Source organism: Parambassis ranga, unplaced genomic scaffold, assembly GCF_900634625.1.
Source record: "Parambassis ranga unplaced genomic scaffold, fParRan2.1 scaffold_24_arrow_ctg1, whole genome shotgun sequence".
Taxonomy (NCBI): domain Eukaryota; kingdom Metazoa; phylum Chordata; class Actinopteri; family Ambassidae; genus Parambassis; species Parambassis ranga.
Genome location: NW_021144797.1, coordinates 2309334 through 2381422, shown reverse-complemented (window position 1 = coordinate 2381422; position 72089 = coordinate 2309334). Strand labels below are relative to the sequence as shown.

At 44.7% G+C, this 72089-nt stretch overlaps 1 protein-coding gene, 4 non-coding genes and 1 pseudogene across 5 annotated transcripts; 4 read left to right on the top strand and 2 right to left on the bottom strand.

Moving 5' to 3' along the window:
* Window positions 1–19496: 19496 nt before the first annotated feature.
* LOC114430570 (coiled-coil domain-containing protein 39-like) lies at window positions 19497–23799 on the bottom strand. The gene is made up of 5 exons (XM_028398645.1): window positions 23748–23799; window positions 23520–23648; window positions 19848–20039; window positions 19666–19769; window positions 19497–19572 (listed from the first exon to the last, which is right to left on the bottom strand). Exons 2-5 carry the CDS (start codon window positions 23556–23558, stop codon window positions 19497–19499), a joined length of 411 nt encoding a protein of 136 aa, XP_028254446.1. The 5' UTR covers window positions 23559–23648; window positions 23748–23799.
* A 5803-nt stretch (window positions 23800–29602) lies between these two features.
* trnaq-uug (transfer RNA glutamine (anticodon UUG)) lies at window positions 29603–29674 on the top strand. The gene has a single exon. It is a non-coding gene; the product is annotated as a tRNA-Gln (tRNA).
* A 6081-nt stretch (window positions 29675–35755) lies between these two features.
* On the bottom strand, window positions 35756–35827 carry trnaq-uug (transfer RNA glutamine (anticodon UUG)). Its single transcript has one exon. It is a non-coding gene; the product is annotated as a tRNA-Gln (tRNA).
* A 7195-nt stretch (window positions 35828–43022) lies between these two features.
* Window positions 43023–46103, top strand: LOC114430569 (coiled-coil domain-containing protein 39-like; annotated as a pseudogene).
* Window positions 46104–66965: 20862 nt separating this feature from the next.
* Window positions 66966–67047, top strand: trnas-gcu (transfer RNA serine (anticodon GCU)). Its single transcript has one exon. It is a non-coding gene; the product is annotated as a tRNA-Ser (tRNA).
* Window positions 67048–70418: 3371 nt separating this feature from the next.
* On the top strand, window positions 70419–70490 carry trnap-ugg (transfer RNA proline (anticodon UGG)). Its single transcript has one exon. It is a non-coding gene; the product is annotated as a tRNA-Pro (tRNA).
* The last annotated feature ends 1599 nt before the right edge of the window (window positions 70491–72089 follow it).

Sequence of the window (72089 nt, the reverse complement as noted above, 5' to 3'; positions counted from 1 at the left end):
AAACATAGTACTACTTTTGCAGTGTAACTCCAGCTAAATCAATTTTCTTTTGCTTATATTTTTCACAGTTACCCGGCTGTGGTGCGGAGGATGGCCATGTCGCCAGTGACCGTGGCACTCTACATCGGCCAGGCCACTGGCTTTGTGGAGTGCTTGCGAGACACCCCTCCGCAGCACAGCCGGCTCAAGGCACAGGATGTGGTCGTCCTGTTCAGGTACCTCAAAAAAATGTACAGGGACCTGAACAGGACGATCCTGGGGCACCAGATTGTGAAGGCTCGGAAACAACAGCAGCTGGTGAGCCAGGAGGCGCTCGGGACCTGCATCCGCCTGGCCAGAGACAGGATTCCCTCACTGCTGGGTAATGCTAGACTCCGCACACACAATCCCAGCTTCACATACTACACATACTTCATCAGTCTAATCGTATGAACTGAAAGTTAGCCTTACTAATGCATCTCTCTCTCTTCTTTTCACAGACGACGTGGAGAAGGCCGCACCCAACGATCCGGTGACAAGATACCGGTTCTTTGGGTACATGGCCGCCTTCCTGACCTGCATATATGGACACAGGACCGGGGTCCTCACCCATATGCGGGTCAGGGAGGTGGAAAGGGCAGTGTGAGATTATAGTACGGGCTACCTCGTCAGTGTAAATTCAAGATGCCCGCAAAAGAGTTTACCATGAGTTTAAAGCCTCAGAAAGAACTAATGGTCTGTCTTTGTGTGTCTGCTCTTCTTGCAGGTCCTGGACCACAAAACATGCTGTAAATTCGGCCAGGCCTAGGTTTTTGCCAAATTTCAGTGGTTCAGGCGCTGGCTGAGGCTCCATGGCCGGGCGGTTGCCACAAACTCGTTGTTTTTTAACTCAATAAACAAAATATTGGCCCACCCTTCTGGATATCCGCAGTGCTGTGGCTACCTACGTAAGTTTCAGATACTCTCCTGGTTTCCCTGAATGCCCTATGATCCATACTGATGTCGCCTTTTGCTTGTCTTTTTTCCACAGAACTTTGAGGACAACAATCTGACCATGAAGGAGGCAGTGTCCTCCTTCATGGGTCATAACATTGATACACAGGAGCGTTTTTACGCCTTACACAAAAACCTCAGCCGGGCAAAGTCCCTCAGGGAGGTATTTGTGCGGCTGTCCGTAAGGCAGGCCTCCGTGGAAGAACTAAAAGACGGAGATGACTCCCCATCCACCTCTGGACTGAAGAGGGCCAGGGAGTCATCTCCTGAGGCAGAGGAGCGCCCAGCCAAGGTAACTCACTTGTGTGCAGTTGATGGAACATGCTGCAAGCCAATAAATGTTAGCATGTCAGTTAGCATGCCAATTTGACGGACCACCATTGTAGAAGTGACCCTAATCTGATGATGAACTGGCTTACCCTCAGGACAGCTAGGGACAGTAAGGGAATGTCCCCGGACCCGCCATCTGATCAGGGACACTTGCCTGTAATGTGCTGTGAAATGTGAAAATGAGTAAAATATAAAAACATGAGACAGTGGGAAATGTCGTGACCTTCCCTGGACACCCCGGATTGTCAGATTCCGTCTCCTGTATTCAGAACATTGAGTGAAAGAAGAATACCCTGGGTTTTGTAGTTTCGCCTTTTGCAAAAGGGAGAACACAGTGAACACAGGCCTTTCAGTCTGCTTCACTCCCGTCCATACGTGTTCTGCCCCTCCCCTGGACACAGGCTTGTTTTATTGGAAGTTGAGGTACATTTGCATAATAGATAAACAGTTCTTCAAGACCCTCGTTGGTATTCCCATATTGGGACATGTTGCCCCTTTATCTCCACCTACTAATTATCATAATTGGTCTAACATATTTATGACTATGAAACCCTTTGTCCCTTCTATGTTGGATGATTTATCTTAGTCCATGCCTCCTAGTGCTTCGGTCTTCACCGCATCAAAGAGTTCCTCCCTAACTCTCTGTAAGAGTTATAGATGTGTTTTTCTCTAAGTGTAAGCTTATATAATCAAATACATACGTGGTCTGTATCATGTCATTGCGTAAATAACCTTGTATACTTCACAGGACCTTGAGTGGCTCTTTCAGCCACAGACATTGGGTTGCAAAAGTCCGAACAAGAGCCTGTTGACAGAAATCAAAACTCTAAAGGAGAAGGTTGCCATGTTAGAAAACAAACGAGACTTTCTGCAGAAAACCATGACCATGACATCCACTGGTAGGTCATCTGTTCTTTGAACTCAAACGTTTGAACTAGTGCCGTCACATGATTTAAAATATTAATCACATTAATCACTGCGTTGCTGTATAATTATTGTGATTAAATATCATTCATTTTTTTAACCTATACTCATTGGATGAACTCAATTAAATTGAGTTTTTCCATCCAATAAATACTGGTAGCCCCAACTCAAAACAAGTACGTTAATGCAATATAATGCAATATAAACCCTTACATCAAGAAATGCATGGTTATATATTGTTATATGGGACCTAAGTGGAAAATACCATTTTAAACTGCTGCTACACAAAAACCAATAATCCATCGAACTCAATATTTTGGCTAATCTTTGACATATCCATGACAGATATAAATATAATGCCTCAGCCACCTAACTTTTGTTTTGTGGAAAATAACTCATTTTTTGTGTATCTTCATAAAAAATTACTGTGACATCAAATAATCAAACTGGCATTTAAAGGGTTAAATTCCTCACAATGATTTAATGTTTGGTAGTTTTGAGCAGGGCTGAAGTTGTTTAACATATTTATGCAGAAAAAAAAGTAAGAAAAAATATTAATCTGTTAATTTTTTATAGCAGTTTTTTGGAAGTGGACGTTTTTGTCCCCTAATGACACAAAAGGGTAGTGAATTAAAGTGACGCCTGAGGGTTAAAGACCATGAATGCATCTGTATTAAACATGCTTACATGTGCATTATGTGCCCCCATTGTTTCTGTCTTCCAGAGGACCTGTCTGAGCTGTGCAGGGCATGTGGGGAGAGCAGCTCTGGAGCTGAAGGTGATGGATGGGTGTTCATCTGCAAGACTGGAAAATGGAGGGACATCCTGGACATCACTGGGTGGACTGTCACATCAGGTCAATCCATCCAGGAACATGGTTTAATTCACAACATGTGTTTCTGTGGACCCCTGAGGACACTGGGACACCTGAAGGAACTCTACTGATTTCAAATACCCACAGCTAAGACTTCAATCTGTTTATTTGCTGTTGCAGTTTTGTTGAGGCCAATATGATTATCACATTTGTATCTCCTGAAACATTTACAACAAACGAAAAGAGTAACTGAACTAAAAAATACAAATTAAAGAAATTAAACAGAAACAAACTGTGAAAACAGAATGAATGAAGACACGCAGAGTAAGACAGGAACAAAGAGGACACACAGAATGGAACAGACTCAGCAGGTCAGAGGACAAGGAGAGGAACAAAAGCTGAACTAGGAGACAAAGAAGCAAAAGCAGAGACTCATTATTTTCTACTAAAGGAACAAGAAAACACAGCAGGTTTTCTAAAGGAGCAACAACAAGCAGCAGCCCTACTAACAAAAGGACAAATGTCCCTCTACAAATGTCCTTTGTACTTTGTCTCCTGATCAGCAAGTGGAAACAGGTGAGCTCAGTCAGAGAGGAGGACTGGGAGTGTCTGGAGGAGCACAGGAGAAGAAGCAGCAAGTACCAAGAGCCCTGAGCATAGTGTTCAAGAGTTAACAAGACACAGGTGACAACAATCATGGCGGAGCAGCTGACCAACAAGGAGGGAAACACAAGAGGAAGGAAAGAGTCCTTTCACAATAAAACAGGATATCCAACAAAACAACAAAGTACATGAAGCAGGAAGATGGAGGACTTAAAGGGAAACAAAGCTGACACAGCTGGCATCATGACATTAGTAACAGTTCAAATGCAGTAAACATGCTGCAGACATGTGTTCATAGATGAAGTCAAACATCAAATGTGCCGTCCCATTCACCTAAATGTTACTAAGAAGAGGACGTCCTGCTGCTCCTTAAACATGATGGTCTGCTGTGGGTCATGTCTTTGTTCTGCACATGTACAGCTAACATCTCCAGTGTTACACAAACACATCATGTGCTGCTTGACTGGTTCCATTCATGGTAGGAAAGCATGTGGAAGTCACACATGTCAAATCTGTGCTAGCCTCCCTTCATTCAGGCCATATGAAGACAAAGAGTCTGCAGGTCCAGGAAGTTATAATTAACTATCATTAAATAACAAGAACTTATGATGCAGCCAGCACATGAAGACCCCTTTAAAATAATAAACCTCAAAAACTGGTGTTTTCATCAAAAAGTGACTGTGGCCCCACAGTAAGTCCAGGGGCTTATTTCTGCCTCAAAAGGACTTGATTTCACTCTGGTCTGTGATATTTAACAGATTATTGTTGAATCCTGGAACACTTCAAACAGACCGGTGCTGTAGGTGGACTGACTTGCAGCCACCCTTTGAAATATCTTAGAAATAAAGGTGAGGTTGGAGATCACAGCAGTTCAGAAGCCTGTGGTACTTACTCTGTTGCCAGAGACAGGTTGATCTGGCCACACTTGTGTGAAACCAGCCTGTCCAGTTAGGATCAACACTGATTGTGGATCAGTTTCAGCTGCTGTTGTGCAAATGGAACAGACAACAGGTGGGAATGAGAGGCAGTTATCAAGACAGCCCCTATAAAGGAGAGGTTCTGCTTCTCAGGAGGGTCACACCCTAATACAAGACCACTTCCTGTTATGCAACAAATACACTTTATGATTCAATGTTGAGCTAATGCCACAGCCACAAAAAGACATTTCTCCCAGCTGCTAGACAGCAAGCCTTATCTAGACATGGAGGACAGTCTCCTCTCCTCATGGAGGACAGTCTCCTCTCCTCATGGGGGACAGTCTCCTCTCCTCATGGAGGACAACAGTCTCCTCATGGAGGACAGTCTCCTCTCCTCATGGAGGACAGTGATATGCAAAGTGTTCAATCTTTGTTGACACAGTTAGAAGAAATCTTTGTTCATATCTTTACCAATGTCAAACTAAGAAGAACATGTGCTTTGTGTTGTTCTCCCACCGACTGAGACATGAAAAATAAGAGGTCACACATGGCTCGTTGGTCTAGGGGTATGATTCTCGCTTAGGGTGCGAGAGGTCCCGGGTTCAAATCCCGGACAAGCCCTGATGTTTAACTTTATTCCATTGGAGACCAACTCCTTTTTGTTGAACTCTTTTCAGTTCCTTTCCAACTACTACATAGCTTTACAAAGCTAACAAAGTTCTATTCAGACTCATCCCAATCCAGAGCAGTTGTTACACACCCTTGTTCGGGCTGGGTGAATGGGTGGCCGTCTTACACACACCTCCGCCACATCTTTTACATTCCATTTCGTGTTTATTCAAAGCTGAACAAAGGTCTTAAAAAAAATACAAAATAATTTAACTCAAATGAAAATCACTCAAAATTAATAATGCTTGGCCAAAGGTGGTCAAGAAACTGTTTGCCACCTTCTTCCACCCTCCTCTTCCTGTAAAAACCCTAACTAAACACTAAATGTAGACTTGTTACGGGTTGCAAAATAATAATAATGGCACAACTTTCAAATATACTAAATAACCAAAAACAATATTGTACAGTGCCAAATTAATCCAAAATGGCTACAACAATATAAGTGTCACAGCAAAGGCTCTGAATACTTGGGACCATGTCATATTTCACTTTTTCTTTTTAATACATTGAGTTTGGCCACTCCCCCGAGTAGCATCCTCAGTTCTGCCGAGTGGCTCATCACATTACGATAACATCTTCCCAACCCATCTACTCTTGGAGAGACACAGTCATGCTGTCTACACTTTAACAATGCTACGTGACTATGCTGTAAATGTGTCTTCACATCATCTGAGCTGCTCTGCACTGTGTGCCCTGGTGCGGCCTCTGCAGTGCGCAGTGCTGCCTTTGCAGTGCAGCCTTTGCATTGTGCAGTGCGGACTTTGCAGTGTGCAGTGCGGCCTCTGCAGTTCAGCCTTTGCAGTGTGCAGTGCGGCCTTTGCAGTGTGCAGTGCGGCCTCTGCAGTGCAGCCTTTGCAGTGTGCAGTGCGGCCTTTGCATGTGCAGTGCGGCCTCTGCAGTGCAGCCTTTGCAGTGTGCAGTGCGGCCTCTGCAGTGCGGCCTTTGCAGTGTGCAGTGCGGACTTTGCAGTGCAGACTTTGCAGTGCCATTGTACAGAACAGAGCATGCCTCACTGCACTGGACTGCATATATCCAGGGGTGGCAGTAAAAAAACAGCAGCTTCCCTGAGGGGAAACTCAGTGATGCTGTAACCTCTGTTATGCTGACTTTTAAAAAAAAAAAAAAAAAAATACTTTAAAGCCACTGCTTTGTGGCTTTGGTGCACAATGGATAGCGCATTGGACTTCTAGTTAAACACAGGAGAAGTGATTCAAAGGTTGTCGGTTTTGAGTCCCACCAGAAGTGCTTTTTAACTTCCTGTGGCGCTGTCCTTCAGGGTGGATACCTGTTGCAGCAGCTCTCGTCCTGAGAGCTAGAAAAAAAATGAAATGTTCCTTTCAGTTGGATGAATCGACAGAGCAGAGCATCTCCAGTGCTGCTCAGTTGATAGTTTTGGTGTGCTATCCCTGGAAAGGCGATATTTTGGAAGACTTTCTGTTCTGCAAGTTATTGCGCAGATAAAGTCTGTCAATCCAGAGATTAAAGCTGCTCACTGTATGCTGCTGAACATGAGGCACTGCTGGATCACTCTGAGGTGCGATAGGTGTTGCAATGGCTGCAGCACAGCGCTCAATCAGAGGGGAAGTAGAAGGAGCAACATCACTGGAGAGCAGACTGGAGAAGAAGGCAGCGTGGTCAGAGCAGTCAGAAACAGGTGCTGCAGGGTTTCAGCCTTTCTCTGACACACAGGACACGACCTGGTTCAGACCATGTGCTTCATCTGGTGCAGAATGATACAGCTGTAAATCCCTCTGTGCCTCATCTTGAAATCTGTGTCAACACGTGCTGTCTCAACAAGTCTTTAGACCGAGGTGACATTCATGATCAGTATTGAGTATTGTGGTGTATGAGATGAGGGTAATATGTTAAGCTAGTTGTGTAACGTCTGTTTAGAAGCTGTGTTCAGCAGTGTCCTCAATCAACTGTGGATCAGCCATGGTCATCAACTAAATTAGCTGTCAGTGTTCCAGCAGCTCTTTGATGCTAAGTGAGTGCTCTACCATTTGAGCTAATCCCCCTTGCTGGTACGTGCCAATGCCAAACATTGCGCCTTGTCCTGCTGCAATATGGAGCCAAATCTGGGTCATACATTGTCAGCCATGCTGCTACAGTCCTTGTGTGGTGCACCCAAATATGTGCAACCACATTTGGTATTTTGAGAATCAAAAAGCAGGTAAAAATTTTATTTTGTTGATACTTTAACAGTGCTGTAATACTTTAATAAGTAATAAGATCATTATTTTGCATGTATAAAAGGTATGCCTGTGCGAATATGAGTGAATTAAGTGTTATAATGGTAAGTGGAACCTTTGGCATTGTGATTGTCACTCCTCAGTTGTGTACTGCGGACCAACTTCCTGTTTCCTGTTAGAAGCAACCCGGAGAACGAAGCGAGTGCTACTGTGTTTCTTTTGCTAACATTCTATTATTCTCAGGTCAGTATTTGGTTAAAAATGGTCACGAATGAAAGCCTTAAGCTTCGTATTGTTTCTGTATTCGCTGACAGTGATTTCATAATGATTTGGGTAACTTTGAGTAACTTTAAAAGTAGTTTGTAGAAGCTAACGATGCAGCTAATTGGAAGGTAGTAGCGGTATAGCCGAGCTGTGGGTAATCTCGCGCTACTTCGAGTAATTATCGCGCTGAAATGCTCCGCTGTAATTTGTATCAAGTATATGTATATAGCACACTTACGTCGCTCCAATTGAATGTATGTCTCCTGATGTGTTGATGTGTGATTATAAGATAAAGCTGCATTATTTGTTCAGTGTTAAATGTAATGTTTGATGAAAGAATGCAAATATTATTGGGTTTATTTTGGTGCAATGTCCAAGTCTGTGTAAACTTGTATTATTTACTTTATTTGTATTATTATTATTTAGTTTATTTAGTGAGAAATACTGTTATACTGTTTGGTGGGGAAACATGGTTTATATGTGGTTACAGACCTGCTGGAAAAACGGAGGTGGTGGCCTCAGACATCATCTTTCTACCACATACAATGCAGTGGTTCCATCCATTCCAGGAAGTTTGCACATACTCACAACAAGAACTGTGTCAACCAGAAGAAGGACTGTCAACCAGTCCCCCTCCAGCAGTCTCACAGTGGTTAGCCAGTCGTTAGACACACCTGGCCCAGGCAGCCAGAACATCACAGGTAACTATGGAAACATTTAGTGCTATTGTTTTTTTTAAGTTTTACCCAGACCCACCCACTGAGGTCCTCCACCACATATAAACCATGTTTCCCACCAAACAGTTAGAACTGATGAAGCTGCTTGGATGAGCAGCGAAACGTCTTCACAAAAACTCTACAAGTCCAGACGCCTTGCTTCAATCTTCTCTACGTATGATGACCTGGATGACTGAGAATCTTCATCAACAGGAAACATGACCCACAGCCTGAACAAAATGTGCTTAAAAATACACATTATGAGGCTGGAAAAAGAGAAAGACTTCATGAGGATGTTTTAATGGAGATGTATCTCACCCAGTCTCTCATGAAGGAATGTGATTTTAAGTTTCACAAGGTGCCTGGATATATACAGCATTACCAGGTTGATCCATTTGGAGTACATATGTACACAGAGACTGGAGTAAGCATCCTCATGCGGGAAAAAATGTGGCTGTATATCTAGATGCTACAGGGAATGTGGTATCCAAGGTCCCTAATCAAAGTAAACGACTGCTATACTATGCCCTAACCCTTCCAGGTTGTGGTCAAAATGCACCCCCCTCCCAGTCTGTGAAATGATGACCAATGAACACTCCATCCTACTTTCTGGCTACAGTAGGATGGAGTGAAAAGTATCACAATACACTCAGAAAAGTATCACAATACACAACCCTGAAAGTAAAACAGGTTGAAACAGAGAGGGAGAGCATTGACAGCTATTTAGACAGAGCTTTTGCAATGTGTTCTAAATGGAAGACAGAGAAGGACATACAAACATTCACAGTCTTGTGCATATGCTCTGCACATGTGATTAAAGCTGTCAGTAAGGCAATTGGGAAAAAAAACTACAGATAAGAACTTGAAAAGTTTTGCCACATTTGCATTTGCTAGGTTGCAAAACAGTACTTCAATGGCTGCAGTACTCACCATCTTCCGTTCTCTCTGCCGTGTGTTAAAAGCCAAACACAAGAGCAGTTGTGTCCAGAAACATCTTGAGACATTGCATGACTTGATTAAAACAAACATCATTCCAGACATGGAACAAACAGGAAATGCTGACACACCCCTAGCTCTGGAAGATGACAAACAAAGAAGAAATGTCAACACCATTGTTGGAGGATCTCCTTTTACACATGTGTTTAAGAGCATCTTGGAGGAAGTACAGACAGAAATGGAAGAGGATTCAGAGACCTCACTTCCTGAAGACATTCCCTACTTCTGTCCTGCCGTGCTTGATGTTCTCTTTGACAACTGCCTTGGCATATTTCCCCTTTGGAGTGGTCTCATGTTGAGACGTGTGAAAAGGGATGCATGTGACCAAACAACAAATCACAACCAAAACCAGAGAGACAAACTGCCACGTGGAGAGATGGTTTGGAATAGTTAAACATTGTATTTTGAAAAAGCAGAGGTGCCTGAGGCCAGCAGCATTTGTTAGAATAATGTATGGGTCCTTACAGGGAAGATACAGAGAGCATATCATGTATCATAACTCTGAAAACCTGCTCATTGAAACTATGCTCAATTATGCTATGCTTATATATCATAGCATAAAACACAGGACAGGAGAAGAGCAAGCAGAGCAGAGAGCAGCAACAGAGAATTTGGGTGTAGCTGTTTTTCCTCTGTCCCCTTGGAGCTGTGACTTGTGCAATATGTCACACTAAATAAAGACATTTTTGTGACTGTATTTATGTATTTGTTTCTATTTGTTGTATAAATGTTGTACATTATATACATAAGCTGCATATACACAATACACCCAGTAGGCATATTATGTCAGATTTGGACAAACTTACGTTTGTATTTAAACATCTTTTTTTCTAACCAGTCCAGTGTACATGAGCACCTCACCTATGGATACAGGGATAGGCTCCAGCCCCCAGTGACCCTGACGAAGCAGGTTCAGATGATGGATAGATGGATGTTGTCCACCACGAATTAATCGTGGAAGGATGATGGTGAAATTATTAATAGTCTGACACACTCACACCAATAATTCAGACTATTAGATATAAAATGAGTCCAGTGTTACCATGTATTGCTTTGCAGCAATCAAACTAATAAGATAATGATGTCACGTTGATACAAAGTCAGGCACAAGATTCAAAGGTAAGTAAAGGATCCTATGGAGAGGCTCCCTCCATGCCAACTGTCAGCAGCCAAGCTAGTCGGCCTATAGGCTGCTTGTTTCTGAGTCTCTTCTGCCACCTGCTGGTCATATAGAATAACAGCATCATTTCTTTAGTTTAATCGTCACAATTTAGTGCATGTACTGTAGATGTGCTACATCAATGAGCCTACTTAACCAAAGTCTCAAGTACTTACTTTCAATTTCCAAGAGTTTAAATCGAGACAATTGGACTCAAGGATTGTTTTTTACATATACATGAAAAATTACCTAAGTACAGTAACAAAGTACAAATACTTAGTTACTTTCCACCACTGTGGACAGTCTTTAGAGAGTACATATTTCTATGATGAATTTTGATTGTGTTGTACAGGTTTTTTATATTTCCTTAAGATAATATTTTCATATGTGTGTTCCACATTATTTAAATAAAAGGTTGCTTATATAATCATCACTGTACATGTCTTTGTGTTTGGGGCGGCATTTCTATAGAATCTAGTAGCCCGTAGGGCCCCAGTGTTACCTTCTCGCCTAGGGCCCCTATAGTGTCAAGCAATGGCTCTGTTCAAGAGTTAACAAGACACAGGTGACAACAATCAAACCCTTTGCAGTGCGCAGTGCAGACTTTGCAGTGCGGACTTTGCAGTGCACAGTGCGGACTTTGCAGTGTACCCTTTGCAGTGCGCAGTGCGGACTTTGCAGTGCACCCTTTGCAGTGCGGACTTTGCAGTGCGCAGTGCGGACTTTGCAGCGCAGCCTTTGCAGTGCGCAGTGCGGACTTTACAGTGCGGACTTTGCAGTGCGCAGTGCGGACTTTGCAGTGCGCAGTGCGGACCAGTGCAGCCTTTGCAGTGTGCAGTGCAGCCTTTGCAGTGCGCAGTGCGGACTTTGCAGTGCGCAGTGCGGACCAGTGCAGCCTTTGCAGTGCGCAGTGCAGCCTTTGCAGTGCGGACTTTGCAGTGCGCAGTGCGGACTTTGCAGTGCGCAGTGCGGACCAGTGCAGCCTTTGCAGTGTGCAGTGCGGCCTTTGCAGTGCGGACTCTGCAGTGTGCAGTGCGGCCTTTGCAGTGCGCAGTGCGGACTTTGCAGTGTACCCTTTGCAGTGCGCAGTGCGGACTTTGCAGTGCACCCTTTGCAGTGCAGACTGCAAAGGGTGCACTGCACATGCAAAGTCCGCACTGTCATGAGCCAGGGTCTTGGCTCATTGTCTTTTATTATATTGTTTATTTTGTTATTTAGTTTTCAGTGTTTGTCCTCTTTCTCTGCTCCTCCTCAGTCCTTCCCTCTCTCCTTCTCTTCCTCCCTCCTCTTTCTCTGCTCCTCCTCAGTCCTTCCCTCTCTCCTTCTGTTCCTCCTCCCTCCTGTTCTCTGCTCCTCAGTCCTTCCCTCTCTCCTCCTCTAGCCTCCTCCCTGATTATCAGCTCCTCCCTAATTGTGTTCACCTGTGTCGTCTCTCCTCTTTTTAAGCCCCGTGCCTTCCCTTGGTCTTTGTCAGTTCTTCCCTTGTGATTCCCCGTGTGCACCCCTGTGTGTACTCCCTTGTGATCCACCTCGTGATCCACCTCTTCGTCCTTCTTCTTCCTCCGTGTTTCCTCATGTTTCCCCGATCATCCTCAGGTTTGGTTTGGTTTATTCTTTTGTGTTTATTTTGTACTTTTTACCTTTTGTCTGGCACTGTTTCCAGTAGCCCTCCTTTCGTTTACCTGCTCCTCTGGACTGCTTTTGTTATTTAGCTTTGAATAAAGCTCCTTTTGTTGAACATTATTTTTGTCTGCGCCTGGGTCCTACCCCACACGTCACATAACAGAAGAACTGACCAAAATGGACCCAGCAGACGTTTTATTTGATTTCATTGCTGCCCTGAAGGGGGCAGAGGAGCGTAGACAGTTTTTTTGGATTATTGGGAGTTCATATGGGACTATGCCCTTCTTTCTAAATTCGAGCCATTGTTCGAAGGGACTCGGCTGGCCTTCAAGTTTCCTTCCGAAGGTGGGGTTCAGTTGATGTCATCACCTCAGGTTCCGCCCGGAGGCGGGCTCCCGACGACGTCACCACTTCCGGTTCCGCCCGGAGACGGGCTCCCGTCGACGCCACCACTTCCGGTTCCGCCCGGAGGTGGGCTTCTGAGGACGTCGCTCCTCCCCGCTCCGTCAGAGGGCGGACTCCAGACGTCGTCGCTCCTTCCCACTCCGTCAGAGGGCGGACTTCAGACGTCGTCGCTCCTCCCGTCTCGGCCAGAGGGCGGACTCCAGACGACGTCGCTCCTCCCCGCTCCGTCAGAGGGCGGACTCCAGACGTCGTCGCTCCTTCCCACTCCGTCAGAGGGCGGATTCCAGACGTCGTCGCTCCTCCCGTCTCGGCCAGAGGGCGGACTCCAGACGGCGTCGCTCCTCCCCGCTCCGTCAGAGGGCGGACTCCAGATGGCGTCGCTCCTCCCCGCTCCGTCAGGGCGGATTCCAGACGGCGTCGCTCCTCCCCGCTCCGTCAGAGGGCGGATTCCAGACGGCGCCGCTCCTCCCCGCTCCGTCAGAGGGCGGACTCCAGACGGCGTCGCTTCCCCCGTCTCGGCCAGAGGGCGGGCTCCAGACGACGCCACCTGCCACAGAGACCTCCAGTGCCCCCCGCAGAGGACTTCCTGCCAAGACAGGGGTGGCAGAGACACTGGAGGTCACCTGTCAGGATGCTGGGGATGCATCCAGCCTTGACCCTGGAGGGTCATCAGATCTGGATCCACGCCCTGACCCAGAAAGACTCTCAGCCCCAGCGACTGGTCCAGTCACTGGGGAACCCCCAACTCTGGCTTCCAGCCCTGACCCGGGAGGGTCCCCTGCTCTGGTTTCCTGTCAGGACCCTGGAGGGTCTCCTGCTCTGGCTTCCTGTCCGGACCCCGGAGGGTCCGCAGCCTCGTCTTCGTCTCTGGCTTCCTGTCCGGACCCCGGAGGGTCCCCGGCTCTGGTTTCTTGTCCGGACCCCGGAGGGTCCTCGGCTCTGGTTTCCTGTCCGGACCCCGGAGGGTCCCCGGCTCTGGTTTCCTGTCCGGACCCCGGAGGGTCCCCGGCTCTGGTTTCCTGTCCGGACCCCGGAGGGTCCCCGGCTCTGGTTTCCAGTCTGGACCCTGGAGGGTCTTTTGCCTCGTCTTCGGCTCTGGCTTCCAGTCTGGACCCTGGAGGGTCTTCTGCTCCAGCGCCGGTCTCCAGTCTGGACCCTGGAGGGTCTTCTGCGCTAGCGCCGGTTTCCAGTCTGGACCCTGGCGGGTCTTCTGTCTCGTCCTCGCCGGCGTTCTGCCTGGACCCTGGAGGGTCTTCTGTCTCGTCCTCGCTGGCGTTCTGCCCGGACCCTGGAGGGTCCGCAGCCTCGTCTCCGCCGACCTTCCGCCCTGACCCTGGTGGGTCAGCCTCATCGTCTCCGCCGACCTTCTGCCCTGACCCTGGTGGGTCAGCCTCATCGTCTCCGCTGGTCTTCAGCCCGGACCCAGGAGGGTTTGTCGTCTCGTCCTCGCTGGTCTTCTGCCCGGACCCAGGAGGGTCCGTCTCGCCTTCCTCGCTGGTCTTCAGCCCGGACCCAGGAGGGTTTGTCGTCTCGTCCTCGCTGGTCTTCAGCCCGGACCCAGGAGGGTTTGTCATCTCATCCTCGCTGGTCTTCAGCCCGGACCCAGGAGGGTTTGTCGTCTCGTCCTCGCTGGTCTTCTGCCCGGACCCAGGAGGGTCCGTCTCGCCTTCCTCGCTGGTCTTCAGCCCGGACCCAGGAGGGTCCGTCATGTCATCCTCGCTGGTCTTCATCCCGGACCCAGGAGGGTTTGTCGTCTCGTCCTCGCTGGTCTTCAGCCTGGACCCAGGTGGGTCCGTCTCGCCTTCATCGCTGGTGGTCTTCCGCCCGGACCCTGGAGGGTCCGCGTCTCCATCGCTGGTGGTCTTCCGCCCGGACCCTGGAGGGTCCGCGACTCTGCCCCACTGGCCCTTTTGCCCTTTTCCTTGCCTCTGTTGGGCAGCTGCCAGGACCCAGAAGGTCCCAAACCCCTGACTGTTTTTTCCCCCTGGCCATTTTTGACTCTGTTTTGGCCCCCTGGCCATTTATGAACTTTGTCTTCTTCCCGAACTTTTGCCCATTGGGTCACCTTGTGTTGAACTCTGGCCTTGTAATTTTGTTTTGGTCCCTCCTCCGGACCTCCCCCCACCCTCCCGGCTCAGTTTTGGACTCTTGTTGTATTTTTCCTTCAGGGACGTCTGGGAGCCGTCCCTTGAGGGGGGGGGGGGTACTGTCATGAGCCAGGGTCTTGGCTCATTGTCTTTTATTATATTGTTTATTTTGTTATTTAGTTTTCAGTGTTTGTCCTCTTTCTCTGCTCCTCCTCAGTCCTTCCCTCTCTCCTTCTCTTCCTCCCTCCTCTTTCTCTGCTCCTCCTCAGTCCTTCCCTCTCTCCTTCTGTTCCTCCTCCCTCCTGTTCTCTGCTCCTCAGTCCTTCCCTCTCTCCTCCTCTAGCCTCCTCCCTGATTATCAGCTCCTCCCTAATTGTGTTCACCTGTGTCGTCTCTCCTCTTTTTAAGCCCTGTGCCTTCCCTTGGTCTTTGTCAGTTCTTCCCTTTTGACTCCCCGTGTGCACCCCTGTGTGTACTCCCTTGTGATCCACCTCGTGATCCACCTCTTCGTCCTTCTTCTTCCTCCGTGTTTCCTCATGTTTCCCCGATCATCCTCAGGTTTGGTTTGGTTTATTCTTTTGTGTTTATTTTGTACTTTTTACCTTTTGTCTGGCACTGTTTCCAGTAGCCCTCCTTTCGTTTACCTGCTCCTCTGGACTGCTTTTGTTATTTAGCTTTGAATAAAGCTCCTTTTGTTGAACATTATTTTTGTCTGCGCCTGGGTCCTACCCCACACGTCACATAACACGCACTGCGCACTGCAAAGGCCGCACTGCACATGCAAAGGCCGCACTGCACACTGCAAAGGCTGCACTGGTCCGCACTGCACGAGCCGATATTTTGTGGCCCCCCACTTGACATCAAAGTTTAGAGTTAGTGCGGCCCGCACATTTTTCTCACACGCACTTATTTACTGAGTCCGCACTGCGCACTGCAAAGTCCGCACTGCACACTGCAAAGGCTGCACTGGTCCGCACTGTGCACTGCAAAGTCCGCACTGCAAAGGCTGCACTGGTCCTATTTTTACTACTTTTACTATTAAACTCGGACAAGACTGAGGTCATTGTTTTTGGACCGAAACATCTCAGAACTAGTTTATCAGATAATACTTTCTCTCTGGATGGAATTACTCTGGCCTCCAGTACGACTGTGAGGAACCTTGGAGTTATCTTTGATCAAGACATGTCGTTTGTCTCTCATATTAAGCAGGTCTCCAAGACCGCTTTCTTTCACCTGTGTAATATCACTAAGATCAGGAGCATCCTCTCTCAGCGTGATGCTGAAAAGCTCATCCATGCTTTTGTCACTTCAAGACTGGACTACTGCAACTCTTTATTGTCAGGATGTCCACATTACTCCATCAACAGTCTGCAGCTGATCCAGAACGCAGCAGCTAGAGTTCTGACAGGAAGCAGCCAAAGGGATCACATCTCTCCTGTTCTAGCGTCTCTTCACTGGCTCCCTGTGGACTCAAGAATACACTTCAAGATCCTTCTTCTAACCTACAAGGCTCTTCATGGACTTGCTCCATTGTATCTGCAGGACCTGATTGTACCATATGTTCCTAATAGGACACTCAGATCTCTGAGTGCAGGTTTACTAGTAGTTCCTAGGATTCATAGAAGCAGAATGGGAGGACGAGCTTTCAGCTATTAGGCACCGCTATTATGGAACCAGTTACCAATCTGGGTCCGAGAGGCAGACACTGCCTCCACCTTTAAGACTAGACTTAAAACTTTTCTGTTTAGTAAGGCGTACAGTTAGCCTTAGACCTAGTGTGTAGCACAGCTATGCTGCTCTAGGCCTACGTTGTCAGGGGGCACAAACATGATCCACTGAGCAGTTTCCCTCTCACCCTCTAACCTCTCCTTTTCTCTCCTTAGTCTGGCTCACACTGGTCTCAAGACCTGGATGATGACCTGCAGTCCGGCCCGTGAAGTCTCTCTTGCTCTACGTTGTCGGGTGGCACAAACACGATCCTCTGAGCACCCTCTGACCTCTCCTCCACTCTCCTTAGTCTGGATCATACTGGGTAATATCGTCTCATAATCTGTGTTTACTGTCTTCCTTGTAGTTCTGTGCCTCGCTCTCGCTCTCTCTCTTTGCAGGTCTCAAGACCTGCATGATGACCTGCAGTCTGGTCCCTGATCTCTCCTGTGCTCATCGACTTCACTAGCCCCTGCTGCTCATCCTTGCTATCAAATTACTATTCCTACTTATGGACTGACGATATATATAGATATCTATTACAATATAATCACTGTTTCATCTTGCTATCATGTTTGCTCTGTACTGTATCATGTTTGTATCATGTTTGCTCCTCTCTCTCTCTCTCTCTCTCCTTCATCCTCTCTCTCCTCTCTCTCTCTCTCCTTCATCCTCCCTCTCTCTCTCTCTCTCTCTCTCTCCCTCATCCTCTCTGACTAGCAGCAGGACTGGTTCCCCCTTAAGTTGACGGGTCCTGCTCAAGGTTTCTTCCTCTTAAAGGGAGTTTTCCCTTGCCACAGTGCTCTTAGGGGGGTTCCTGTGAAGCGCTTTGAGACAATGTCTGATTGTAATATGCGCTATATAAATAAAACTGAATTGAATTGAATTGGTCCGCACTGCAAAGTCCGCACTGCGCACTGCAAAGGCCGCACTGCACACTGCAAAGGCTGCACTGGTCCGCACTGCGCACTGCAAAGTCTGATTCGTTATACTCTGTTTATAGTCGTATTCATCTTGTGCATTTTTATCACCAACACCTTGCAGCTGTGGAGCTGACTGACTGTTAAAGGTGAACTGTTATCAGTGTAGTATTCTAGTGTGACCCATTTCAGGGTAAGTCTGACCTGGAAGTGGTCGAGCTGCGGGCAGAGTTTGTCCTGAAGCTCCGCTGGGTGGAAGGAGTTGAAGGAGGAGGTGGAAGAGACACATTGGCCTGTGAGGGGTAATAGAGAGGAGCATTAAAGGGTACGCTGCTGTGGCTGCATTAGTCCTGCTGTTTGAGCTGTTTGAGCTGTTCTGCACCTGCAGGAAGTATTTCTCCAGCGCCGGTCTGACGTCTGGGTTTTTCTCCATGGCCTCATTCAGCATCTTGTCAATAACCTTGTTAAATTCCTTCATCTCTGTCACTTTAATGTCCTTCTCTTCAAAAGGAGAAGAGCACTTGGAGCACTGGAAAACAGCAGGACATTACAGAATTAAACAGGTGGTGTTCTGTATACACACACAACACCCCCTGTGTTTACTGCCGCGTCATGAAATGAGCGGTTGATTTTAAACCTGTTTTGTGGCTCTGTCGAGTTTCTCCTTCTGAAATGTGATGTCTTTGTTCAGTTTCTCCAGGAGTGTCTGATTTATTCTCATCTTTTCTCCCTCCTCTAGTCTTGTTCCTTTCCTGGAAACAGACACACACCCATGAATACACTAAAGCTGAACATGCACATACACAGAGATTCATACGAGATCAATGTCAGGCAGATAGTTTAAACAAGTTTATTTTTGGTCTAAAGCTTTCACAGGGGCGCTACATAATACACCCTCTGTATTCCCTGTAGTATTGTGCAGTGATGGCTGCACAAAAGAGATGCAGCTTTAGGCCACATGGTCTGTGGGCGACTTCTACAAAGGAGGGATCTGTGTGCTCCATGGGTGCTGGACTAAGTGTGTAAATGATTGATTCTCTAACTTGGCCCAAAGCATATCCATCACTGTGTTGCAGTGATAATACACTGACTTCCAACAAAAAAACAGTAATTTAACTATTACTGCCTGCTGAATGTTGACCATTATGCTAATAATATATGAGCTAACAAAGTATTTGCATGGTTAAGATCCAGTTAATCCAGAATCAGTCTGAATGTAACCTGAGCCGTCGAAGACTAATTGCTTCGTTCTCAGTGATCTGCTCTACACTGGCTATAAACAACAATAACCTGCATGTCCTGTTGGAGCTCCTGGATCATTTGTTATCCTTCAGCTTCACTTCAGCAGCTCTCAGCTGCTCCTCCAGCTTCAACTTCTCCTGATAGTCCGGACCTAAAACGAAAACAAATTACATTGTGGCCAATTAAAGCTGCCACCATCATTTAACAATCAATCAATCAACAAGTATACAGTTGAAGAGGGCTGTGGCTGGTTTACATACTGGATTCTTCAGCTTTGTTGAAAGATTTGCGGTATACAGAGTTAGAGTTGCTGAACAGCTGGTTGGTCCAGAGCTCTCTTTTCCTGCTCCAGCTTGTGGATTTTAGCATCCAGCTCATCACCCTTCTGCTTAAGTTTCTTTCTTTCTCTTGTGCAACCTGGTGAAAAGCACACACAGATGATGCAAAAGTCTGGAACCATGGTGTGTGCTTCAGTAGACTATGTGTGAAGAGCTCCGACCTTAGTGATGTAGTAAGCCTGTGACTGCTCCCCCTCCGCCTCAGGACCTGCCTTGGTCAGGGTCACAACCTCAAAATGTTTCTTAATGGTTTCAGTCTTGGACAGTTTCTCATTGAGTTCAGCACTGAGACACAATGATTGACATTGAGTGATGTGACAAACCTTTGAGAACTGAGTGATTTGTTTTTTTTTTACCTGAGTCTCTGCCTCTCCTGTTCACCGAGCTTCAGCTGCTGGCTCTTTGTACACCTTGATCTCATCCTCCCTCTCTGTCATAGCTTTCTGCAGGTTCAGCTTCCTCTTCTCCAAAGACAGCACGCCGTCTGCCTTGTTGTACAGCAGATCCCTCATACGCTCCACCTCTAGCTTCATAAACTTGTGCTCCACCATGCTGTCCTGATAGGGAACCCATGAGTTTAAAATCACAGTGCATACAGCCTTTCTGTCAGGTCCATTCTTAGCTTTGAGGAAAATCTACTTCAACCTTCAGTTTCTCCTCCAGCGCAGCATTGTGGATCTTGGCTTCCTTCAGTCTAAAATACACAGAAACATAAAACAGACATTGTGTAGTACATTACCACAGCTCCAGTCAATACACACACAGAGCCCTGCTGTGATACACTGACTTGTCATTGTAGTCCTGGATGTCCTTCTTCATCGTGGATATGTGGGACGTCAGCATCTTCACATCAGAGGTTGTTCTCTCTAGGTTGCCTTTGCAGCTTTTCAGCTGCGGGACACACAAGAGTCAGTTCACTTATAATAATATCAATATGAAGGCAGTTTATTATTAGTCCACATTCAGCACCTCATCCTGCAGCCTGCCACAGTCACTCTCCTGCTCCTTCAGCTCCTGCTGCAGTTTTACTGCCTGTTTGTTGGCCACCGCTGACTTCCTCTCGGTTTCTTTCCTGTTGTTCCTCTGGATCTCCATCAGGTGCTTCTTCTCTGCAATGGCGGCCCTGTTTTCCCTCAGCTTCTGGTTGGCTTTTGCAAGTTGCTGCAATAATAATTTAAGATTAAGATTAAGATTAAGAAACCTTTATTAGTCCCACAATGGGGAAATTGCATTTTTGCAACGGCATACAGACAGCAAGGGATAAGTTAGGAAAAAGATATATACAATATAAAATAGGCTACCAATAAAAGATATATACATTATAAACAGTTTACATATTTAACAGTTATTGCACAGGTGAGTGGAGGTAGAAATGGTTTATAAACTGTACATAGTGCAACTAAATAAATAACAGTAAAATAAAAGCACACTGTGGTGTGTAAGTATTGCTCCTATCAGAAGTGTTTATTATAGAGTCTGACAGCAGCAGGAAGGAAAGACCTTCTGTATCTCTCCTTCACACACCTAGGGTGGAGCAGTCTGCCACTGAAGCTGCTCTGCAGGGCTGACAGGGTGTCCTGCAGGGGGTGGGACTCATTGTCCAGCATGGATGTTAGTTTTGCCAGGACCCTCCTGTCACCCACCTCCTGCACTGAGTCCAGAGAGCAGCCCAGGACAGAGCTGGACTTCCTGATGACTCTGTCCAGCTTCTTCCTCTCCCTCTCAGTGATGCTGCTGTTCCAGCAGACCACACCGTACATGATGACCGATGCCACCACAGAGTCATAAAAAGTCTTCAGGAGTGCCCCTTTCACTCCAAAAGACCGCAGTCTCCTCAGCAGGTAGAGCCTGCTCTGGCCCTTCCTGTACAGTGCGTCTGTGTTGTGAGTCCAGTCTAGTTTGTTGTTGAGGTGAACACCCAGGTATTTGTAAGAGTCCACCTGCTCAATGTCCATTCCCTGGATGTTCACCGGTAAGGGGGGGGCTGAGTGTCGTCTGCGAAAGTCCACCACCATCTCCTTGGTTTTCCCTGCATTGATCAGGAGGTGGTTTCGCTGACACCAGTCCACAAAGTTCTGCGTCAGTCCTCTGTACTCCGCGTCATCGTCATCTCTGATGAGACCAACAATCGCAGTGTCATCAGAGAACTTCTGCAGCACACAGCCGTCAGTGTTGTGTCTGAAGTCCGACGTGTAGAGGGTGAAGAGAAAGGGGGCCAGGACGGTCCCCTGAGGGGCACCCGTGTTACAGGTGAGCAGGTCAGACACACAGTTCTGGGTTCTCACAAACTGTGGTCGGTTTGTGAGGTAGTCCCTGATCCACTCAGACAGCAGGTGGTCCACCCCTGTTTGCTCCAGTTTGTCCTTCAGGATCGCCGGCTGGATGGTGTTGAAAGCACTGGAAAAATCAAAGAAGGTGATTCTCACAGTGCTGCCGGGCTTCTCCAGGTGAGAAAGAGCTCGGTGTAGCAAGAAGGTGACAGCGTCCTCCACTCCAACATTAGGCCTGTAGGCGAACTGCAGCGGATCCATGGAGGAGCCCACTGTGGAGCGGAGGTGTCTCAGGACCAGTCTCTCCAGTGTCTTCATGAGGTGGGATGTCAGAGCCACTGGTCTGTAGCTGCTGAGGTCTTTGGGGTGCAGTGTTTTAGGCACTGGTACCACACAGGAGGTCTTCCAGAGCTGTGGTACCACCCCCAGCTTGAGGCTCAGATTGAAGACATGCTCCATAACTCCACACAGCTGGTCTGCGCAGGACTTAAGGAGCCTGGAGCTAATGGCATCAGGTCCAGCTGCCTTCCTTGTCTTGGTTTTCCTGAGTTCTGTTCTCACCTGGGCTGCTGTGAAGGACAGGGGTGGGGGTGGGGGATGAGTGTCACTGTGTGGGTGTGAAGTGGTTTGATGTTGTGATAAGCTAAGAGTGTGGGGGGCTGTGGGAGAGGAACAAAGGCCAGGAGTCAGAGAGTGGAGGTGCGACTGCAAGGGGGGAGGAGTGGGTGCTACATCAAACCTATTGAAGTGTAGGTTTAGGTCATTGACCCACTTCTGATCCCCCTCAGCCTGTGAGTGGGGTGTGTTGTAGCCAGAGATGGTTTTCAGGCTTCTCCACACCCCGCTGACGTTCTGTTGCTGCAGCTGCTCCTCCATCTTCTTCCTGTAGCTGGCTTTTCCCTCTCTGATCTTCCTCCTCAGCTCCCTCTGTGCAGCCCTCAGCTCATCCTTGCTCCCTGACCTGAAAGCTCTCTTCTTCTCCTTCAGGAGAGCTTTGATTTCAGGGTTAATCCACGGCTTGTTGTTGGAGAAACACCGTACCGTCTTGGAAGGAACAGTGTTCTCAACACAGAAGTTAATATAGTCCGTTATGCAGTCCGTTATTGTGTTAATGTCCTCCCCATGTGGGTCATAAAGCTCTGTCCACACAGTGGTGTTGAAGCAGTCCATGAGAGCAGCCTCACTCTCCTCGGTCCATCTCTTCACTCTGCGTGAGACCGCCGGTTGCCTGTGCACAACAGGAGTGTACACAGTCTGCAGATGGACTATGTTATGGTCAGCTCTTCCCAGGGGAGGGAGGGGGGATGCAGAATATGCCTCGTTGGTGTTGGCATAAAACAAGTCCAGTGTTCTATTGTCTCTAGTGGGGCAGGTGACATACTGGGTGAATGTGGGCAGAACAGATGAGGGAGACGCGTGGTTAAAGTCTCCAGAGATGAGGAAGAGGGCCTGTGGGTGCTGTGTCTGCAGCCTGCTGGTGACTGAGAGCAGGGTGTCACAAGCTGTGTCCGCGTTAGCAGAGGGAGGGACGTACACCACCGTTACAATCACATGTGAGAACTCCCGTGGCAGATAGAAAGGCCTCATGCTAACTGCTAACAGTTCGATGTCCCTGTTGCACAGTTGTTCTTTAATAGTGCAGTGTCCCGGTTTGCACCACCTCACGTTCACATACACAGCCAGCCCCCCTCCTTTCCCCTTACCGCTGTCCGCCGTTCTGTCCGCCCGCAGCAGGTGAAAGTTTTCCAGCAGAAGAGCAGAATCCGGGATGTTCTGTGTGAGCCAGGTCTCGGAGAACAGAAGGACGCTGCTCTCCATGTACTCACGCTGATGGCGAGTTAGTGCCGCTAGCTCATCCATCTTATTGGGAAGAGATCTCACATTTCCCATAGTGATGGTGGGGAGAGCCGGTCTGAAGCATCTCTTCTTATCCCGACGTTTCTTCCCGGCACTGCAACCCCGGCGGGTCTTCCGAACCAGTTCCGGGGGTATTTGGTGTCTGTCCCTGGGGAACACCACAGCGCTGCGCAGCGCAAACAGCTGTTCCCGACTGTAAACAACGCGAGCCACTTCATGCATTGTCGCGCTGGATGTGGTTGTAAAAGCAGAAAAACAGCGAGAATCCTGATAAAAAACTGCAGGGACACAGTACTATACCCTACAAGTGTGTAGAGAAGAAGTTTTGTACAAAAATAAAAAGTGAAGAATAGCAAAAAGTAGGAAAAAAAGAGACAGTAAGCAGGAGCCGTTGCAAACAGCAGCCGGTCTCCACCAGCGCCGGAAGTAGAAGAAAAGAAAAGAAAGAAAAGACTCCTGTGTGAATTCACTCTAGAATGAATGACCAGTAGATGTTTAATGTCCCATGCTTTACCAGTGCACACTGCTGCATCTCAGCATCTTGTTGCTTCATGTACTTGATAGTGTTTTCCCACAGGTGGGTAAGCTGCTGTGTCTCCAGGTGAGCCTGCTGCAGATTCTCTGTCACCTTATCCAATGCAAGCTGGTACGACAGCAGAGGGATTTTAATGGGAACTGCCACAACTGCCTACACATACTGTTAGTAATAACACCATGGATGTGCTGTGTTTTTACACATTACCTGGGCTAATTTTGTCTCAGTCTTCTCTTTATCGAGTGCTTTGAGCTTTTCATTGGCCTCCACAGACTTCTTCTCTATCGCCAGAATGAGCGACTGCACCAGGGGAGGTTAGACAGCTGTTAGCTGATGATAACTCAAAGCTGTAAGTGCTGCAGAAGAGAGATGTTTTCATCTCTTTACCTTGATCCTCTGCTCATCTTGCTGAGCGTATTTGTTGATGGCCATCGTGTCCTCATATTTGCCTGCTGACTCCTCCAAAATGCAATCCATTGTCTGCTGGTCCCAGTTCATCTGCTGCCTGAACTCCTCCAGCTTCTGTTTGGCCTTGAAAATGTTGTTCTGGGGATACAGATACATGTTATTGTGGCATCACAATCTATAGCTACTTCTCTTTTCTATTTTTTATTTATGAAAGGCTCGGACCTCCAGCGTGTTTTTCCTCTCTCCTAAGGAGCTTCTTAGCCGTGTCCTGAGTCAGACGGCTAGTTTCTCTCTCCGCGAGGGCTGTCAGGTGTTTCTCTAACTCTATCTCTCTCTCCTTTGCCTCACACAGAGCCTAGACAACACAAATAACACACACTGCATAACCCACCACAAAACAAACATATCACAACTCATAGATACTGACCTCAGTGTTTTCCAGCTCTTCTTTAATATTCTTTAGGTAATTGGCCATGTTCTTCTTTTGTTCCTTGTTTTTCTCCAGTTTGTCTTCCAGTTGTGTCCGCTCTATCTCTTTTCTACAAATCTGTTGACATCATCATGACACAGCACACAGTGAATCAAAATTCAGATACCGAAAACCGATGTGCAATAACATTAAGAAAACACAATCTAAAGTGTAAAGTGAGGACCTTTTGTCCATACATACATATCTGACACTTAACAAGAAAAAAAGATTCAAATGTTACATTTTATTTGGAAATTTCAGCTGCTCTTAAATATTTAAAATAATGAATTGAACAGTAACCGTGGTGTCACTGCAGGAGGACCGTGTGCACAACCTGCACTCAGTCAAAACAAACCTCATCAACGGTTTGTGTTACAACATTATTCTTCAGTGAGTAATTTTAAATGACCCACATGATGACACCCAAAAACAAACAGAGAAAAGGAAGCTAAACACGTCTGTGCCATTAAACATGTTAATAATAAGTTTCCTCACCTCCTCCAGTAAGGCTTTGTTTTCAGCGTTGAGCTCGGGGACAGCATAACGGCTACCCCACCCCACTTCAGCCAAAACTGGGTCGAGAACATCAGACATAGATTCCATTTTAACACCGCGCCTAACAAATGCTATGGAAAGCAACAACGCAGTAATTCTCAGCAATATCTCTTGACTCCGGCTTTATACAGCGTCTCTCTGCCGGTTGCTAGGGCTCAGGTCTGTTGTCAGTCGCCCCTAGCAAACCCCCCGTTCGGCATGTCGCCACAAGGAGGCAGCGCGAGACCAGAATTAATGCTTCCGGTCAGCTTGTAAAATACATTTAAGAAGTAATTTCATAGTGTGTCATATAACTTTTTTTTCTGCAGTTCAGGCTGTGGCAGATGAGATCAGTTGTTTTTCTGCTCTCTGGAGCTCCGGTTGGTACGAGATGGTCATAAATTCAGACTAAGGACAGCAAAACCTCTGACCTGATAAAAGCCAGATTCTAAAGGAATGTGTTTTTCTCCTGAGTACCCCATGTTATGGTCATCCCTAGATCAGACTCACAACCTATGAGATTTGAGGAATTGGAGCTTTACCTTATTAGGGAATAAACACTAATAGTCTATTCGCTGTATGACCCAGGGTCTGCAGGGAGATAGTAGATGCCCCTGTGGGCCGGCAGGCAGGAACGCCCATGGGGTATATCAATGTGTGAATTCCATGTCCAGTTGTTGTTGCGTTGCTCGTTGTTGCTGTGTGGTTGTTTGTTTTTGTTGGTTGTCCTGTTCTTGTGTTGTTCTTCTTTGGTTCTTTGTGGTCAACAACCCAGAGCTCTGTGACTCAGAATCTGCCTCATTGTTCAATAAATTGTAATCTTGAGACCAGAATTTATCCGCTCCTTTCTCATAAACCAACTCGGGAGGGGATCAGAAGAAACAAGGGGAATTGACCGTTTTTGACCTCCCCATTTTTTCCAGTTTCTCACTAATATTGCTTTATTCTTTATAGACCAGACTGGAGCTCTGCCAAGCAATTACTGGGAGATTTCAATTTCCTTAGGCGTCTGACAGACTATGACAAGGATAATAGCAAACCTCAGATCCTGCTGAAGCTGCAAAAATACATCAACAACTCTGAGTTCCTACCTGAGAAGGTCTGTTTGAATTTCATGTCCAACATTTGGACATGATCTATCGGATCTATCAACAGAACTTCTCTTATCTTTTCTTTTACTTAAAGTAAAAAAAGATTAGAGTTCAGACACTTGGGCAGTTTTGTAGTAAATGTCATAATGTCAGTATTGGAATGGCAATGTAATTTATATCCTTTATCCACTGTACTGTAGGCTATGTAGATTTAATGATATATATTCTGAAAAAATAGATGGAATTTGACACAGTTTGTTTCAGTGTGCTGGGTGTAATACTTTATCATGTGCTGCTTTTAGGTGGAGAAGGTGTCCAAAGCTTGCGGGTCGTTGTGCATGTGGGTCATAGCTATGGATCTTTACTCCAAAGAAAGAGAAAACGTGGTTAAAGCACAGGTCAGTCATAAAGAGTGCAGTTTATTATTACTGATACACATGCACATTTGCAATATTTCTTCACAGTCTTTCTGCTGTCTGTTCCTTTGTCACTTTGGCTATTCATCTGCCATGCACCGCTCTGTGTGACTGGTCTGCATACTCTTCTCCCGCTACCCTTACCTACGCAGGCAGAGCTGGATACAACCAAGAAAACACTAAGGGAAAAGCAACAACAACTTAAGGAGGTGGAGGGTCAGATGAAGGACCTACAAAATGGCTCTGACACAGGCTCGACTGGACAGAGCAGGGAAACTGACTTCTGCTCTGGGGGACAGCAGATACGCTGGGAAAAAAATGTTGCAAATCTTGAGCAGGACATCAACAGTGTTGTGGGAAATGTATGCATTGCAGCTGCCTGCATTGCCTACTATGGAGCCTTCACTTCCCACCATAGACAGCTGGTAGGTACAGTGTGATGGGATGGTTTAAAACCTTTAGGGCCTCTGTGATAAAGTGTGCAGCTGGTATGGCCAATGTGAGCCTGGTCTAGAGTTTTTTTTTTTAGAAACATATTGTGAAAAAGCAGTAACAGCTAATACCATATACCCTGTTTACTCTTGTTCCCCAGTGGATTAAGCAGTGTCAGAAGCTAAACATACCCATTAGTTCCCCCTTGAGCCTGATCGACTTTCTGAGTGATCCATATGACATCCTCCAGTGGAACACTGAAGGGTTGCCCTGTGACACTGTATCTACAGAGAATGGAATCCTGGTAACCAAAGACCATCGCTGGCCTCTTATGATCGACCCACAGGATCAGGTGGCGTAAATTAATTCAGAGGACATATGTATTCTATGAAAATAGAACCTCCTTTCAGACACAGTCAGAGACAAAGTCACAGACTGGCCTCCGCCCCAGCATACCTAACGCAACAATACCAAGCTTCCCTTCATACAGTAGAAAGGACACCAACCAGCTCGTTCAGCATTGCAAATTTGCACTAAATTAAGATATTTTCACTGCTTCCTTATTGTGTTTCCATGTCTGATCATGTTTCCTTGAATGCTGTAGGTAATACACTTGGCATCAGCAAGTGTGCACCAGAGACAGTTAGGTCACTATGGAGTCTTGGAATTCACATTCAACAAACCTTTGCTCACAAAATCCCAAACGGCTATCAACTATAATAGGTATTTATGTGCTTTCCAAGAAGCACACGTTTGGAATAAAAACAGTATCGCACACAAGAACCTTTGTGAATCCTTCTGCCATTGAAGCTACATATTGGGCAGTATAATGAACGCCTGGCATCAAACCGTGTTTCTGCAGACATTAAATCACCTGCCAGCTACACCTGTGTGCAATGCCCTTTTGTTCAACACCAGCCAGGAAAGCAGAAGGACCCTGTGAATGCAAGGGTTTACTCCAGTGTTTATTCAAATCAGGGGTTGCATGGTGACTGTAACGGCCGAATAAGTCTGAGGAGCGTTTTTGTTAGACAGAAAAAACAAAGGTTACTGATGATGCAGAGTGACATGACAGTTAAATCTTCATAAATTAATGAGTGTTTCATTAGAATTGTAGTGTGTGTGATCCTGGCTTCGATTGATGTAAAATGTGTCTTTTGGCATGTACATTTGTTTCTGTTTTCCAGAAATGTATTAAAGTTACAATCATCAATTTCACTGTGACTGAGTCTGGCCTGGAGGACCAACTGCTCAGGTAGACACAAGACAGATATTGAATTCTGACCAAACTTTAAGACTCACATTCACAACCTTACCCTTTTCCTTCTCTTTTCCCCCTTTCTTCTCCTTTCTCTACCTCCAAAACCCTTAAATTACAACCCTGCAACTTGTTTCTCTCTTTAAAGTGATGTGGTGCGTCTTGAGAGTCCACATCTTGAGGAACAGAGCAATAAGCTGATTGTTCGCATCAACTCTGACCGCAATCAGCTGAAAGATATCGAGGACCGCATTGTTGAGCTTCTCTCTAACTCTAAGGGGAATATACTTGACAATGAGGAGCTCGTTCAGACTCTCCAGGAGTCAAAGGTGGGGATCTGGCAGAGATCATACCTGTCATCATTTTCAACTGTCTGATCGTTTTCCTATGTTGATGAAGATTCTCAGTCATCCAGGTCATCATACGTAGAGAAGGTTGAAGCAAGGCGTCTGGACTTGTAGAGTTTTGTAGAGTTGCTTGGATGAGCAGCGAAACGTCTTCTAGAAAACTCTACAAGTCCAGACGCCTTGCTTCAACCTTCTCTATCGTTTTCCTAATTGTAATTGAAACTTTTTGTTGTTCTTGTTCTAGTTGTCATGCTCCTCTTTCACTTCTTTTGTCTGTTTTTTCTCCACTATCTCCAGGTGACATCAGAGGCCATAAAGCATCACCTGAAGGAGGCAGAGGGGGACTCCTTCCTTGTGTATCTTGGGGAGTCCATACAGGCGTGGAGTGGCTTCCCCAGGATACAGTCGGAAGTAGAGCTTGCGGTTGATGATTTGGTCTCAGTTCTAGAATGATTGCTGCTGGGAGTTTGAGCAGACAGCTGTTTACAGGGTCTAAATTGGAATAAAGATTCTACAATCCTGTAAATGCAAACATCCAATCTACTGAAGTTCAAAGATGTGGGCTCGTCCGGGATTTGAAAACAGGACCTGTGAGGAACTGGAACCACTTCTTCATCTGAACCATGGGGATGCCAATTTATAACACCTGAAACCACCTCCACTGTCTGCACACACAGGAAGTTCACCCTGAATCAATGCTCTCTGTTTCAGTTAACCTGTCTGCACAGAATTATTCTCTGTAACAACATGTAGAGCCCGGATAGTTCAGGCTAATTTTCATATCTGTCCAATGAGAGACAATTATCAGAGGAGAGGTTCTGCTTCTCAGGAGGGTCACACCCTAATACAAGACCACTTCCTGTTATGCAACAAATAAACTTTATGATTCAATGTTGAGCTAATGCCACAGCCACAAAAAGACATTTCTCCCAGCTGCTAGACAGCAAGCCTTATCTAGACATGGAGGACAGCCTCCTCATGGAGGACAGTGATATGCAAAGTGTTCAGTCTTTGTTGACACAAAGAAATCTTTGCACGTATCTTTACCAATGTCAAACTGCTGACAGTCGGCAGGGTAGAGGAGGAGAAGAAGACCCATGAGAAGCAGGTTCCATGGTGTAATGGTTAGCTCTCTGGACTTTGACTCCAGCGATCTGAGTTCAAATCTCAGTGGAACCTTTAGTTTAGTTTGGACAGTAATACTGGTGTCCTTTCTACTTTCTCTAAAAATTCAGGGCTCATTTTGCAGATTTCCAGTCAGCATGTTGTAACTGAATAACAGAGTGTATCAGAAGGAGAAGTTACATAAAGATATAATTTAAATCTCTCTCCTAAATGACACCTTAATCTGGGATTAATAATGAGTATAAAAGTAGCTGAAGACATAATTTAGTATTATAACACATACCTCCTTTATAGGGCTGTCTTGATAACTGCCTCTCATTTCCACCTGTTGTCTGCTCCATTTGCACAACAGCAGCTGAAACTGATCCACAATCAGTGTTGATCCTAACTGGACAGGCTGGTTTCACACAAGTGTGACTGACTTTTTGGGGCAATATTATAACAAATACTTATGAGACAAGATATATAAAAAGAAAGGTCAGTGCATCATGACTTCAGCTCCATTCAAAGCTTTAGGAGGCTTCATGGCCTCCATCACTCCATAAGACTGTTCCATCTGTTCTGCATCTCTGATATGTGCTGGGAGGTGGTGGCTTGGATGTTTCACTGCAGCTCATCTAGTAATAATGTGTAACACATATATGAACATCAAGCTGATCATGTCATGCTAAACTGAGTCCTTGGAAGAGCAGAAGCTGTGAACAGACCTCATGGAGCAATGGTAGCACGTCTGAGTCCGGATCAGAAGGTTGCATGTTCAAATCATGTCAGGGTCACTGGTTTTATGTAATTTAGTCCTCTTTCTGTTCACACCAGGTCCACTAGAGCTCTCAGACTCCTCCACTGCACTGAATTCTGGGTAGTCTTCACTTGAAGCAGAATGTCGGCTTTCTCCTGTGTTTTCTGGTTAAATTACTGCACATTCAGGGAAAATAGAGTTAGGGTTAAATAGAGCAAAAAATCCTGAGTCATCGATCTGCATTCGTTTAGAGGGCCGAAAGGGAGCAAGTGTGAAAACACCCTAAATTTTAATCTTAAGTGGGACCAACACTCCCCCGAGTAGCTTCTTCAGTTCTGCAGTGACAATGTTCTTCCTCCAGCCAGTTGTTGTCTTTGTCTTGTTGTCTGTGGATCTTGTTTTTGTGGCTTTGATGACAGCCCAGCTGGGATAGCCACAGGTTTGCAGGGCCTTCCTGATGTGATGTTGCTCCTTCTTCTTCTCCTCTGAGCTGGTCGGTACAGTTTGAGCTCTGTGCTGCAGCCATTGCGACAGCCATCGCACCTCAGAGTGATCCAGCAGTGCCTCATGTTCAGCAGCATACAGTGAGCAGCTTTAATCTCTGGATTGACAGACTTAATCTATGCAATAACTTGCAGAACAGAAAGTCTTCCAAAATATCTCCTTTCCAGGGATAGCACACCAAAACTATCAACTGAGCAGCACTGGAGATGCTCTGCTCTGTCGATTCATCCAACTGAAAGGAACATTTCTTACATGATCGCAGTCTATCCAGCAGCTGTGCCTGAATGTCAGCTGAGAGATCTTCTGTTCTCCTTTTCAGTTTATTAGCTGCCTCTGTGCCAAGCAGAATCTCACACCAGTCAGATCTCTGTCCACCTGTACAGTCACAAAGCCGGGGGCAGCGACGCTGTTTTCCAGGATGTCTGAGTGCAGTCCTTTTTTTCTAGCTCTCAGGACGGGAGCTGTATCCACCCTGAAGGAAGGCGCCAATAGATTTTTAATAGATTTTTGTGCGTCCCTCAGTTTGTCTTACCACCCTGTCACTCATTCCCTGTCTGTCTATAAAAAATGTACTGTTCCTTTAAATGACATTTTAAAAAAAGAGGTGACATCACTTAAGCCTTTGGACCAGTGAAATTCAAAAGCAGGCAAGTTCCCACCTCATTTTTTGTTGATTATTTGTTGCTTTTGTATTTTAGACGGGGTCCGTCGAGCTTAACCTCACCACCCCGTCACGTTGAATTGATAGGGAAAACAGTGTTTTATCACTTTTCTTCCAGTATTAATGAAAAGAAGATCATATTTCAAGTTGAAAAGTACATATGCCAAGTTAGCTAGCTGACCACATGGTGAACTGCAGCCATTTTAGGTTGAAATTTACCACCCTGTCACATTTTTTACTGTGACGGGGTGGTATTACATGCAATCTAAACTAGAAAACTAGTTAATTGGAGCCCACAACCTGTAGGTTAATATGCCATGAATAGGAAAGATCAATGGCATATATTATTAGTGTTTTTAATGTAATATAATCACTTTTCTTAAAACTTATCTGTTTTGTTCTTCTCTCTCTCTCATCCATTTAGTCCATGGGCCAGATGAGATATCGGTACCACTCAAGGTGGCAAAGGTTGCTTATACTTTTTGAAAAGATACATGCCTGTAGTCAACATTTTGGTATGATAACCCTTCTGAAGTCACAGCTAAATTATGGTTATCAGCTGTTAAAGTTACCTTCCCCCATTGAAAAAATGCATTTTTGACACAGGTCCATATCTTGGTATTGGCCCTTGTTAAGGACATAATTCAATGACCTATATTATTATGTTTGGTATCATTTTAAAGGGGACACTCTGGGCTTTCATTCAAGTTCTTTTGTGAATACTTTTGACAAGGACAGTAGACACTGGAGCTCTTCAAACCTTTTATTACACACATTTTCCTGCCATTTCTGCCTAAATCATCTTTTGTCATTTAGTCCTGTGGCATCAGGAAGCATGAGAGATACAAAATACAAACACTAAAATAATGGCACAACTCTAAGGATTCGGGAAATGTATAATTTACCCATATTATCTCATTCTGAGGGGGTGATTTTCAGCCTTATATCAGGTGGACAGTTATTCTCAGAAAGCAGACCAAACAGTGAGCAGACCAGATTCAGTGAGATTACACTCATTTTATCCATGTCTTCAAATCAATGGCAATACAGAATAATCATTTATCTCATAGTGAGGTTACAACTATACAACTTAAATAAGTTATTGTATTTACATATATGATATATTACTACATTGGGTAGTCTGTTTAATCTGTATGAAGTACAGTAATTGCACTAGCGAGATTCTTGCAAGCAGGGTGACCTTATCCCGTTACAATAGACTCATTTACCAACTTAACAATATAAATGTTATATTTTGAGCATTTTAAATGTAGTTCAGGTAGTTAAATATAGTCTACAATACAACTGAATTTAGCCCAGGAGCAGTTTATTCTGTGCTGGGATAGGCCAAACCTAAAAAATTAGCCCTACCAACAAGCCAACCTCAAATGGCAGAAACTAAACAACCACTCCACAGAAGAATGGCTCAGCACAGGAGAGCCACCTCCTCAGGACAAGACTCAGCTGTTCACCTCCACCTCAAAGACAAAGGACACTCCTTTGAGGACAACAATGTTCACATTTTAGACAGAGAGGAAGTCAAGGAAGCCATCTATGTTAAGCTGGTAAAACCTTCTCGAGGTGGTGGCCTCATCTTTTTACCACATACAAAGCAGTTATTTCATCCATTCCCAGGAAGTTTCACTCCAAGTCACATGCTAACAGCAAGAACAATGGGCTGTCTACCAGCAGTCTCATAGTCGTTAGCCAGTCATTAGACACACCTGGAACAGGCAGCCAGATCATCACAGGTAACTATGGAAACATTTAGTGCTATTGTTTGTGAGTTTTATCCAGACCACCCACTGAGGTCTGCAACCACATATAAACCATGTTTCCCCACCAACAGATCAACAACTGATGAAGCTGCTTGGATGAGCAGCGAAACCTCTTCAGGAAAACTCTACAAGTCCAGACACCTTGCTTCAATCTTCTCTACAAACATGCCAAAGCAAACAGTTTTTACCAACAATGTTACACACTGAGTTTTGAAGGTCTTAACCACTAGTCTGGAATGTTTACGACATGTGTGAAAAATTGTAATTCACGTGTGTTATTTCCCATAGACTCCCATGTTAAAATGTCCAACTTCACAGCAGAAATGAACATGTTTACAGCCTGGTACAAAAAAACATTCTGGTCTCAAATGATAGGTTCTCTTCTAGTGTCAATTGTATGGGGGGTGAATTTTTTTTTACAACTCACTTGTTTTAATTCAAAGTCAGCTTTATTGTCAAATCTGCTATATGTGCTGGACATACAGAGAATTGAAATTGTGTTACTCTTCACTCCATATATAACATATAACTAAAAACTTGTGTAAGTGTAAAAAAATGTACCTACAATGAGGCACACACAAAATACAAGGCACAAAATGAAGGCACAATGCAGTAAGAGTGCAGAAGATGTATAGTGCAAGACAGTGCAGTTGGCATAATGTAAACAGTCCAGGAATGGTTTAAGCAGCTTATATGAGACTGGATGACATGACTAGGGTGCAAGAGAATGCACAGGGTAAAGTGGCTGGTGCACAGAGTTCCTAACTTGGGGGGGTTCTTTTGTAGAGGGAAGGGGGAGAAAGTGGGGCACAGCCGGGAGAGAGTTCAGCTTCCTGACAGCCTGGTGGATGAAGCTGTCCCTCAGTCTGCTGGTCCTGGCCCGGAGGCTGCGCAGTCTCTTTCCTGATGGCAGCAGACTAAAGAAGCGGTGTAAAGGGTGGGTGGGGTCTCCTGTGATGCGGAGGGCCTTTCGGATGAGACGGCTGTCGTAGAGGTCTTGGAGGGAGGGGAGAGGGACGCTGATGATCCTCTCAGCTGCTCTCACTATGCGATGAAGCGTCTTCCTGCAGGTGGTGGTGCAGGCTCCGTACCACAGTGATGCAGCTGGACAGGATGCTCTCAACAGCCCCTCTGTAGAAGGTGCACAGGATGGAGGGAGGGGCTCTGGCTCTTTTGAGCTTGCGGAGGAAGTAGAGGCGCTGCTGTGCCTTCTTGGTCAGGGATGCAGTGTTGTTAGTCCAGGAGAGGTCCTCAGTGATGTGCACACCCAAGAACCCCGTCGATGGTCAGAGGGGTGTGCTGACTGTGTGCTCTCCTGTAGTCCACAACCATCTCCTTTGTCTTCTCCACATTCAGGGAGAGGTTGTGGTCTCTGCACCACTCGGCCAGAAGGTGCACCTCATTCCTGTAGACGCCTTGCTTCAATCTTCTCTACGTATGATGACCTGGATGACTGAGAATCTTCATCAACATCTTCCTGTAGTTTGTTTCATCTCCACCGGAGATGAGACCCACCACAGTTGTGTCGTCCACAAACTTCACAAAGATGTTGGAGTTGTGTATCTTTGAAGAAGAACTTGTTTCTGTCACAGCTCAGGGTGGCCTTTTATTGTGGGCAGTTTGAGGTACACCTGTGCACTAATCATGATGTCAGATCAGCATCTTGATGTGGCACACCTGTGAGGTGGGATGGATTATCTCAGCAAAGCAGAAGTGCTCACTATCACACATTTAGACAGATTTGTGAACACTGTTTGAGAGGAATGGTAATATTGTGTATCTGGAATGAAGTTTAGATCTTCAAGTCCATCTCATGAAACATGGGAGCAAAAACAAAAGTGTTGCGTTTATATTTTTGTTGAGTGTATATGTGTTACACATTATTACTAGATGAGCTGCAGTGAAACATCCAAGCCACCACCTCCCAGCACATATCAGAGATGCAGAACAGATGGAACAGTCTTATGGAGTGATGGAGGCCATGAAGCCTCCTAAAGCTTTGAATGGAGCTGAAGTCATGATGCACTGACCTTTCTTTTTATATATCTTGTCTCATAAGTATTTGTTATAATATTGCCCCAAAAAGTCAGTCACACTTGTGTGAAACCAGCCTGTCCAGTTAGGATCAACACTGATTGTGGATCAGTTTCAGCTGCTGTTGTGGAAATGGAACAGACAACAGGTGGAAATGAGAGGCAGTTATCAAGACAGCCCTATAAAGGAGGTATGTGTTATAATACTAAATTATGTCTTCAGCTACTTTTATACTCATTATTAATCCCAGATTAAGGTGTCATTTAGGAGAGAGATTTAAATTATATCTTTATGTAACTTCTCCTTCTGATACACTCTGTTATTCAGTTACAACATGCTGACTGGAAATCTGCAAAATGAGCCCTGAATTTTTAGAGAAAGTAGAAAGGACACCAGTATTACTGTCCAAACTAAACTAAAGGTTCCACTGAGATTTGAACTCAGATCGCTGGAGTCAAAGTCCAGAGAGCTAACCATTACACCATGGAACCTGCTTCTCATGGGTCTTCTCCTCCTCTACCCGGCCGACTGTCAGCAGTTTGACATTGGTAAAGATACGTGCAAAGATTTCTTTGTGTCAACAAAGACTGAACACTTTGCATATCACTGTCCTCCATGTCTAGATAAGGCTTGCTGTCTAGCAGCTGGGAGAAATGTCTTTTTGTGGCTGTGGCATTAGCTCAACATTGAATCATAAAGTTTATTTGTTGCATAACAGGAAGTGGTCTTGTATTAGGCTGTGACCCTCCTGAGAAGCAGAACCTCTCCTCTGATAATTGTCTCTCATTGGACAGATATGAAAATTAGCCTGAACTATCCGGGCTCTACATGTTGTTACAGAGAATAATTCTGTGCAGACAGGTTAACTGAAACAGAGAGCATTGATTCAGGGTGAACTTCCTGTGTGTGCAGACAGTGGAGGTGGTTTCAGGTGTTATAAATTGGCATCCCCATGGTTCAGATGAAGAAGTGGTTCCAGTTCCTCACAGGTCCTGTTTTCAAATCCCGGACGAGCCCACATCTTTGAACTTCAGTAGATTGGATGTTTGCATTTACAGGATTAATCTTTATTCCAACTTAGACCCTGTAAACAGCTGTCTGCTCAAACTCCCAGCAGCAATCATTGTAGAACTGAGACCAAATCATCAACCGCAAGCTCTACTTCCGACTGTATCCTGGGGAAGCCACTCCACGCCTGTATGGACTCCCCAAGATACACAAGGAAGGAGTCCCCCTCTGCCTCCTTCAGGTGATGCTTTATGGCCTCTGATGTCACCTGGAGATAGTGGAGAAAAAACAGACAAAAGAAGTGAAAGAGGAGCATGACAACTAGAACAAGAACAACAAAAAGTTTCAATTACAATTAGGAAAACGATAGAGAAGGTTGAAGCAAGGCGTCTGGACTTGTAGAGTTTTCTAGAAGACGTTTCGCTGCTCATCCAAGCAGCTTCATCAGTTCTGATGAAGCTGCTTGGGTAAGGTTGTGAGAGTCTTAAAGTTTGGTCAGAATTCAATATCTGTCTTGTGTCTACCTGAGCAGTTGGTCCTCCAGGCCAGACTCAGTCACAGTGAAATTGATGATTGTAACTTAAATACATTTCTGGAAAACAGAAAAAAATGTACATGCCAAAAGACACATTTTACATCAATCGAAGCCAGGATCACACACACTACAATTCTAATGAAACACTCATTAATTTATGAAGATTTAACTGTCATGTCACTCTGCATCATCAGTGCCTTTGTTTTTTCTGTCTAACAAAAACGCTCCTCAGACTTATTCGGCCGTTACAGTCACCATGCAACCCCTGGTTTGAATAAACACTGGAGTAAACCCTTGCATTCACAGGGTCCTTCTGCTCTCCTGGCTGGTGTTGAACAAAAGGGCATTGCACACAGGTGTAGCTGGCAGGTGATTTAATGTCTGCAGAAACATGGTTTGATGCCAGGCGTTCATTATACTGCCTGATATGTAGCTTCAATGGCAGAAGGATTCACAAAGGTTCTTGTGTGCGATACTGTTTTTATTCCAAACGTGTGCTTCTTGGAAAGCACATAAATACCTATTATAGTTGATAGCCGTTTGGGATTTTGTGAATTCCAAGACTCCATAGTGACCTAACTGTCTCTGGTGCACACTTGCTGATGCCAAGTGTATTACCTACAGCATTCAAGGAAACATGATCAGACATGGAAACACAATAAAGAAGCAGTGAAAATATCTTAATTTAGTGCAAATTTGCAATGCTGAACGAGCTGGTTGGTGTCCTTTCTACTGTATGAAGGGAAGCTTGGTATTGTTGCGTTAGGTATGCTGGGGCGGAGGCCAGTCTGTGACTTTGTCTCTGACTGTGTCTGAAAGGAGGTTCTATTTTCATAGAATACATATGTCCTCTGAATTAATTTACGCCACCTGATCCTGTGGGTCGATCATAAGAGGCCAGCGACGGTCTTTGGTTACCAGGATTCCATTCTCTGTAGATACAGTGTCACAGGGCAACCCTTCAGTGTTCCACTGGAGGATGTCATATGGATCACTCAGAAAGTCGATCAGGCTGAAGGGGGAACTGATGGGTATGTTTAGCTTCTGACACTGCTTAATCCACTGGGGAACAAGAGTAAACAGGGTATATGGTATTAGCTGTTACTGCTTTTTCACAATATGTTTCTAAAAAAAAAAACTCTAGACCAGGCTCACATTGGCCATACCAGCTGCACACTTTATCACAGAGGCCCTAAAGGTTTTAAACCATCCCATCACACTGTACCTACCAGCTGTCTATGGTGGGAAGTGAAGGCTCCATAGTAGGCAATGCAGGCAGCTGCAATGCATACATTTCCCACAACACTGTTGATGTCCTGCTCAAGATTTGCAACATTTTTTTCCCAGCGTATCTGCTGTCCCCCAGAGCAGAAGTCAGTTTCCCTGCTCTGTCCAGTCGAGCCTGTGTCAGAGCCATTTTGTAGGTCCTTCATCTGATCCTCCACCTCCTTAAGTTGTTGTTGCTTTTCCCTTAGTGTTTTCTTGGTTGTATCCAGCTCTGCCTGCGTAGGTAAGGGTAGCGGGAGAAGAGTATGCAGACCAGTCACACAGAGCGGTGCATGGCAGATGAATAGCCAAAGTGACAAAGGAACAGACAGCAGAAAGACTGTGAAGAAATATTGCAAATGTGCATGTGTATCAGTAATAATAAACTGCACTCTTTATGACTGACCTGTGCTTTAACCACGTTTTCTCTTTCTTTGGAGTAAAGATCCATAGCTATGACCCACATGCACAACGACCCGTAAGCTTTGGACGCCTTCTCCACCTAAAAGCAGCACATGATAAAGTATTACACCCAGCACACTGAAACAAACTGTGTCAAATTCCATCTATTTTTTCAGAATATATATCATTAAATCTACATAGCCTACAGTACAGTGGATAAAGGATGTAAATTACATTGCCATTCCAATACTGACATTATGACATTTACTACAAAACTGCCCAAGTGTCTGAACTCTAATCTTTTTTTACTTTAAGTAAAAGAAACGATAAGAGAAGTTCTGTTGATAGATCCGATAGATCATTTCCGAATGTTGGACATGAAATTCAAACAGACCTTCTCAGGTAGGAACTCAGAGTTGTTGATGCATTTTTGCAGCTTCAGCAGGATCTGAGGTTTGCTATTATCCTTGTCATAGTCTGTCAGACGCCTAAGGAAATTGAAATCTCCCAGTAATTGCTTGGCAGAGCTCCAGTCTGGTCTGTAAAAAATAAAGCAATATTAGTGAGAAACTCTGGAAAAAATGGGGAGGTCAAAAACGGTCAATTCCCCTTGTTTCTTCTGATCCCCTCCCGAGTTGGTTTATGAGGAAGGAGCGGATAAATTCTGGTCTCAAGATTACAATTTATTGAACAATGAGGCAGATTCTGAGTCACAGAGCTCTGGGTTGTTGACCACAAAGAACCAAAGAAGAACAACACAAGAACAGGACAACCAACAAAAACAAACAACCACACAGCAACAACGAGCAACGCAACAACAACTGGACATGGAATTCACACATTGATATACCACATGGGCGTTCCTGCCTGCCGGCCCACAGGGGCATCTACTATCCCCCCTGCAGACCCTGGGTCATACAGCGAATAGACTATTAGTGTTTATTCCCTAATAAGGTAAAGCTCCAATTCCTCAAATCTCATAGGTTGTGAGTCCGATCTAGGGATGACCATAACATGGGGCACTCAGGAGAAAAACACATTCCTTTAGAATCTGGCTTTTATCAGGTCAGAGGTGCTGCTGTCCTTAGTCTGAATTTATGACCATCTTGTACCAACCGGAGCTCCAGAGAGCAGAAAAACAACTGATCTCATCTGCCACAGCCTGAACTGCAGAAAACAAAGTTATATGACACACTATGAAATTACTTCTTAATACATTCAGTATCCCCAAATTACTTTGATTTTCTATAAAACTTCCTAACACATAAACACTTATGAAAATCACATTATTAAGTGATAAACACATTTAAACATGAATACTTCATGTTAGGGGCACACTCCTATATATCTGAACACACACTGCAGAATCAATTCTTTCACCCTACACTAGACAGGCTGATTTCACACAACTGTGGCCAGATCAACCTGTCTCTGGCAACAGATTAAGTACCACAGGCTTTTAAACTGCTGTGATCTTCAACCTCACCTTTATTTCTAAGATATTTCAAAGGGTGGCTGCAAGTCAGTCCACCTACAGCACCGGTCTGTTTGAAGTGTTCCTGGATTCAACAATAATCTGTTTAATATCACAGACCAGAGTGAAATCAAGTCCTTTTGAGGCAGAAATAAGCCCCTGGACTCACTGTGGGGCCACAGTCACTTTTTGATGAAAACACCAGTTTTTGAGGTTTATTATTTTAAAGGGGTCTTCATGGTATAAATGTGCTGGCTGCATCATAAGTTCTTGTTATTTAATGATAGTTAATTATAACTTCCTGGACCTGCAGACTCTTTGTCTTCATATGGGCTGAATGAAGGGAGACTAGCACAGATTTGACATGTGTGACTTCCACATGCTTTCCTACCATGAATGGAACAAGTCAAGCAGCACATGATGTGTTTGTGTAACACTGGAGATGTTAGCTGTACATGTGCAGAACAAAGACATGACCCACAGCAGACCATCATGCCCTTCTGATCAGTTTATTGAGTCTGTTTGTGTCCACTGCTTTCAGTCTGCTGCCCCAGCACACAACATATATAGATATTCAGGCCTAAAAAAATCCTTCAAACTTGGCACACATGTATAAGGCTGTATGTATATTGTACTGTATGTACATGTATATTCCTGCGATTGAGTCCTGTGAATTTGGTGCCTGTGTGTCAAAGTATTGCTGAGAAATTGCTGGAAATACGGTAAATCAGGTTTGGCTTTTCCACATTCAAGCCTGTGCCATTCAGACACAGAATGGCCAAACCTCCAAAATTGGCTCAGAACATTAGCTCTGGACCCTGGACATGTTTGCAAAGTTTCATGTCTCTAGGCCACTCAGTTAGCTACTTAGCTTTAGCAAGTGGCTAATGAGCTGGAACAAACATTTTGTCACTCAGTGGTGGGAGTTGAACAACCTAGTCAAATATCAGCCTGACATTCCTAGAAGAAGAGAATGTTTCTTCATTGGAAGGAGGCCTGAGGTGTGTCACATGATTTCTGAGTTAGTGCTGGAAATCATGTTTGGATCCCTACAGGGTCTCTGTAGGACCCAGAGGACAGAGAGTCCCACAGTGCAGACAGGCCCCCCTCTCAAAGGGGACAGGCAGGACATCTGGCCGGGGGAGAGGGAGGGGCCGGGCGCGGCCGGGTGCTTTTGGAGGGAAAGACAGTGCAGCAGCTCATTCTGCTGCAGACAGAGGGAGAGAGCAGACCATTCTGAGAGCTCCAGCAACTGTAAGTTAAGCTAGTTTCTTCTTCATGCTAATAGCTTAGCATAGATCCCTGTGCAGGTCAAAACAGCTCATATTACCAGTGTTGATGCATGTACTTTTATACAGCTTCAGTGATTTGATTCTGCAGGATCTGTAGCTGTAAAATTACAGCTGAAAAACTTTTCTGTAGCAGAAAAAGTCAAATGATCCAATCTAGGCCACCTGCATTGCTGCATTAATTTCAGATTGCAACCTTTCTCCCAGTTTTTCTTTGATGTCAACAGGCATCAAGTAGAAGCAGAGATATATGATATATTAATGCTGAATCAATCTTGAACCCCTTTTTCTTTCAGATGACAAAGCCTAAGCAGATGCTGACATGTCCTGTATGTGGTGGGACCTTCTGGTACGCCTCCAGGCACCTAATGAAGGCCCACCACATACAGAACACACAGGAGTGCACCCTGGTCAATGGTCTGGCCACAGGCCATATAGCCCTTGGCTGTGTGCAGTGCCAGTGGGGACGGCCTGCACCAATTGCAGGGAGCTGGCGGCCAAAAACCGGGCTCTTCGGGAGAAGCTGGCACAGCTGGAGGTGAGTGAAGGTTAACAGTATGGCTTCACTTCTACGTAAATTGTATTCACATACAATGCACTTCATCTTCTCTCTCTACAGAGAAAGCTGCAGGGGGCTGGAAAAGAAGAAACCCTCTGCTCCAGCCACTGAGGCAAGTTGTTCCCCAGCAAGAATTTCACCAGCAGGAAAATGCCAGGCTCTGATCTAATGTTTCTTTTACAGCCTCAGTCATCATCCAGCTCTGGTGAAGATTATATGGTAGAGGAGGGGTGGTGGGATCAGGTGCAACAGGAGGCAGAGTTAGCACATGTGGAGGCTGTGCAGGCACCGGTGGAGGTGGAGCCATGCCTCCTGAAGAACCAACCCTCTGCTTCAGCCACTGAGACAAATTGTTCCCCAGCAAGAATTTCACTGTCACCGGCAGGAAAATGCCAGGCTCTGATCTAATGTTTCTTTTACAGCCTCAGCCGTCATCCAATGGGGGTGTGGCGGTGCCGGCAGAGGTGGAGGTGCCTGACTTTGACGGCGGGGAGGACAGGGCTCTAGACTAACTTTTTGCACTGGTTGCACTGGTGCGCCTAACTTTTTTTCTTAGGTGCACCGGCACAAAATTTAGGTGCACCGCATCACACTTCCATATATTTTTGTACGCATCAGTACATTTTGTACATACATATCATCTTAAAATGAGTTTGGACCTTGTATAATGAACAGTTACATAAAAAGTATTTTAAATACTGATAAAGTACTGATAGTACTCATTCAATAATTCAATACTCATAGGTCGATCTAGGGATGACCATAACATGGGGCACTCAGGAGAAAAACACATTCCTTTAGAATCTGGCTTTTATCAGATCAGAGGTGTTGCTGTCCTTAGTCTGAATTTATGACCATCTCGTACCAACCGGAGCTCCAGAGAGCATAAAAACAACTGATCTCATCTGCCACAGCCTGAACTGCAGAAAACAAAGTTATATGACACACTATGAAATTACTTCTTAAATGTATTTTACAAGCTGACCGGAAGCATTACTTCTGGTCTCGCGCTGCCTCCTTGTGGCGAACGAGGGGTTTGCTAGGGGCGACTGACAACAGACCTGAGCCCTAGCAACCGGCAGAGAGACGCTGTATAAAGCCGGAGTCAAGAGATATTGCTGAGAATTACTGTGTTGTTGCTTTCCATAGCATTTGTCAGGCGCGGTGTTAAAATGGAATCTATGTCTGAAGTTCTCGACCCAGTTTTGGCTGAAGTGGGGTGGGGTAGCCGTTATGCTGTCCCCGAGCTCAACGCTGAAAACAAAGCCTTACTGGAGGAGGTGAGGAAACTTATTATTAACATGTTTAATGGCACAGACGTGTTTAGCTTCCTTTTCTCTGTTTGTTTTTGGGTGTCATCATGTGGGTCGTTTAAAATTACTCACTGAAGAATAATGTTGTAACACAAACCGTTGATGAGGTTTGTTTTGACTGAGTGCAGGTTGTGCACACGGTCCTCCTGCAGTGACACCAGGGTCACTGTTCAATTCATTATTTTAAATATTTAAGAGCAGCTGAAATTTCCAAATAAAATGTAACATTTGAATCTTTTTTTCTTGTTAAGTGTCAGATATGTATGTATGGACAAAAGGTCCTCACTTTACAATTTAGATTGTGTTTTCTTAATGTTATTGCACATCGGTTTTCGGTATCTGAATTTTGATTCACTGTGTGCTGTGTCATGATGATGTCAACAGATTTGTAGAAAAGAGATAGAGCGGACACAACTGGAAGACAAACTGGAGAAAAACAAGGAACAAAAGAAGAACATGGCCAATTACCTAAAGAATATTAAAGAAGAGCTGGAAAACACTGAGGTCAGTATCTATGAGTTGTGATATGTTTGTTTTGTGGTGGGTTATGCAGTGTGTGTTATTTGTGTTGTCTAGGCTCTGTGTGAGGCAAAGGAGAGAGAGATAGAGTTAGAGAAACACCTGACAGCCCTCGCGGAGAGAGAAACTAGCCGTCTGACTCAGGACACGGCTAAGAAGCTCCTTAGGAGAGAGGAAAAACACGCTGGAGGTCCGAGCCTTTCATAAATAAAAAATAGAAAAGAGAAGTAGCTATAGATTGTGATGCCACAATAACATGTATCTGTATCCCCAGAACAACATTTTCAAGGCCAAACAGAAGCTGGAGGAGTTCAGGCAGCAGATGAACTGGGACCAGCAGACAATGGATTGCATTTTGGAGGAGTCAGCAGGCAAATATGAGGACACGATGGCCATCAACAAATACGCTCAGCAAGATGAGCAGAGGATCAAGGTAAAGAGATGAAAACATCTCTCTTCTGCAGCACTAACAGCTTTGAGTTATCATCAGCTAACAGCTGTCTAACCTCCCCTGGTGCAGTCGCTCATTCTGGCGATAGAGAAGAAGTCTGTGGAGGCCAATGAAAAGCTCAAAGCACTCGATAAAGAGAAGACTGAGACAAAATTAGCCCAGGTAATGTGTAAAAACACAGCACATCCATGGTGTTATTACTAAAAGTATGTGTAGGCAGTTGTGGTTTCCCATTAAAATCCCTCTGCTGTCGTACCAGCTTGCATTGGATAAGGTGACAGAGAATCTGCAGCAGGCTCACCTGGAGACACAGCAGCTTACCCACCTGTGGGAAAACACTATCAAGAACATGAAGTAACAAGATGCTGAGATGCAGCAGTGTGCACTGGTAAAGCATGGGACATTAAACATCTACTGGTCATTCATTCTAGAGTGAATTCACACAGGAGTCTTTTCTTTTAAATTATTATTGCAGCAACTTGCAAAAGCCAACCAGAAGCTGAGGGAAAACAGGGCCGCCATTGCAGAGAAGAAGCACCTGATGGAGATCCAGAGGAACAACAGGAAAGAAACCGAGAGGAAGTCAGCGGTGGCCAACAAACAGGCAGTAAAACTGCAGCAGGAGCTGAAGGAGCAGGAGAGTGACTGTGGCAGGCTGCAGGATGAGGTGCTGAATGTGGACTAATAATAAACTGCCTTCATATTGATATTATTATAAGTGAACTGACTCTCGTGTGTCCCGCAGCTGAAAAGCTGCAAAGGCAACCTAGAGAGAACAACCTCTGATGTGAAGATGCTGACGTCCCACATATCCACGATGAAGAAGGACATCCAGGACTACAATGACAAGTCAGTGTATCACAGCAGGGCTCTGTGTGTGTATTGACTGGAGCTGTGGTAATGTACTACACAATGTCTGTTTTATGTTTCTGTGTATTTTAGACTGAAGGAAGCCAAGATCCACAATGCTGCGCTGGAGGAGAAACTGAAGGTTGAAGTAGATTTTCCTCAAAGCTAAGAATGGACCTGACAGAAAGGCTGTATGCACTGTGATTTTAAACTCATGGGTTCCCTATCAGGACAGCATGGTGGAGCACAAGTTTATGAAGCTAGAGGTGGAGCGTATGAGGGATCTGCTGTACAACAAGGCAGACGGCGTGCTGTCTTTGGAGAAGAGGAAGCTGAACCTGCAGAAAGCTATGACAGAGAGGGAGGATGAGATCAAGGTGTACAAAGAGCCAGCAGCTGAAGCTCGGTGAACAGGAGAGGCAGAGACTCAGGTAAAAAAAAAACAAATCACTCAGTTCTCAAAGGTTTGTCACATCACTCAATGTCAATCATTGTGTCTCAGTGCTGAACTCAATGAGAAACTGTCCAAGACTGAAACCATTAAGAAACATTTTGAGGTTGTGACCCTGACCAAGGCAGGTCCTGAGGCGGAGGGGGAGCAGTCACAGGCTTTTCAAAAGGAGAAACTCGACAGAGCCACAAAACAGGTTTAAAATCAACCGCTCATTTCATGATGCGGCAGTAAACACAGGGGGTGTTGTGTGTGTATACAGAACACCACCTGTTTAATTCTGTAATGTCCTGCTGTTTTCCAGTGCTCCAAGCTGACCAAACAGATCCGCTCAGCAAAAAACACCAAGAGTGAGACTTTTGAAGAGAAGGACATTAAAGTGACAGAGATGAAGGAATTTAACAAGGTTATTGACAAGATGCTGAATGAGGCCATGGAGAAAATCCCAGACGTCAGACCGGCGCTGGAGAAATACTTCCTGCAGGTGCAGAACAGCTCAAACAGCTCAAACAGCAGGACTAATGCAGCCACAGCAGCGTACCCTTTAATGCTCCTCTCTATTACCCCTCACAGGCCAATGTGTCTCTTCCACCTCCTCCTTCAGCTCCTTCCACCCAGCGGAGCTTCAGGACAAACTCTGCCCGCAGCTCGACCACTTCCAGGTCAGACTTACCCTGAAATGGGTCACACTAGAATACTACACTGATAACAGTTCACCTTTAACAGTCAGTCAGCTCCACAGCTGCAAGGTGTTGGTGATAAAAATGCACAAGATGAATACGACTATAAACAGAGTATAACGAATCGGACTTTGCAGTGCGCAGTGCGGACCAGTGCAGCCTTTGCAGTGTGCAGTGCGGCCTTTGCAGTGCGCAGTGCGGACTTTGCAGTGCGGACCAGTGCAGCCTTTGCAGTGCGGACTTTGCAGTGCGGCCTTTGCAGTGCGGACCAGTGCAGCCTTTGCAGTGTGCAGTGCGGCCTTTGCATGTGCAGTGCGGCCTTTGCAGTGCGGACTTTGCATGTGCAGTGCACCCTTTGCAGTGCGGACTTTGCAGTGCGCAGTGCGGCCTTTGCAGTGTGCAGTGCGGACCTGTGCAGCCTTTGCAGTGTGCAGTGCGGACTTTGAAGTGCGCAGTGTGGACTTTGCATGTGCAGTGCGGCCTTTGCAGTGCAGCCTTTGCAGTGTGCAGTGCAGACTTTGCAGTGCGGACTCAGTAAATAAGTGCGTGTGAGAAAAATGTGCGGGCCGCACTAACACTAAACTTTGATGTCAAGTGGGGGGCCACAAAATATCGGCTCGTGCAGTGCGGACTTTGCAGTCCGCACTGCAAAGTCCGCACTGCGCACTGCAAAGGGTGCACTGCAAAGTCTGCACTGCGCACTGCAAAGGCTGCACTGCAAAGTCCGCACTGCGCACTGCAAAGTCTGCACTGCAAAGGGTGCACTGCAAAGTCCGCACTGCACACTGCAGAGTCCGCACTGCAAAGGCCGCACTGCGCACTGCAAAGGCCGCACTGCACACTGCAAAGGCTGCACTGGTCCGCACTGCGTACTGCAAAGTCCGCACTGCGCACTGCAAAGTCTGCACTGCAAAGTCCGCACTGCGCACTGCAAAGGCCGCACTGCACACTGCAGAGTCCGCACTGCACACTGCAAAGGCTGCACTGGTCCGCACTGCGCACTGCAAAGTCCGCACTGCGCACTGCAAAGGGTTTGATTGTTGTCACCTGTGTCTTGTTAACTCTTGAACAGAGCCATTGCTTGACACTATAGGGGCCCTAGGCGAGAAGGTAACACTGGGGCCCTACGGGCTACTAGATTCTATAGAAATGCCGCCCCAAACACAAAGACATGTACAGTGATGATTATATAAGCAACCTTTTTATTAATATAATGTGGAACACACATATGAAAATATTATCTTAAGGAAATATAAAAAACCTGTACAACACAATCAAAATTCATCATAGAAATATATATTTTCTGAAGACTGTCCACAGTGGTGGAAAGTAACTAAGTATTTGTACTTTGTTACTGTACTTAGGTAATTTTTCATGTATTTTTTATGTATCCCCATGTTAAAAAAAAAACAATCCTTGAGTCCAATTGTCTTGATTTAAACTCTTGGAAATTGAAAGTAAGTACTTGAGACTTTGGTTAAGTAGGCTCATTGATGTAGCACATCTACTTTACTTGAGTATATATTTTGCTGGGTAATTGTACTTTCACTTAAGTACTAAACATCAGTACTTCCTCCACCACTGACAACACAAGATATGATGACTAGTATTGTTATTATTAAGTTTGTCCACAGTGCAGGATCATCAGTGAGACCTGGACACCTTGGACCCTTCCTCTGTTACCAGGTCAGGTGCTGGAGGAGCAGAGGAAGGAGTGGAGGCTCTCAGGTGTTGGACTGCTGCTGGGACGTCCTCTGGAGTTTCCTCACAGGGCTCCACATGGCCTGTGTGGTATAAGACCATAATGATCAGCCTGATAACTAACACTGTAAATAATCCAGATTATTATGTGGAGGTTGTGGCATCTTCATGAGGAGACACAGACAGGGGTTTAAGCACAGCACCTGATGAAAAACATTTAAAAAAGCCATAAAATAACACAACTATATGACAATAATTAACTAGCTTGTCCTTTACAGAGAAACACCTGAGCATTAATAAACATTACATAGACTAAATATATACATTAGTTTTTCCTGCTGTGGTTTAGAGCTCATTAACTCTAACAGTAAGTTGTAACAGCAGCACTTAGCTTAATGCTAAACAAGCTAAAGTATCATTAGCATAGCAGCTACATACTGTTGCTGCATGAGCTAACAAGCTACTTTACAGCTTCATTTACGTTTTTATACGTTTAAGTTTTATATCACGTCATTATATTGACGTTTGTAACTCATTTAGCAGACGTTTGTACGCAGAGCGACTCAGTGAACATTCAGGCTGCAGTATGAAGGAGGCTGTAGTGACGTGAAGCCTGCGTCTCTAAAAGTGTTTAACCCTCATGCATTGTTCGCAAACACTACCCTAATGTGTTGTTCGGGGACAAAAACGTCCCCTAACTTTAACGGTTTTAAAAATATATTAGATAAATATTTTTTTGAAATTTTTTTGCATAGACCTTTTAATTAACTTCAGTTCTAATCAACAGTAGTGAAAAAATCATTTTCCCCCAGGATTTTAACCGTTTAATCACCAATTTTATAAGGGGTGGTGCTGAAGATTGAAAAAAAAAACACACAATATGGCTCATTTTTATAGAAAAGGTGAATGTGGACTGGATTCTTTCTGGAAGAATGGACTTTATTGCATTATTAGTTTTTGCACAGCACTGGATTTTCTTTTTTTCTCCCATTTTGTCCCATAGACTTGCATTATAAACACACTTTTTTTGACTGCACAGCCATGGCACTACATAATCATGCATTCTTGATTGTTGGTGGTTTACCCTGTTGGTAGGAGGTAACATTTGTGATTTTTACAGTTAACAACTTAATGACCATATTAACCCTTTACCTGCAGGCCTGTGCTCATGTACTGTAGTTTCTGGCTTGTATATGGAGTTATAGGGAGTATTTTAGCACATAATTGTGTGTCTACACACTGTGTGTGTATGTTAGAGAGGAAGAGAGCCATTTGCACACTGATCTTGTTGTCTGTGAGTACACACAACCACAGAGTCTTCATAGTAAACAAAAACAAAGAAAGTGTTGCTATGCATGTGTGGCCCTTTGATGTCTCCAAGTGCAGACTAAACAAAACAAAAGGCAAGTGGTCTTACATGTGACCTTGTGGTCATTTGATGGTGAGAAGAGCAGAAAGCAACATGAAGAGAGGATTCACTTGTGCACAATCTCTGGAAATGATTGTGCAGCCTGGCTCTATGAAGGGCCAGGCTGTGAAGCTGTGAAGGCTGCACAAGTAGATCCGTCACTTGTTCACAAGCGAATCCTTCATTCGTTCACAAGTGAATCCTTCATTCGTTCACAAGTGAATCCTTCACTCATGCACAGGTGAATCCTCTCTTCATGCTGCTTGCTGCTCTTGTCACCATTAAATGACCAGGAGGATGCATGCAAGTCTACTAGTGTTTTTGTTTTGTTTAGTCTGAACCTCTCAGCATCAAAGGGCCCGGCGCTTACTTTTAGGGCTGCAACAAATTTACTTTACTTTACTTTACTAAACTACTTTTAATACTAATTTTAGTAGGGGACTAAACTGTAGATTAGATTTGGTTAGTCAATGATTATTTATTATGTTATCAAGTTATCTATCTATGGTGTCTATTTAGTAACATGCACATGTACGTATGGTCGTGTGGAGCGCAACACACCATGGAAAAGGGGCACATAGACTTCACTTAGACTAATTCAGTGATCTCAACTGAGACACTAACCTAAAAGTAAAGTCACTCTACTGGAGGACATGTTTTCCGAAAGCTAAAAAAAAAAAACAGCTATTTTACCCATCCACAACTTCAGACGCCAGAACTCCTGGATGTTTTCATTTTACATGCTTATGCATCGCCGTTGTACGTCTGAATTAGGTAAACTTCACTTACTTAGTAACTTTATTTTCCTGACTTTTGTTGTGACCTAATCTGGTCACCCCGGATTCCCAGACTCCGTCCCCGAAGCACAGAACATTGAATGAAAACCAGTACTGATCAGTTTCAGTTTCGCCTTTATAAAGGGAGAATGCACAGCTCAATACAGACCCCTCGATCTGCTCCTGCAGCTGACCATTTGCATTCTGTCCGTCCCATGCATTAGGCTCGTTTTATTAATCTTACAACAAGGTGTGGTTACATTTACATAGAAAGGCATAAAAGGTAATGTTTTTCAGTGAAACATGCATATTCAATAATCACAAGGTGGAAGGCGTATACGAAACTAAAAGACATTGAAGTTCTCCCACTCACATCTCAGATGTGAGGGTGTGTGTGTATTCTCACAGATCCTCCTGTTACGGCCTTGAGTATATCTTGTCTCTTTGGTTACATCTCTGGGTCAACTAGGGGTTTGCAGTTCGAATATCTAAACACATCATTAAACATCAGAATGCTTTATGACCTCAGCCAGAGGTCTGGATCTATGCACAACCATACACTTTTACCATATATGCAGACAGACATATATTTTGACCAAGTTTGACCATATATTTCCACAATTCCCCCTTTTGGACTCTACTAAGAGTCCAACACAAAATAAGCAAAAGAAACAACAAACGGTCACATCAGCAAATAGAAAACACTGTGTGTAATCAAACAAAACTATGGGTAAAAGTGACATCTATATATAACAACACTGTGAGTAAATGTCCAAACACCCAGTGTGTGCGTATGTGTGTCAAAACCATAAATGAAGGTGCAAAAAAGAAAACTCTGTGAAGAATGTAGTGTATTAAAAAACATATCATCTGAGTACATAAAACGAAACGTGATGGCAAAGTTTAAATCCCTGCATTGAAAATCAGATCGTCCTCCAAGTCCTCTGCCAACAATGGGATAATATAAGAATAATATAAGTAACAAGTAGAACAGTATAAAGATTAATATAAAAATGAATATGTAGTATTACACCTCTGTCCAAGGAACTCGCAGTGTAACCAATAGATCAAAAAAAATTATGAACAACCCTAATATAGTTATCCTAACAAGAAAACAAATACATGTTATACATCATAGTATGTGGGGGTATTTTAATCGGTCGGTCTTTCACCGTTCCCGCCCCCTGTAATAGTCAAACTAAATAGAAATTAAACTGGTAATCTGTCCGTGTGTGAGTGTGTATATGTGCTAGAATGTCAGAGTCAGGCAGGAAAAAAAATATATTTTTTGTTTTAAAGGCACACGTTAACAGTCAGGTGTGTAAACAGATTCTGTGGTGTAATCAGGAAATAACACATCATAAAATGTCAGATCATTGACGTAGAAATGTCTTAATCACTGCCCATGTAAACACTAGTAGAACAATACACCAGCCTGCAATGAAAATGTTCAAAAGTGTGTTATTCAACCGTCCACGAGTGGGTCTCGATCCGTCTGCCTCGTCCATCCAGCCCCCGTCAGGTCCTCTGGTCCTCAGGATGCGTCTTCTTTCTTCGGATCCCTGGGGTTAGACTACCCGGGATCCTTGATCTCTGTCAGGGGATTATTCTGCCCCTTTTGTGACAGGATCTGTGTCTGAATCAGCCGATTCAGACTTCTGTGCCCTCAGATCAGTTTGGACGTCCTGTAGAGAGCGTTGAGGCTCCTCTGCGCCTGCGCACTGGCTCCAGTGATACCAGGTGTTCCCCTTTCCTCTCAGCCGAACCGCGTGAGAGGTGCGTTCCGTCACCTGATAGGGACCGGTCCACCTTGTTCTCCGACCACTTCCTTTTATCACCTTCAGGAGGACCCACTCAGCTGTGTGTGGCTCCTTCTGGACTCACCATCTCTCCTTTCTCCTGTAATACAAATTCTAACACCAAAGCTTCAAATTCATTATATTATGGTTAATATTAATACCATACTGCATGCTTCTTCAGTCTCAGCCGGCCAGCTGGTCCAGGAAACTGTCGACCTGTAAGAAGCTCATAGGGTGTAGATTATATGGCGTTATTACCAGAACATCAATACAATAGATAATACTTGAACCCATATAAATTTGGTCTGTGCACAGATTTTAGCCAATTTTTGTTTTAGGTTTGATTCATCCTTTCCACCTTTCCTTGAGATTGTGGATGATAAACAGTACCAAAAGCATGCTTCTTTTTTTTTTTTTTTTTTCGGAAAACCATGTCTAGGGATGTAGGTGTTAATCAGAAATTTAATAACAGTTTGTCACGACACCCCACATGGCCTACCCCATGTGCTTCTTCCATGGCAGTCTGTCTCAGTCCAGGTGGCAGTATGGGGCGTCCGTCAGGCCCTCTCCATACTCCTCCTGTGTCAGTCGCCCCTCTAGCTTTCCACAGTGTTTTTTCCTGTGGAGAGGCTTTGTTTTGCAATTGCATCAAATCAGTCCAATCAACAGGGGGAGGCAAGTCTGTTTCTGAACACATAAAAATCATTCGCTCAACATAGCCTGCTGCCTGTTTTGCTGCCTGATCTGCTGCATTGTTTCCTCTTGTGACCCTGTCAGTTCCTGCTCCATGACCTTTGCACTTAATAACAGCCACTTTGCTAGGCAACAACAGAGCTTCAGCAAGCTCTCTCATTTCAGCCTCATGCCGTATAGGTTTGTTAGTTGCAGTGAGAAAACCTGCTCTCAGCCATTGCCCTAATTCCACATGCACTGCTCCTGCCGCATATGCTGAGTCAGTAAAAACATTGATGTCCTGTCCTTGACCTATCTTTAGTGCCTCAATCACTGCCCTCACCTCGGCTCTCTGCGCTGACTGCTGTGCCTCTAATCTTTCTGCTTTCAGTGTTCTCATTTCTTCCCCTGTGTCTTCAACAACCGCGTATGCTGCTCTGAGTCCTTCTGTGTCATGTCTAAAACAGCACCCATCTGTGAACAGATTTCTGGCCTCTGTTAGTGGTGTGGCCTGTAAATCCATTCTGACTTTTTCTTCTCTGGTTACCCTCTCTACACATGTGTGTGGCTCTCCAGCTCCTATCTGCTCTGCCATGTTGATGCCCTCATGTGTGAAGGTGATGTTTGGTGCTTCTAAAATCTTGCTCAACCTCCTCTGTCTCAATGAGGTGAGTGTGAATGTCTCTGAGTTCACGTATGCCACTACACTATGTGTTGTCAGTACATACAGCTGGTGTCCCATGACCATGTGTGCGGTTTTTTGAATTAGCTTAGCTATTCCTGCTGCATGTTGTGTGCACTGAGGATGTTTTTTTTTCCATGTATCAGTATTACTCTCTCTCCCCCTATTACTCTCTCTCCCCCTTTTCTCTGGAACAGGATGCCATTGATGCAGGCATCCGTTCCAGAGACATCCAAATAGAAAGGTAAAGTGTAGTCAGGTGAGGCTAGTTCTGCTGCAGTGGCCAAAGATTGTTTAAGAGCAATGAATGCTTGTTCCGCGGCCTGCGTCCAATTTAGGCGAGCTGACACATTACGCATGCCATGTTCTTTGTCAAGGTCTCTGAGAGGTTGTGTGAGGCCCGTGTAGTTAGCAACAAAGTTTCTACTGTAGCCAGTCAGACCGAGAAATGAGAGCATGTCCTTCACTTTATCAGGACGCGGATGATGCAAAATGGTAGATTTGTGCGAAGGCGATATGCTGACCCCCTTTTGTGAAACAATGCGTCCTAAGAAAGCAACTTGTTTCCTGACTAATTGGAGTTTAGATTTGCTGACCTTAAAACCAGCTGTGGCCAGATGTTGCAAAACAGCCTGCGTGGCATCCAGGCAGATTGCTGCCGTTGGAGCTGCGATAAGAAGGTCATCAACGTACTGAATGAGTGTAGTGTTTTCTGGGAGGGTGCAGTGACTGAGTATCTGTTTCAAAACCTGATTAAAAATACCGGGGGAGAGCGCAAAACCTTGAGGTAGCCTGGTGTAGCGATACTGTGTTCCCTGATATGTGAATGAGAAAATGTCTCTGCATTCAGGTGCCAGAGGGAGACAAAAGAAAGCATTAGCTAAATCTATGCAGGTGAACCAGCTCTGTGAAGGATCCAGTTGGGCCAATGCCACGTATGGATTCGGAACTGGTACCGTGGGGGTTGACAGTACAGCGTTAATGTCCCTCAGATCATGTGCCATGCGATATTTACCTGTCCCTTTCTTTTCTACAGGTAGGATGGGAGTATTCCAGTCTGAGTGAGAGAGTTCCAGCACGCCATTTTCAAAGAGTCCATGAATAGTATCTGCAATGCCAGCTCCGGCTGCTGGCTTGTGTGGATACTGTGGTATCCACAAAGGGCCTGGTGTGTTAATCTGAAACGTCACAGGTTCACAGTCCACCAGACCCACGTCAGTGGGGCCGTCTGCCCATAAATGTGGTGGCAAGCTGTCAATCACAGCCTGTGCCAGAGGATGATCAGTTTTCTCTCTACCATGATGTCTAGCAAGCAGTTCATGTGCCAGAGTGACAGTGTTCATAGTTGAAACAGTTATTTTGTATGCTTTAGCAGATGGAGAATACATGATTTGAGGTAAAGGTGTGGGTTGCCAGTCTGATTGCCCCATGGCACGTTTAACAATGCCACCTAGTTCTTTGGCCTGGTGGTTTGGATGTACAGCTAATGAGACGTGGGGATGCCCTTCGTCACTCATCATGTACCAAGACATTTGTTCTGGACTGAGGTCCACACCGGCTGCCACGCCCTCAGGTGCCACAAAAATGTCTCGGACTGTAATAGACCAGTCCTGTCCCTCTAGGGAGTGCGCAAACTTCTCATGGTACCAATCAGTTTGCTGCCTGTCATAAAATAGAGTCACATGAGGGGGGTCAGGGGGAGAAACATATGGTTCGACCTGCGCTATCCAGGGCTTCCACCGCAGGTAGGCAGAGAGGATTCCTGGGTTCTGGGGAGTTTCAGGATGTAACATGCCCCAGTAGATGTCAGCACATGGGTCAGTCACAGGTCTCATCAGATATTGTCCGCCTGTGTCTGCAACATTACAGTGGAACATGGTGCCGTCCGGCAGTGTCACTGTCAGCCCGTCTGGGCCGCACAAAATAGATGCTCCAAACTTAATCAGCAAGTCTCTCCCCAGTATATTCAGAGGCAGAAGAGGTGAGTGTACAAAACAGTGTGAAACAGTCTGATGTCCCAACTGAGCAGTCATGGGAGTGGTTATAGGCAGAGTCTGTTTATCCCCAGAGAAGCCCATCACAGTGATAGAGTTGCTGGACAATTCCATAGAAGATGATTGAAACAATGTAGAACAGGTGGCGCCAGTATCCACCAGAAAAGGCAGTGTCTCATCCTCTACTTGCATAGATAACATCGGATCTGCCGTGCCGATGTAATCTGAGCTGCTCTGTGGGGCTCTGTGTCATTGTTGTGAGAAGTCACAATCCCACTGTTCCCAGCCGGAAACAGGAAACTGTCCAGTGAATGTAGGTCCTGGGGGGCGGGAGGAAGCCCTCCGTGGACCAGACGCTGCACGTCCTCGGGCATACTGTCCCTGTCTGTGTGGACAGTCTTTGGCCCAGTGTCCCAACTCCTCACAGTAATAGCAGCGGTCACGACTTGGGTCTCCCCTCGGCTGTCCCCTAAGTGTTCCACCCCTTCCGCGCCTGCCTCTCCATCTGCCCCTCCCTGATCCGTATCCCTGTAGGACCCCGTAGGCTGCTGATAATCAGGAGAATAAGGTGGTGGAGGCACCCAAGGTGTGACAGGAGGTGCGTCAGAGCTTTCAGTGACAACCATGACTTTATTATTTTTCTTTCTTTTTTGTCATTGGCCTTCTGTCTGGCCTCAGTCAATTGCAGTTTCAATAATTGTGCTTGCAAATCCTGGACATCCTTACTGTCAGCTTGTGCTGCGTCTTGGGCACGAGCCAAATGATGCACTAGATGTCTCTCCCACACACTGGAATCACACCCTGCCATGTCTGGGTTATTATCCATGGCAGTTTTTACAGTCTCAGGAACCCCGTTTAGGATGGCGGTCCTGTACCACACCCTCTGAATGCCTGGGTTGCCAGGGTGGCACCCGGTGTGTTTGATCCATGTGTCTTTGCTTTGATTAAGATATTCTCTTGGACTCTGTTTGGGGTCCCATCTCAAAGTGGGAACTGCGGCTCCAGCAGGCAGAGGATATTTATGTCTTAGTGCTCTGCCTATTTCAGTGCTGACCTGAGTGAAAGGTGTGTCATCTCTCTGTCTAGTAGTGGCGGCGTCCTCCTCTATGTCCCTCACTTCTGAAGCTGTAAGACACCTAGAAATAACGGCCCGAAAATCACCTAGAGCGAGTCTGTGACCTGCTGTCAGACTGTCAAGTTGACTCAGCCACATTGCTCCACCTTCGGCCACTGGAGGTAATTTATCCACTAGTGCCTGTACATCACCTAGTGGGAATGGACGATATTTGATCTGGTGTTCAGTTTGAATCAATGGTAACTGATAGTTGAGTGTCTGTGTATTATCATGTCCTTGAGATCTAGTTGTCATGTGGTGTGTTTTGCGTCTGTGTGCTAAGTGTTCAGCTTCATGTGTTTTCAACCACTCCTCAGTAGCCTTGGCCTGTCTCTGTAATAGATCAAACATCTCTCCCTGCTCCGCGGACCAAACACCCTCGACCTGCATCTGAATTCCAGCTGTCCTCCCTTCCTGTGATCCATCTTTCCACACGCCTCCCACGTGAAGTGTAGCGTCTCCAAATTGGGGGTTAGCGTGTGCGTATGTGTGTGGTGTTAAGTCCTGAGCCATAGCAGCCCGCAACTCCTTTAATTCTTCCTGCAACTGTTGCACCTTGTCTATTTCTCCCTGCTTTGTGTTCACAATGTCTGGTGTCTGTGTTCTGTGTGACAGCGGGGCTTCAGCTGCAACACATAGTGCTCCGTCGCAGCTCAGTTCTCTGTCCTTTCGCAGCTGGAAAGGTGAAAGGGCAGGGGCCTCTGGAGGCCCTTCACGGGTGCTAACTCCTGAGGGTAAAGCAGACACACTACTCACTTGGGACGTGTGAGAGCTGTCATCAGACCACGCCTCAGAGGAATCAGGCATGTCTGTTATGGCCAGTGTGCCTTGAGTTATTTGTAAAACTGGATATAATCCAGCAGGTGAATGAGAGGATGGTGGTGCAGTAGGAGGGGGTGGTGTATACGGTGGGGGATCCTTAGGTTTTTCTGCTTTGGCATCCTGTGTTTTGGGCTTCTCAGTCATGAGGTGAGTTACACCCTGACCTATTAAAGCCCATCGCGCCCACTGAACTCTCTTCTCCTCTGCTTTTTCCTGCTCCCTCTTAAATCTCCCTTTCTTAGACCAGCCACACTGCTCTGCACTCTTCCTGGCCTTCTCCCTCTCTGCCTTCGCTTCACCCTCCTTTCTCCAAAACTCCTTCTGTAAACAACCTCTATCTTTCATGCCACGGCCTATTTCTCCCAGCAAATTAATGACTGCCTCCCTCATCTGAGTCATCTCTTCAGATGCGGTTTTAGAGTCAAAAGCCTGATGCAGCGCTTTCTCTAAAATAATCAGTTGAGCTTCTACTGTTTTTAGTGGGCTGTTCGGACCCCACCCATCATCAACAGTGTCTCTGTTAAATTCTCCGTCCATGTCGTCAGTCATCAAAGTCTCAGTCATGTGATTACGTGAAAATTAAAACTAAAGCTTAATAATAATGTGTTATTTGCAAAACTGTGCTCAGAAGAGTTAACAAAACTATGATGTTAGAAAAGTTCAGAAACTATGTTCACATCAGAAATATATACAAAAGTATGTGCACAACAAAACACTAATCCAGTTCGTGAGTGAACCTACTTCAACAGGCCACTGCTTTACGTTTACACCGATTAAGGTTTCCAGCAGTGCTGCTGCTTCAGTTCACCTCGTCTCTGGCATTCATACACATTCCACACTCATGCTTTACCCATTTATACTGCGAGCTCGGTGTGTGTGTGTCAGTACTGTCACTTCTCTTTGTTTCTCTTTAGGGGTGCTTCGTGAACTCACAGGACTTATTCTCTGGTCTTGCCGTCCAGTGTAAGAACGGCTCACAGTTATTTCATTAATTACTCTCTACTCTCTGATCTTGTCGTCTTTATCTCAGACGACTCACAGTTTATGAGTCTCAGAGTTCCTTTCTTTTCTAGATTCTGGCCGACTGAGAAATATGGCACGCTGTGTCCCTGGTACTCAGTCCAATGGATTCGAGACTAGCCTCTGTCCGTGACACCAGAATCTTATATATCTGTAATTTGGAAGCCTGTTGACTTACTTCAACTCCCGCCTAACTAGTGCGGTCATTGTTTCAGTTTCCAGTCTGTCCAACATGCATACCATGTGTTTTTGCCTGGTCTTGTTCTCTCTCTCTTTTCTGTAGTGATTTAGGGTTCCTCAAGCCCCGGGCCTCAAACCCAGCTTTTCCGGCCCCTCGTCAGAGTACCGGTGGAGTCGCCACACTCAGGATTTTCTGCTACCCCTTTTTCTCTTATTCCTCTGCAGGCATTATCCCTCTGCAGGCATTATTCCTCTGCAGGCATTATTCCTCTGCAGGCATTATTCCTCTGCAGGCATCATTTACTTATCTCTTAAACAGCTGTAGTCATTACTCATTTACCGTAGTCATATACATTCACTTACGGTTATTTCACTGTAGTCATATTCATTCACTTACAGTTAAATTCATTCAGTCAATGTTCTTTTTGCTTTTACAGACAGATTACTACTAAGACTCGGGACACGTTACATTTTAGAGTAGTCAATGCAGATATAAAAGGTCTGCTTACCTTATTGTTGCCGGCACGTGTCCTCTGTCTGTTCGTAATCGGCCCTTGTGTTCAATTGACGGATCTGAGGATGATGTTTTGCCCTTTGATCCCCTGGACGAGCCCCCAATTGTTGTGACCTAATCTGGTCACCCCGGATTCCCAGACTCCGTCCCCGAAGCACAGAACATTGAATGAAAACCAGTACTGATCAGTTTCAGTTTCGCCTTTATAAAGGGAGAATGCACAGCTCAATACAGACCCCTCGATCTGCTCCTGCAGCTGACCATTTGCATTCTGTCCGTCCCATGCATTAGGCTCGTTTTATTAATCTTACAACAAGGTGTGGTTACATTTACATAGAAAGGCATAAAAGGTAATGTTTTTCAGTGAAACATGCATATTCAATAATCACAAGGTGGAAGGCGTATACGAAACTAAAAGACATTGAAGTTCTCCCACTCACATCTCAGATGTGAGGGTGTGTGTGTATTCTCACAGATCCTCCTGTTACGGCCTTGAGTATATCTTGTCTCTTTGGTTACATCTCTGGGTCAACTAGGGGTTTGCAGTTCGAATATCTAAACACATCATTAAACATCAGAATGCTTTATGACCTCAGCCAGAGGTCTGGATCTATGCACAACCATACACTTTTACCATATATGCAGACAGACATATATTTTGACCAAGTTTGACCATATATTTCCACACTTTCCTTCCCTGACAGTGTGCAAATGGCTCTCTTCCTCTCTAACATACACACACAGTGTGTAGACACACAATTATGTGCTAAAATACTCCCTATAACTCCATATACAAGCCAGAAACTACAGTACATGAGCACAGGCCTGCAGGTAAAGGGTTAATATGGTAATTAAGTTGTTAACTGTAAAAATCACAAATGTTACCTCCTACCAACAGGGTAAACCACCAACAATCAAGAATGCATGATTATTTAGTGCCATGGCTGTGCAGTCAAAAAAAGTGTGGTTATAATGGAAGTCTATGGGACAAAATGGGAGAAAAAAAGAAAATCCAATGCTGTGCAAAAACTAATAATGCAATAAAGTCAATTTTTTTACTGATGTTTGACATGACCAAGACTGTAATAAAGGTTAAAAAAATCCAGTCCACATTCACCTTTTCTATTAAAAATGAGCCATTTTGTGTTTTTTTTTTTTTCAATTTTCAGCACCACCCCTTATAAAATTGGTGATTAAAGGGTTAAAATCCTGGGGGAAAATGATTTTTTCACTACTGTTGATTAGAACTGAAGTTAATTAAAAGGTCTATGCAAAAAAAATTCAAAAAAATATTTATCTAATATATTTTTAAAACCGTTAAAGTTAGGGGACGTTTTTGTCCCCGAACAACACATTAGGGGTAAAATTTGCCCACAGTGTACCGTTGACCTATGAAAAATTTTAAAATCATATTAACAAAATTTATGTAAAATTAAGCTTATTGAGGAAAAATGATTCAATTTATCCACATATTGACAAAGTTATGGCCAAAATAAACAGAAAAATTTCTCTCAGAGGACAAAAATGTCCCGAACACCACATGAGGGTTAAGTGATACAATGTGAAAAAGACAAACAGTGGTGGAGTAAGATGAGGCTGAGCTGTGTTACAGACTCTTCCCTCTCTTGTTTTGTCCTCTGCTCCTTCCCTTGCAGCCTGCAGAGTGTGTGCTTCCTCCTTTATTTTGAACGAGCCGCTCCTCTCTGCTTCCAGCAGCTGTCACAGGGCCCCGTGGGGGCGAGGGGGGGAGCCCCGAGCACTCTCATGCTCAGGCCCTAGGCAATAGCCTGGTTTGCCTACCGTGTTGCGACGGCTCTGGACGCTGATTGGATGTTTACTCAGGGTGTGTGTGTGTGAGCTGCAGCCTGTGAATACACACAGTGGACGGACAGACATGCTAATAAAAAGTGCCCCTTCTTGTCAGATTTTTCCGCTACCGATGATAATTTTGTCAACGCGTAATATATTAAATTTGTGAGTATATTAACATGTGCTTTCTCAACGTCTAAAACTTTGATTTGAGGGGGCACTGCCCCCTCTTGCCCCTGCCTAGAACCGGCCTCGAACAGAAAATGCTGAAGACAAGAAAAATATAATATTCATATTTTTAGGGTATTCAATAATACCTTAAAATACAACATATGAAAAGCCTGGAAATGAACAATAACAGTATGAAGCCATTGAAAGAATAGCCTGTCAATTTACCATATGAAAGGTCTGAGGCTGGAACAATACCATAACTGTTGGGGCTATGTAGGTAAATTGTATCATATTTTGCTCTGTGTTAGAAAACTAGTCTGTATATTCTGATCTTTGCACATTCCACTCTTTATCACTCATATGCCAGCCAAGGCCACAGAAGGGAGTGAGGCACATGCACTCCCATGATGAAAGGGCTCATTAAAAAATATCAATACCCATGTAACTTTAATCACGCCTGCCCATGTAACCATGATTTATTATTTGTGCTTAATAAATACTGCTCACAGGGAGAGACGTGGATTTGAATGTGGAAAAGTAGTATCCAGCTGAAGGATGATCAACATGACAGATATAATGCTTAAAATCTGAAAAAGACTACAAATATGGCTGCTTTGTATGCCTCTGTGTGTCATCCTGTCACCATGGAAACAGCCCTGCCTGCCTAATTAAGCCCTAATTAAGACACCTGTGTGATTCTCCTTTTACTCCTCTCAGGGCAGGTCTTATGTATTTTAATGGGGGTGCAACCTTCAAACTGCAACAGCATTCAGACAAAAAAAACCCACAACCGAGGGCACTAGCAAGGTTTACTCTACAAATGTGTGCGATTTCCTGTTGATCCAGTCAAATATGTGGAAATCGTGGCGAGTTATAAAATAGGTTTGCTCTTTTCCAGTCGCTTAACCGTTTATATGGGCTGTAAATGAGGAAAAGTCCGGGACTCTTCCCGAACAGCTGGCTCTACAGGCAAAACGGTTTGGTGTTGAGTTTTAAGAGTGACACCATCAGAACGCAAACCATTTTTCCTTTGACACAGGTGATCCCATCGCACAGCCGTGCTTCTGTCTGTAAAAGTTCCCATTGTACTGGAAATAAGTGGTGGTCAGGCAGAGGTCCAGCAGGTCACAGATGTGGTCTGGCGTTAGGTTGGTTCTCTCCTTGAGTGTGCTGTCTTGTGTGAGGCACGTCCTTACCATCTCTGTGGCTTCTGATGTAGGGATGCAAGTAAACAAGACATCATCTTTCTACCACATACAATGCAGTGATTCCATCCATTCCCAGGAAGTATGCACGTACTCACAATAAGAACAAAGGGCTGTCAACCAGTCCCCCTCCGGCAGTCTCATAGTCGTTAGCCAGTCATTAGACACACCTGGCCCAGTCAGCCAGAACATCACAGGTAAGTATGGAAACATTTAGTGCTATTGTTTTTTAAGTTTGACCCAGACCCACCCACATAGGTCTGTAAACCACATATAAACCATGTTTCCCACCAAACAGTTAGAACTGACGAAGCTGCTTGGAGGAGCAGAGAAACGTCTTCAAGAAAACTCTACAAGTCCAGACGCCTTGCTTCAATCTTCTCTACGTATGATGACCTGGATGACTGAGAATCTTCATCAACATACATAGATTAGAGTAGAATATAGCATGTCCTTCCAATGTGGCTGCACTGTTGAAGATCTGAATGTTCCCACACCATCAATACTACCAATATGCAGATACACCTGGTCACCTATAGAACTCTACAGCATGTGTTGTCAGCAACAATACACTGTACTTTACCACAGACACAAAATGGCTGACATGGAATGACAATGGCAGGCAGCAGAGTGTGTGACTGACAAAAGTCAAGGATCATTGGTGGGCAGCATCACAGCTCCATAATTTAGGAGAAAAGCAGAGAAGATGACTAATATTGACCAGGTTGCTTCACATACTATTGAATCACATTAATCAACTGGTGCAGCTGTAGTTGAAATGACAGGATGTGACACAGTAGCTTCATCATGTCATTGAGGGAGAGACAAAGCACATGATACACACAGCCTTACAGAAATAAAGGCTCTCTGTTGCATTAACACTGTTTCATTAAGGTTAATTACAACATAACAGCATGAAACAGCCATGATCCAGACACTGTCACTCAGCCATTTTGAGCCTTAAAACCTTCTAACACAGACTCAAAATGGCTGCCATGGAAGAACACAAAATGGATGCCAAAAGAAGAGTCAGTGACTGACAGAAGTTCAGATCAACACACTGACAACCTATTCACATACAAGGCACAAATCCACACATTAAATAAAGCAGGTAAGATTATGACACCTGACTCCATCCACTTTACACAGCACACATCAAGTCTGATCTCTTATCACACACTGTACTAATCACATGTCAAACATGGCACACCCCACTATGACATACACAATCTCAGCAGCACTGATTACACTGTCCCACACAGCTTCATTAATGATGACAAACATATAAGACCAAAATCAGTCTGTCTATGAAAGCAGCCACACTCAGAATTCACTGCTGATACTGTCAGACAGGCTAAAACACACAGCAGCAAAGAGGTGAATGTAGAATCTTATATCACACAGAAAACCACACCACAGTCAGATCTAGAGCTGTGCGATTTGACGATAAATGATCATGAAGGATTTGAACGTATCGGCGATCTACCAGAATGGACAGATCGTTTTATCGTCCATAGAGCACGTTCTATTAATTGCAGTTCTATGTTCACGCAGACGCATGAGTTTTTTTCCTCGTCCAACTCTCAGTGCGCTTAATGTGAACACGACCAACCAATGACAGCCTCCCTGTTAGGAAGCTACGGCTAAAAACGAAAAGAGAACGGAGCAACTGGTCCCTAAAACGAACTCCACCTTTATGTTCGGTACTGTTTCTGCTGGCAGCAGCGGCGCGTCTTCTAAGCCCGTGTCTGTGTGTGCGCGCGACGTGTGTCGCAGTGGAAGGGCCGCGTGTATTATAATGCTACGAGCACGTACGCGCCCACCTCTCTGAACATTACCAGCTCGTTATATTCAGGTTTGCTGCTGTTGTGCCGTCAGCAGCTCTTCTACACCTGTGTGTGTGTGTGTGCATCAGATGCAGACGGAGGCAACAGCTAATGACGTCACCAAAACAATAACGCAGGCATTTGATGAAGAGGCTCCATGAGGACTCTAGTAAACGGTGGACAGAGCTGACAGCAGCAGCTCCGTTTGTCCTTAGATATGATTCCCATTAAAGTTTGATCATTTGTTCTAAATCACATTGAACTTTAAGAGTTACTTACTTAATACTTTACAGAATTACATTAGTCTTCTTTTTAACCTATTTGAAATAAAACTTTATTTTGTTCTGTAAGTTATTTAAATTTTCATGTGTATTGAAAACTAATACTGAGTGCACGTTATCAGTTGTTGTTTGCCTTTAAAATCTACTGATAGTTTTTGAGAGGTGACAGAGCAGGCTACCTGACGTCATTTACACAGAAACATGCAAATTAGTGTCAATGTAAAAACAAATCGTGATAAAATCGAGATCGTGATTCTATCATTAAAGAATCGTGATATAAAATTTTTGCCATATCGCCCACCCCTAGTCAGATCTTTGACATAGTACAGCTCCTAGTTTGCCAATCAATATAAATAAAAATAGGCTAACCCACACACTAGCATCAATATTACTAAGTAAAGAGGGACTGATTATCCACAGACATCTGTCAGCCATTTTGTAAGCCTGAAAACCTTCTATCAGAAAAAAGATGGCTGACATGGAAGCACAAGCAGCTGAGTATGTGATTAATACAAGTTCAGGATCATCGGTGCTGTGCATAGGTGTCAGGCAGCTCAATTTACAACAGCATAGCATACAAAAAGTAACAAATATGAATCAGCATGGCTGCAAAATAAACACAGGTCAAGAAACAACCATCACCATGATGCATATAGGTCATACTGATGGTGTGTGAGTGACCCTGTTAGCAGACTGGGAGCTGTACTTGTTATTTAAAGTTCATTACTAATCCAGGACTTCTGGTAATTACCCACAAACACAGAAAGGTCCCTGCGATCTACAACCACATGTCAATGAGCTAAAAAAGGCTAACCCACACATTAGCATCCATGTTACTACTACAAAGAGGTAGCTGATTATCCACAGTCATCTGTCAGCCACTTTGTAAGCCTGATAAACACCTAACAGAAACAAAATGGCTGACATGGGAGCACAAGACAAAATGGCTGCCAGAGGCCATGACTGACAAAGTTCAGATCACGTCTTCTGTAGACAGCCTCACTGCTTAATGTAATGAACACCATAACACAAAAACAAGTCTGAAGCAGCACAGAGGCAAAGTCAGCACAAACCAAGAACAAGCAGCAGGTGCATTCTCACAGCTTTAGTCTGTCCCTCAGCCACATTACACACTTACTATAAACACCAGTCTGTCAACCTGATTTAAATCGTATAAACTGCCAGTGATGAAAGAGTGAAGCACACATTTGCATCAGAAGCAGCAGAACAACACACAACACACACAAGAACTACATCTGTCAATTAGTAAAAAGGCTGTCCCACATATTAATGCTACCAAGGTGATGACAGTGTGCTTTAACACAGCACTCATCATCTATGGCCTCTCCTTATTACACTTTCAGTCACAACACACTGCACTAACCACAGTAACCAAACATGGCAGACCACTGTCATTTACCCAGTCACAGCTGCACTGATGCTTTTACACTGTCCCACACAACTTCATTCATTGAGAGCATTATAGCACCAAAGCAGCACATTAATATGAAACCACACATGATTAGGACTCACTGACCCTGTTAGCCTTTCACATGCAGCAAAATACACTAACTACTTTAATAATTTAAATTAAGTTTAATTAATTTAATTTAATATTAGCAATATGCAGAGAGAAGACAGCATGAAACGGCCACATCATTACAGAGCTTCAGCAATATTAAGCAATGCTTATATTCTCAGTTCACTGTTAAAATGAATGAGCCCTGCTCCATTTAGCACCTGATTAACATAAGCCACAGTACTTTTCCATTAGCAGGCTAGCAGCCACAGGCTAACAGCCACATGCTAGCAGCCACATGCTAGCAGCCCCAGGCTAACAGCCACGCCTGTCTGTACCAAACCAGCACGGCACAGACCGTTTGTAAAACACACCATAATCTCCAAAAAGCAGCCAGCACCATGAGAAGAGCTTTAAGAGACATTTCTTCCAGAACATTCCATCAACAGAGCTCAGCACATTTGAAACAGCAGCACATGTTAAACAGGCCAACCATTAGACTCACAGCAGAGCAGGTTATTGGACAAATACACACAGCACATCCACATTATCTCCACACTGCACAATAACACCAATGTATGAAACGTTTTTAAACATGTAGCAACATTATCAGCATGACTATGTTAAGCTAGGAAGCTAACAGCAAGCGGGAGGAGCAAACCGCGTCTTACCTCTCATAAGCTGATGAAGGAGGGTCTGACCGTTGTTCGCGCCACACGGTTTTTATATCAGGGCCAAGGGTCCAATCAGATGTCCCCTTCAGTGACCGTGCACCTGGCTGTCATAGGACGGACTGTCTGTCAGTCAGTCAGTCAAATGTCAGCCATGTTGGTCAGTTTGTAACTGGTATCTTTATTGGTTAAGAAAAGGCCGGTCATTATTCAAAATAATAAGTGTACTCAGTAACGAATTGTGATGTTAAAAATAGCGAAGTACATTATTTTGTTACATTTGTACTTAGTACAAGTAAAAGTACTGGCTTAAAAATAAAGTACAAGTACCCAGAAAAACTACTTAATTACAATAGTTACTGCCACCCTTGGATATATGCTGTCCACCCCTGGACACATGCAGTCCACCCCTGGACACGTGCAGTCCACCCCTGGATATGTGCAGTCCACCCCTGGACACATGCAGTCCACCCCTGGATATATGCAGTCCAGTGCAGTGTGGCATGCTCTGATCTGTACAATGGAGAAACCAAACAACTACTCCAAAAACTGGCCTTCAATGTTTGTCAAAGTTTGACAAGATGCTTATGTTTAAGGCAAAAGCTGTGACCTTGTTCAAGTTTTGCAGCTTATTTTCGCTCGAAGCCGTGAAAACATGTTAATCAAACAGACGAGGTGGCCGAGTGGTTAAGGCGATGGACTGCTAATCCATTGTGCTCTGCACGCGTGGGTTCGAATCCCATCCTCGTCGTTTCATATTTTAAGGTCAACGTCCTGACACAGGATCATCAGTTGATGGTGTCATAAACATTCCAACTTCAGACAGTTTGGACAGTAATACTGGTGTCCTATCTACACAGATCAGTCTATGGAGAAGTCCACAGTCTGTGCATTGGTCCAGCTGTAGTCATTAATGGAAAACCCACATTCAGTAGGTCAGGAAATGAGAATATGTGAAAAGGTTCAATATTGAAGACACCTGGAGCCACTCTAACCAGATAATGAACTCAAAACACCTGCAAAGGCCTTTAAATGGTCTCAGTCTAGTTCTGTAGGCTACACAACCACGGGGAAGACTGCTGACTTGACAGTTGCCCAAAAGACGACCATTGACACCTTGCACAAGAAGGGCAAGACACAAAGAGGCTGGCTGTTCACAGAGCTCTGTCCAAGCACATTAACAGAGAGGGAAGGGGAGTACAAGCAAGAGGGAGTACAAAGTGTTCTGCCCAAACAGGGACTTGAACCCTGGACCCTCAGATTAAAAGTCTGATGCTTCCAATTCGTCACTAGTACACTTCATGTAGTGCAGTGAGTCCTGATTGACTTGCAATTGACCCTTTGTACATGGGGGATTAGCTCAAATGGTAGAGCGCTCGCTTAGCATGCGAGAGGTAGGGGGATTGATGCCTGCATCCTCCAGCCTGCATTTTAGGAAGGAGGGTGTAGCTGGATGATGAGGAAAACAACAGTCAGCATCATCTTCCATAAAAACACATGACAATAACGTGTGAGACAGAGAGTTTATGATCAGTGCTCCCCCTGCTGGTTAGGACATATGATGACATTTTAAATGTACCAGTCAAAAGTCACTCAGTGGTTTGTCTTTGTTTTTATGACTTTCTACATTGTAGCTTCATCCTGAAGACATCAGAGCTATGAAGGAACACATGTGGAATGATGCAGTGAACACAAAGTGTTAAACCAAGCAGAATATGTTTGATGTTTGACATTCTTCCAAGCAGCCAGCTTTTGCTTTGATGACAGCTTTGCACACTCTTTGCATTCTCTCAATCTGAACTGAACCACCAATGCTGTGCAATGCTGACATCTAGTGGTGGAATCGCAGGCTGCAGCCTCCTCATTCCAAAATCCCTCCTCCACATAAAGTCAAAAGTTCTAAATGTGAGTCATTAAATGAGAGGTTCCAGCAGAAACGTCCAAACATCTGAAGAGAAGCTGAGAAGCCTGAGATACAGGGGCTACAAGCTGAGCTTCAACTGTTCCTGTTTAGACAATAAGAACAGATCATCACTGTCTTTTAAAATGTTCTGATCAAATCACATTAGTTTGTATATTTATCTTACACACAGTCCATGTCTTGTTTGTTTTGTAGAGGTTTAGTCTTTTTGTGTCTTTCGTTTGCAATGTGTTCATTCAGTTTACTCTGGTGGTTTCTTATGTTTTTGGATTTTGTAATTTTAGAAGCAGCTAGAAAAGTTTCTATTTTCCTAAGGAACCAATACCTTGTTGTATGTGTTAATACATAGTGATATAAACCAAGGAATAGGCTATTATTGGGTATACTGTGCAAAACAAATTATTATTAAAAGCAGGTTAAAGATATTTGATCTGACACACACGCACACACGCGCGCGCACACACACACACACGCACACACACACACACACACACACACACAGCTTCTCCCTAGTCATTGTTGTGTGTGGGCACTTTGCCCACACTGCCTCCAGTGGCGCTCCTTGCTGGTCATTGTGTGACGCTGCAGCCTTAAGCAATTTACCTCTGGGATTATTAAAGTATCTAAAATAATTTTAAAAAAATGAACCTCCACCAGAAAACACCAAGTGTCACCTCAGCCTCATCAATAATGCAGCTCTCTGCTCTTTATGGAGGCATACGGCTCTTTGGGCCTGTTGAAAGCCATGGCTTGTCACTCTGAGTTGTTTGAGTAAGTGCTTAAAGAGCTCTCACTAGTGTGACAGTGAACACAACTTGTCACACATTCAGGTGCTTCAGTGTGGAAATGATAAGAGAAGAGACGTCTGTGACTAAACTGCTGATGTACTTTGCAGAGCTGTTCAGTTCATGCTGACAGCGATGAGAAAATCTGTCATATCAACTGATCAAATGAGGACGTGTAGCAGCTCCTGCACTGCTTTCAGCACACAAAACTGACTGCAACGTGATGGAAATGGCCCTTTAGACACAAATAACACAATAATATGTAAATAAAAATAAATAAATAGACAGGAAGCAAGAGACGGAAACACAACAAAGAATAGTAAATGACAAAGCAAATGGACTCCACAGCAGACTGACCCAGGACTAATGATAGTGATCTCACCACATTTGATGTGTGTGTTTATCTGGTTTTAGGGGTCAGTGTGTGTTCATCCACACGCGGTCGCCTGTGTGTGTTGATGTAAATGTGTGTGTCCTGTCAGCCATGATCATGCTGTATTGCACTCAAGTGTAGTTGTACTCAAGTGCACTGTTATTGACATACATATGTACATGTTATTATAATCATTAAGTCATAAATATTACCATATTTTCTGGACTATAAGTCACACTTTTTTTCATCCTTTGGCTGGGTATGCGACTTATACTCAGGTGCGACTTATCTATGAAAAAATATACAACTAGTTAGCCTGTGTCCTGACGTCCCATTACAAATATCATGGCAGCTGTTCTGTCCCTCTCCTGCCGGTTCTCTTCCACCTCCAGCTTGTCCACACTTTCCGAGCACATGTGACACGCGTGGTAGATAGGTCGCTAATTCCAGACAGCTGTAGCGCACAGTAGTCTTTTACTCATTTACAGGATGTTTATAGGAATTTCTGTGCTGTGAAGCTCATCATTTCTCTGCGTGAGAACATGTTGGAATGCGTGTGTCTCACTCAATGCCCTGCAGCCACACCACTTAAGTTAAGAGGAATTCAAGAGGCAACATTACGCTAAAAAAGTAGTGATTTATTTACACTGGTGCGACTAATAGTCCGGAAAATACTGTATTTTTTTTTTTTGAAAGAACAAACCCGAATAAACTTATTATAACTTAACTTTATGATTCAATGTTGAGCTAATGCCACAGCCACAAAAAGACATTTCTCCCAGCTGCTAGACAGCAAGCCTTATCTAGACATGGAGGACAGTCTCCTCATGGAGGACGACGGTCTCCTCATGGAGGACATGGAGGACGACGGTCTCCTCATGGAGGACATGGAGGACGACGGTCTCCTCATGGAGGACGGTGATATGCAAAGTGTTCAATCTTTGTTGACACAGTTAGAAGAAATCTTTGTACATGTCGTTACCAACATGTGCTTTGTGTTGTTCTTCCACCGACTGAAACATGAAGAAAAGGAGGTTACACATGGCTCGTTGGTCTAGGGGTATGATTCTCGCTTTGGGTGTGAGAGGTCCCGGGTTCAAATCCCGGACGAGCCCTCATCTTTGAACTTCAGTAGATTGGATAACTGCCTCATGTTTACGTTAACAGGATTAATCTTTAACCCAAATAAGTTCATGGTCAGTTTATGGGTGTATGAGAATAAGTTCTTAGGAGTTACAATAGACCACACACTTTGTTGGAAACCACATATAGAATACATCAAAAGTAAGCTATGTAAAGCTATAGGCATAATCTATAGAATTAAGAACGAATTAAACAAGAAATGTCTGTTTATCTTGTACTCATCACTGCTGTTACCATACATGTCATATTGTGCAGAAATTTGGGGAAATATTGGTAAAACAATTATTGATCCAATAGTGAAGCTTCAAAAAAGAGCAATAAGAATCATAAACAAAGCCTCATACCGTGAACATACTAATATGCTTTTTGTGGAATCCAATGCTTTAAAATTGATGGATCATAAACTCTCTGTCTCACATGTCATTGTCATGTGTTTTTATGGAAGATGATGCTGACTGTTGTTTTCTTGCTTCTCTCTGTAAACAGCTTGTAAACAGCAGCTTGAACTGCAGCTGCTCTGCCTGACAGCTGCTGTACAACTGAAGCTTGATTGATTGACTGATTGTTCATGAGCTTCAGTCTTGTTGAGTGTAGAGTCTCCAAAATCAGCTCATTGGCTTCTGCTTTCTTCAAGCTGTAAAGATTTTTGAACAAATGAATATGACAGGAATTGGAATGCTGCCATTCTAGTCTGCTGCAAGTCCATGCAGAGCTTTATAAAGAATAACAGTCATTACTGTGGAACAGAATTCAGCTCCCCCTGAATGGAAGGCAACATTTTTGGAATGAAAGTCAGCATAACAGAATGAAACGCAGGTTTTCAGAATGAAAGCCAGCGTTCATCCATGTGCCACTTCTACTTTACATTGATACGAATGGCCAGAAAACAAGCTAGCTCCGAACAGTTAATGTCAGCTTGACCATCATCCTGCTCTTAACAATAATCTGAGCAAAGTTCGGAACAGCTGTTTCCTCTTTGACCCATATTTGTCTGTTTGTCTCTGAATATAGTTGTGATGGATCATTGACACAGTGTGAGCCAAACATGACATCAGATATGATGCTTTTAGTTTAGAAGCAGCCGGAAATCATGAGTGTGACTGCTGCAAGCACTAACCACACTCATGATTTCCGGCTGCTTCTAAACTAAAAGTTTTCATTCTGTTATGCTGACTTTCATTCCAAAAATGTTGCCTTCCATTCAGGGGGAGCTGAATTCTGTTCCACAGTAATGACTGTTATTCTTTATAAAGCTCTGCATGGACTTGCAGCAGACTAGAACGCCAGCATTCCAATTCCTGTCATATTCATTTGTTCAAAAATCAGCATGGTCCAACAACGGATCCACTCCTGGTCCCGTGTGTTTTGCTGCTTCCTCTCTGCTCTCCCACCTCTGTGTGCTTGTCCCCCGCTGATTAGCTGCCCTGCCCTAACGTGCTGCACCCGTGTCTGATTGTAGGCAGGCCCTGCGCTCTTCACATGATTTGTCTGTGTGTGCAGGTATGTTCAGCACAGAGTTAGGTCAGGCATTGCTGTGTGTCTTAACCTGTTTGACCCGGACTTGCCTCTTA

What these genes read in the sequence shown, in the direction of transcription:
- LOC114430570 (XM_028398645.1), bottom strand. Translation starts at nt 23,558, where the DNA reads ATGAAGCAACAAGATGCTGAGATGCAGCAGTGTGCACTG. An exon ending in AGATGCAGCAGTGTGCACTG is followed by an intron (nt 20,040 to 23,519) that starts GTAAAGCATGGG and finishes TTATTATTGCAG; the next exon opens with CAACTTGCAAAAGCCAACCA. An exon ending in ATCCAGGACTACAATGACAA is followed by an intron (nt 19,573 to 19,665) that starts GTCAGTGTATCA and finishes TGTGTATTTTAG; the next exon opens with ACTGAAGGAAGCCAAGATCC.